Consider the following 71,436-nt stretch of genomic DNA (forward strand, 5'->3'; position numbering starts at 1 on the left):
TCTAAACCGTGCCAATTCTCCGGCAGAGACAGATGCGTGGCAGAAAGGTAAATGCTGAGATAGAGCAGCGGACCTGCGCTCCACTGGATGGCTTGAAGCGCGGGTGGGAGGGAGCTCGCCTGACACCTGTCCACGACCACCAGGCCAGAGCTCTTGACCCAGTTGACCCGGGCGGAGGAGGCTGCCGAGTAGATGGCCTGGCAAGCCTCCACCCGTGCCAAGTCACCCAGGTCCTGGACCACGAGGAGCATGTCGTCGGCGCATGCCAACAGGACCAGCCACAGCTCCGGCTCTCAAAGCACCAACCCCGTCAGCCTCTGACGGACGAGACAGAGGAAGGGCTCAGTCGCCAGAGCATACAGCTGGCCCAAGAAGGGGTACCCCTGCCGTACTCCCCACCCGAAGCTGACCGGCTTGGTCAGGGTCCAGTTGAGCCTGACCAGACACTCTGTGGAGGCGTACAGAACCTGGAGAAAGCCCACAAACTGGGGTCCGAAGCCCAGTGCTTGCAGAGTGCCTAGGAGATACCAGTGGTCCACCCTGATCCAGGGACAGGAGGGCGAACGACAGACCATCCCTACACCCGAGCTCCAGGAGATCCTGGACCAGATACAGGTTATCAAAGATGGTATGGCCCGTGACGGTGTAGGTCTGGTCTGGGTGGACAATGTCCACCAGCACAGACCCCAGCCACAGTGAGATGGTCTTCACTACAACTTTGTAGTCCATGCTGAGGAGCGAGACGGGATGCCAATTCCGTAAATTGCGGAGGTCTCCCTTCTTCAGCAATAAGGCGAGCCTGGCTCGCCTGCACGAGAGAGGGAGGACCCCGCTCATCAAGGACTCGGCCCAGATGGTGACTTGGTCCGGGCTGAGGACATCCCAGAACATGCGGTAGAACTCCACGATCAGCCCGTCCATGCCCAGAGATTTATTGGTGAGCATGCGTCGGAGGGTTCCGAGAACTTGGCCAGAGTGAGAGGCAGCTCTAGCCGGTCTCGGTCACCTGCGCTGACCGTCAGGAGTCCATCGCAGAGCACTCTGCAAGTGGCAGGATCGGTTGGATCTGGGGAGAAAAGACCTGCGTAGAAGGCCCCGACCTTCCCACACATCTCTGCCGGTTCTATGAGGGGTGTGCCGTCCTCTGCCAGGAGGCAGGTGACGTGCTTCTTGGCCCCCCTCCTTTTCTTGAGGGTGTAGAAGAAGTGGGAGCTGCGATCCATCTCCTGAAGGAGGCGGATGCGGGATTGAACAAAGGCACCCTGGGCCCGATAGTCCTCGAGGGCCCGGAGCTCCTTCCGCTTCTCCCGGCATGCTCCACAGAGGAATGGATCCTCGGGGCTGGCGGCCAGACACCTCTCCAGCTCTAAGACCTCCCGTTCCAACTGCTCTATCGCCACATCCCTCCATTGGCTGGCGCCCCGGGTGTAGTCACGGCAAAATAGCTGGGCGTGCACCTTCCCCATGTCCCACCACCGCCACTCTGAGGGAAAGGCGCACCTCTGCCCTCACTAGGCCAGCAGAACTCCCGGAAGGATGCCACGAAGCCCATATCCTCCAACAAGATGCTATTAAAGTGCCAATAAGCCAGCCCCGGCCTCTCCACGCAGAGAGAGGCCGTCATGGTCGCTAGATGGTGATGTGAAAATGGGGCTGGTCAGCTGCTGGAGGAATGGGCCTATGAAAGATGGAAGCATGATAGGTAGTGCGGTCCAACCAGGAGTGGCGTGACCGATGGGCCTCCACCCGGACAAAGGTGAACATCGAGACGTCGTCCGGGTGGTGGTTGCGCCAGACATCCCCCAGGAAGTGATGGTCGACAATGTCCCAAAGGACATCCGCGGCTGCTGGGCATTGCTTGGTCCCCAAGTGGTCCTGCTCCTCGAGGATGGTGTTAAAATCCCCACCCAAGACCAGGCATTTGCAAGAATCGAAGGAGCCGAGGAAGGCGGATGTCTGCTGATAGAAATTCAGCCACTCTGGGCCCGATGTCAGGGCATAAATGTTGACATGATTGACCACTAGCCCCTCCATACAGACCCAGAGGTTCAGCAGGCGGCCCGGCTCAGCCTCGGCAACCCCAAGCACCTCGGGCTGTAGGTCGGGGGAGAACAGGGTGGCCACTCCAGCCGAATTGGTGGTGAGGTGGCTAAAATAAACACTTTCCCCCCACTCCAGCCGCCAGCTATCTTCGGCGGCTAGATCCGTATGGGTCTCCTGCAGGAAAACCACAGAGTACCTCCCCTCCCGAAGGAAGGAGAGCACTTGGCACCTGCGAAGACCCATCCCTCCGCCACTCCCTACTGAGCCAGGGTATGAGGTGGGCTGCGCCCATTGGGCGCCACGTCGAGGGTCCGCACCCTGCAGCGGTTGAGGTATAGGCTATCTGGGGTGACGGGGGGGGGGGGGGGACAGGTGGAGGAAGGGCAGTGGGGTCTGCCTGAGGGGTCTCACCCACCTTGTCCCCCACCATAATAAGAGGAGTAGAACAGGAAGAAGGCAGAATTGAGACCTTTTAAATTTTTGGCCCAAGCGAGGGGGCTTTGGGGCGTCATTTGAGCTCCCTGCCTCAGGTGCCAAAATGTTATGGGCCAGCCCTGCTTACAGGGTATTGTGAGGATACATACATGAAAGAGTGTGAGGTGCTTGGATAATCTGGTGAGGGGGGCCATGAAGTACCTGAAATAGATTGCCGTTTATTATTGTTTGTATTACAGTAGCATGTGGAAGTCCCACCCACAACAGGGACTCTCTTGTGTGATACTGTACAAGCAAATCAAGCACATAGTAAGAAACAGTCGCTACCCCCAAGAGCTTATAATGTAAGTAGATGAGGAAATAGTATTATCCCACCATTTTACAGGTGGGGAACTAAGGCCCAGAGAGAGAAAGTGAACAGACATAGGACACACAGAGAATCTGTGGAAAAAGCAGCAACTGACCCCATTTTTTTTCCTTAGTCCCACTTCAGTGCCATAACTATAAGATCATCCTTCCTGCAGATAAAGCAATGATTCATTTGACCTCTGAATTGCAAACTAATCCAGTTTGGGTTTTGTCATTAGGGACACATTTTTTATTAAAATCTCTCATCCTGCCACTTCCTGTTTTCATTAAGGACAATGGAAATCAGTATGTTCTTTGTTAGTGGACAAGACAGACACTTTTTTCTAAATTGCTCTTGGACTCAGATTAGAGGTATATACATACAATAAAAGAGAGCTACTGCTATACTGTCAGCTTTCTTCTGGTTCCTGGATTTGATCTCTGTGAAATGATGATAGGAACTCTGGAGTAGGAACCAAAGTTAGGGCTTGTCTTCACTACCCACCCGGATCGGCGGGTAGAAATCGATCTCTCGGGGATCGATTTATCGCGTCTCGTCGGGACGTGATAATCAATCCCCGAATCGACACACGTACTCCATCAGCCCAGGTAGGAGTAAGCACCGTCAACGGGGGAGCCACGGCAGTCGATTTGCCGCCGTCCTCACAGCAGGGTAAGTCGGATCAGATACATCGAATTCAGCTACGCTATTCCCATACCTAAATTTGCGTATCTGAAATCGATCCCCCCCCTGTAGTGTAGACGTAGCCTTACTCTTAATGTTGTATGGGGGCAATTATTATATAGTGAGACCTATCAGCAGAAGTACATTGCTAAAGCACTTGGAGCCTGCCAGGCAAGCCAGCAATATGTATATGTACAGTTCTCAACAACATGTTAAGTAAAGTATTTACTGTTACTTAGAGTCTTCAGTACCTTTCCTTATGTTATAACAACAAGTTGGCAACAGCTATTACTTTTAGATTTGTTCTGATATGATGTAAGAAAAGGGTAGAACAGACCTGAAAAAATAAAGGACCAACTAAAACCTCCAGGAAAGTTAGTGTCTGAAGGAAATGCAGCAGAGAAACTGGAGAAAGTGGAAGCAAGGACTTGAGCTGTTCAGCGACCAATGGGAGCTGCGGGAGCAGTGCCTGTGGGCACAAGGGCAGTGCATGGAGCCTCCCTGGCCACCTGTGCGTCTAGGGGCTGCAGGGACCTGGCAGATGCTTCCCGGGAGCCATGGTAAGCGCCGCTGGAACCCCACACCCCAAACTCTCTTCTGCACCCCAACCCCATGTCCCAGCCCTGAGGCCCCTCCCACACTCAAACTCCCTCCTGGAGCCCCAACCCCCATGTCTCCTGCCCCAGCCACCTCCTGCACCCCAAACCCCTCATCCCTGGCCCATCCCAGAGTCCACCCCCTCAGCCGGAGCCCTCACCCCCCCTGCACCCCAACCCCTTGCCCCAGTCTGGAGTCCCCTCCTACACCCCAAACTCCTCATCCCTGGCCTCACCCCAGAGTCTGCACCCCAGCTGGAGTCCTCACCCTCCCTACCCTAACCCTCTGCTCTAGGCCTCCTCCAAACCCCTTATCCCCAGTCCCAACCCAGTGAATGTGAGTGAGGGTGGGGAATGACAGGGGGGGGGGGATGGAGTGTGCATGGGCGGGGCCTTGGGGAAGGGCGGGGCCTCAGGGAAGGGGTGGGGCAGGGATGTTTAGTTTTGTGCGATTAGAAAGTTAGTAACCCTAGTGAAGAAGCAAGAGAGGAATGAAACACTTTTCAATTTGATGTGGCAGGTAAAGGAAAAATACAGGTGTTAAAGAATAAGTGTGAGGCAGACTGTGCTCTGCAAAGGCATGTGTCATATGAGAGGCGCAAATGTTTCACTGCAAACCATATAGATGGAGACTAACGTGTGACTGTGCTGCCAGTTTTAAATCAATCTTGTGAATTTGGAGAACGGTGTGAATCATTCATTAAACACCTCATTGTGTATGGCATTGCATCAATATCAGTGCAAGCTCGGTTGTTGAGGGAGATTAATATAACCCTTGAACATATTGTGGACATGTCATGCAGATGAAATGACTGCAAAACAATTAAAAGGGCTGGATGAACTGGAAAAACATGCACACATACTGCAACGTAAGCATGTCATTAGTAAGCACCCAGGCATGCAGTCCTGCTGCTAATAAAAGCCTTGCAGTCAAGAGAAGTGAAAAGAAGAGCCGTCAGAGGCCACTGAGGGTTGTTATAAATGTGGTTGTAGCCATGCCATAAGGAACTGTCCTGCATATGGGCAAGAACGACAAATCATTTTTGCCAAAATGTGCAACTCTGGAAAGGAAAAATCCCAGGGCAAACACTTGCCCTCACAGAAGCAGATGAACACCGACAAAATCTGTTCCTCAGTATGCTGAGAGTGAGCTTGCCAAGGATGACTGGAATGTGGATTTTCTCAATGATCACAAAACTGTGAGTTTAAAAATCAATACTGGGGCACAGGCCAATGTGATGTCTGTAAAGTTATACAACACTTTAAGGGCTGAACCACTTTGCAGCTCAAGTATCTAGCTGATAATCTACTTGGGAGAATACTGTAAATATATTGTAAATGCAATTTGGAGTGTAAGTATCAGGATAAGAAAGCATTGCTGGAATTTTGGGTGGTGGTATTTGACTCACAAGCCATGCTGGGCTTACAGACTGGGGCAAGTTTAAATTTAGTGCAAAGAGTCAATATGGTAAAGGAAGAATCAGAAGGTGACTGGGATATATTCAAAGTATACAAAGATGTATTTGAAGGTTTAGGATGCATGGCATAAAGATGAACTCATAAGTAGAAAAAGAATTGCTCCATGTGGAATAGCTTCAAGTAATACCAGAAGTGGAAGAACCTACAAAATGGGTCAATTCTATAGTAATTGTAGACCGACCAGGTCAAGAGGAAATAAAGAATATGCTTGGATCCAAGAAATATAAATAAAGCCATAAGAAAGGGACGATTTCAATTACCTACAGTAGAAGAAATCACCCACAAGTTAGTTGAAGCTGTCTAAGCTGTTTTAGATACCAGTAGTGGATTTTGGCAAATACAGATGAATTTAAAGTTCTAGACTCTGTACATCAATACACCATTTGGCAATGGCAGGTATGGGTTCTCCAGAATTCCTTTTGGCATCTGTTCAGTTCCTGAAGTGTACCAATGAGTGATCCAACAGACATTTAAAGCTCTGGAGGGTGTTGAATGTTATATAGCTGATATACTGGTATGGGGAGATACCAGATGAAAACCCGGTGAAAAGCTGAAGAGTTCTACAGTGAAAGGAACCTAGAACTGTACAAGAGCAAATGCAAATAGGCTTTGACAGAAAAAACATTTGGGGCACCACTTGACTGAAGAAGTTCTAAAACTTGGCAAGTCAAACATTGCTGCAATGACTGAAATGTTCACACTGACCTTGTTCACACTGACTGAATTGTTGGAATTGTTACTTACCTTGGGAAGTAACCACACCTGTCAACAGTAACAACTCCTTTAAGCCAACTGTTGGGAAAAGATGTTAAGTTTGCTGTGATGACAAAGCATAGTGGCATCTGAACACTTGAAATAATTGCTTACAAGAGCACCTGTGCGGAAGTATTTTAAAGTCAAAGAACTAGTTACTGTGTCTGTGGATGCATGTGCTATGGCTTAGGGACTGTATTGCTGCAAATCAGGGCTCCTGATATTTATTCCTCTAAAGCTCTGACAGCTACACAACAGAGCTATGCCCAAGTAGAGAAAGAAATGTTTGCAATAGTATTTGGCTGTACTCAATTTTCATCAGTTTATCTACGGGGAAAAAATAATTGTGGAGACAGACTGCAAGCCTTTTGAGACTATTTTCAGAAAACCTTTGTCCAGTACTCCACTGGGAATTCAAAGGTGGTTGCTAATGCTCCAGAAATATCAACTGGAAGTTAGAGACAGACCAGGGAAAGAATTAGCCATAGCTGATGCTTTATCCAGAGCATACATGTTGCATGGTGAAGGATTAAATTCAGAGGAAGCTGAAGTAGCCATCATGAGATTTATTGCTTATTTGTCTATTTCAGAACAAACTGCATGAATTTCAAGCAGCTAATGCAAATGATGTTGGCCTGCAAACCTCAAGACAAACTATTTTGAAAAGATGGCCAAACGAGATCTTAAGTATCAATCAGAGGTATATAGAGAGGAACTAAGTGTACAAGATGGACTTGTCTGTAAAAGTGACATACTACTGGAAAGTCTCAGAAAAGAGATCTTGACTGTTATTCATGATGGTCTTCTGGAAGAAGAGCTATGTAAAATGAGATCTTGAGGTGCTGTGTATTGGCCAGGCATGTGTAGTCAAATTGAGGACATGGTATAGTGCTACTACATGAGGTCCCAAACAGACTTTGGCAGAAACTAGGCATGGGCCTGTGGTGCAGACTATCTTATACTGGTTGATTACTCCAAATACTTAGAAATCTCCTTTCTTCAGGACATCACAAGTATCTATCTTCAGACACTGCAAGTTTTATATTTTCAACATGTGGCATACTTGGCGAACTCATTTATTGACAATGGACCACAATGTTGCTCCAGAGGCTTTAAAATGTTTGCAAAGTAATAGGACTTTATTCACAAAATATCAAATCCACTGTTCTCACAATCAAATGGAATGGCTGAGAGAGCCATTCAAACTACAAAAGATTCTTCAAAAAATCTAGCTTGGAAAACACAGGTCCTTGTCTTAGCTTGTTGGACTATCATAATACACCTATGACAGATTTAGGGCTTCCTGCTCAGTACTTTGTGAGAAGACATCTAAGAACCAGACTGCCAACTTCACCACAGCTGTTGCAACCCAAGCTGATACAAGGAGACATACAAACTAATCTACGATTGAGAAAAGCAAAGCAGAAATTTCTTTCACAAAGGTGCAAAGCCTTTATTCCCTCTGGAAAATGGTGAGACTGTTTGTTTGTATTTTTCAAAAGCAGCCTGGAAAGCTGCAAAGATGATTGACCAGCACACTGCCCCAAAATGTTATCGTGTTGAGACAGAGCAAGGAGATGTTTACAGAAGAAACAGGATTTGATGAGCCCTAATCTCAAGTGGTCAGTTTGAATATAGGAAAAAACAAAACACTAATACTGTTACTACCTCTAAAGGCAGAGGGCTAAGAGAACCTGCTAGATACGGAGACTAACTGTTCAAGATCTTTAAGTATTCAGATTAGAGTTATGGATACTAAATTAAGTTGATACAGTTAAGTAAAAAAGTTGAAATGTTAGTTAAATGATATGTAGAATGTGTGTGCGCACATGTGTGTTTACATAAAAAGAATGTAATGATACTGGGAACTCTGGAGTAGGAACCAAAGTTGCCCCTAGCATTGAATGTAGTGAGCCTTATCAGCAGAAGCTTATTGCTAGGGCACTTGCAGGAGCGCCAGCAAAACCTAAGTGCATACTGTTGCTTAAAAGGTCTCCAGTATCTCCAGAAGAGCAAGTTTGCAATAGCTGTTATTCTGTCCTTCCAGGAAGTTTAGGGCCAGCAGTAAAATGAAAAACTGAGAAAGAGACAAACCAACCCTGAAGTCAATAGGCTTGCAGTGGGGTTTTAGGACACTCAGCACCTCACCGATTTTGGCCTTCAGTTAAGCAAACATCTGTAACTAATGCAAAAACGTTAACACACACACACAAAGAAAGATAATTCTTTTATTCCGAAGTCCTCGGGTCACTCAGCCACGCTATTCATATTAGTGCAGAATGCTAGTGACCAAAAAGTGTTTCCCTAAGGAGTATTACCACAGCTGTTAAACTAGCTATGGTCACTGATGCATTGTTTCAACAAATGCTTCACCTCATCAGCATTACTAGTACTCAGCTTGGAAAATCCCTTCTGAAACCAAAAGAACCATTCCTTTTTCTAATGCTGTTGCAAAAAGGGAACTTGCAAGAGGTGGGGCATGCTGTTGGGTTAGCAAGAGCTCAAGAATATTTTCTCTGTTGGGCAAGCAGCAGTGTGTTTAATTTGGCAAATGGTTCTATAAATAGCAGCTCCATCAGCCCCCATGGGAAATTTTCAAAGGTGAACAACAGTAAGAAGCCGTATGAGAAAAAGAAAGAAGTGGCACAAAAATAAGTAGGAATAAAATCACATTGACTCTGCACAGAATGCTGTCGAGTGCGTGAAGTAAATAAACGGAACAAATAGAAATACCTTTGACTTCTAGCCACTCCAGAGTCAGCCATCTTGGCTGATTCTGGTAACAATAATAGGTTAAAAAATTGCAGATAGGAATGTGACTTGAAGATGGTTTCCCTTCTATGCAACGGTTGTCAAGATCTATTGTGTAAACCACTTCTACAGATGGAGATCTTCTCTTTCCCTTATCTCATATCCCCTGCCTGCTTCCCAATGGCAAATGAAAATACTTGCTCATATGAAAATATTAGGGTAATGAGGAGACAAAATGGAAATAAGATCCCTTTAATCCAGTGGATGATGCTGTATGATAAGGTTCCCTCCCCCACTATGATTTTGTATCTGAGCTGACTATTTCCTCTCCAGTTTATCAATAAAAACATCTCTCACTTCCTGTGGCTCACACTGCTCTAATCTTCTGGATCAGTTTGCAGTTTGATTCCTCTCTCTTGTGTATTTGCTGTCCTTCCAATGTGGGCATCAGCTGTAAATTTGATCATGGTTGGGTTTATGTCTATAGGGCTTGTCTACACTTGAACACTGCTGTGGCACTTCAGTGTAGACCAGTGGTCCCCAACCTTTTTCATCTGGCGGGTGCCAGATGACGAGCCACAGAGGACCGTGATGGCAGACGAGCATCCGCCGAAATGCCGCTGACAAGTGGCAACGTCAATAGGCGTTGCCGCCGAAATGCCGCCAATGGGCAGCGTCATCCAGAGGCGTTGCTGCCGAAATGCCGCTGAAAATCAGCGGCATTTCGGCAGCAACACCTCTGGATGACGCTGCTTCTCGGCAGCATTTCAGGGGATGCTCGTCTGCCAGCCAGTACGCGGGTGCACTTAGACGCCATGGCGCCCGTGGGCACCATGTTGGGGACCCCTGGTGTAGACACTTCCTACACTGATAGAAGGGGTTCTCTCATTGTCCCAGGTAATCCACCTCTGCAAGAGGCAGTAGCTAGGTTACATCAACCTAGTGCTGTCTACATGGGGATTTAGGTTGGCTTAACTACACTGCTAAGGGGGTGAGGATTTCTCACACCGCCAAGTGACATAGTTAAGCCAATCTATTTTTCTAGTGTAGACCAGGCCTAAGGCTGACAGGAAGACTTGATGCAGTCATACTGGGTGCAGAGAAATGCTTGGGTATTTATCACTTCGGATGGTCAGAAAAACTTTGAGATTCTAGGACAGAGTCTTATCCAAGGCTTATTGAAGTCAATAGACTTTGGATCAGACCCAGAATCCAGAATTGGGCTATAACTAGAAGGAAGTATCATTGCTTGAAGGAAAGCTGACACTTCACTGTTATGACAGAATTAGCTCTGGGGGCCACCAATAGTCCATGGATCAAAGTATGGGAACCTCAGCTTTAAATATCAGTATTGTATCGGAGGGGGAAGGTCATAGTTTATGGCCTTGTATAAATTATAAATATCTCAAAAATGCGCTAACATATTTTCATTTAAAAATGAAACATTTTAACCCTTTCCTCATTTTTTCTGTCAAGTCCTGAGTAGTTGTTGATTCTTTGACCCTTCTGCAAATGTTGCTGATGCTGCAAGAATAAAAAAAAAAAGCACAGAAAAGACATGGTGCTTTGTATATATTGGGAATGCCATTAGCTCATTCAAGAGATATGGATAGTCCTGGATTCAGTTCCATCAGGTAAGTAAAAGACAAAACTACTTTCAGATGTTATAAAATTCAGCTGCAATATTTTATTAGTGATCTGAGCTGTTGTTCAAAAACAAACAAACCCAACTTTACAATGCACCTTTTGAGAAGTCAACTGAGATATAAAAATTTCAATCTATAACAAAAGGGGAAAGTGCCCAAACTCTGCTCCCAGTTACTCCATGCAGTTTGATTAACTCAATGACTAAAATTCAGTTCTTATTCCCATGTAACCCTACTGAAATCAATGGGACTTGCAAAGGTATGTGTGACAGGGGAGTCTGGTGTAAGTGTCTGATTCAATGCCCATTAAAGTCAGCAGTGGTGCTCCCATTGACTTCACTGGGCTTTACATCAGGCACTAAGGGTATGTCTGTACTGCAATTAAACACCCATGGCTGGGTCCTTATCAGCTGACTTGGGCTCACAAGGCTCGGTCTACAGGGCAGTTTAATTGTGATATAGGTATCTGCAAAGATGGAGGATTCCAGGCCTGAGGTTACTTAAAAAAATTTGGGATAATCTTGTATCCTATAGAAAAGGCCATAAAAATACACAACATTATTGAGACATTTGTCTTAAGAATCAAAGAATCTTACCCTACGAGGGTTAAACACTAAACAAATGTCTTTCTTTTTTTTTTTTTTTTTTGCCTGATTTTTAACCAATTCTTTTGTCTTCTGTTTTATCATGTCTTGTTGGCACCTCAAGTCATCAGTAATTGTCTCTCTGCCATGGACTGAATAACTTAATTATATCCCTTTCTCACTGGCATCTGAGGAACTTTATGACAAGAAGAAAAAAAAACCTGTAGTTTTGCTCCAGCATGATGGTTAGCTGTGTAAATCCACTAATTTATGCAGGTCATACAATATAGGCATTTTTTCACGTGTAAATTTAATTGATGCTCAGCTTAAACAACTTTGACCATATTTAAGAGATGTCTTTTTTGGAAAGTCATGAGAGAAATGTGGCAAATGATGTGCCTGCTGGAATCCTGCAGAGGAATGCTAGCTGACATTTTTAGGTCTCTAGCTGAATGCAGATTAATAGGCTTTCTGTGCTTACATATAATATAGTATTTAGTTACAGCTTCTGTTCATTCATTAGGCAAAACTTGGTCTTCAGTGCTCTCCCACAGCTTCAGTACTGAGTAGAGTAATCACAACATGACTATCTTAAAATGTATGTCTCTGCAAAAACAATGATTTCTGGATCACATTTGCTCAGTTCACAAGTATAGAGAGAACTTTTTCCAGTTGTAATTGCTGCAGACTTGAACCTTGGATCTGAAAGTCAACCTGCGGTCTTCTTGGCTTATGCACCATCATCATTTATCAATGATAAAGGGCCTGTGGTCCAAATCCTGCCCTCAATTACACTTCTGTGCAACCACAGCATCCAGCTTATGATCTTTCTGTACGCATACCTGCCTAAACAGTCATGTTATATTTCAATTCCTTGTCACAGAGTCTTTCAAGGAAGGAATCCTTCAGCATTCTCAGTGCTTCCATGGTCTTTTCTTCCCCCATTTCTGCCTTTCTAGAGGCTAGAAGATAGTTTTTTTTCCTCTCTCGATACCTATCTTAACACTTGTTGGAACTCACTCCCCCCCCCCATAAAAAAACCACAAAACCCCATGTATTAAGATGGGGCTACTGAGAGAGATACCCTAAGACTAAATATGTCAAATCTGTATGTCTGATAGGGTCAGATTATGGGTTCCTGCACAGAAATACAGAGTTCTTCTAACTCATCCTGACATGAGGTTCCTGGACCAGAGATGCAGAGATATTATGCTGACTCACTCTGGCACCAGACCAGGTGGTTCCAATTAGCTAAAACTTAGATTTGAGTTTCTCCCTGTGGCTGTGAAAATTAGGTGGAAGGAAAAAGTCTTTATTTTTTGTTTAAGTTAACAGTCAAAGAAAGGTCAGAAATGGGATAAATTTGGATCCTTTGCTAAGGGCATGTCTACACTTAGCATTTAAAGCGGAAAAAGTCCCTTTTTTGTGCAAAGACCATGGGAGCATCTACACTTGCCAATGACGAGAGGCATACAGCTCTTACTGGTGATGCTTTTGTGGTGATGTGCAAGTGAAGACACGTTCTTCCTGTTTACACAGCTTTTAGCCTCTTGAGGATATCCCACAGTGCCTAGGTGACCACACTAGACAGCAGCTCTGCTGCTCTGTTGCCTGGTAAACAGACATCCACCCCTCCCCCATGTGAAGCCCCAAGAACTTTGAAACTCCCCTTCCTGTTTTCTTGGCAAGTGCTCACTTATCTGGCCTGATGACAATGCCTGCTCCATGGAGCAAACAATCTCCTGCTTGGAGCAATGCTGAGCTACTGGAACTTATCCGTGTTTGGGGAGAGGAGGTTGTGCAGAGACCCAGGATGCCCTGTGATCACTCTTCCCCCCCCTTCCCACAGGACCCATCCTCAAACTGGAGAGAGCTGCATTGTGGGATAGCTGCCCTAGAGTGCTGCTCTCATCAAGGGATGGAAGTACTGCTAATGTAAACACTCTCTGACACCTGAGGAATTAAGTGAGTACACAAACCAGCACTTTACTTTTACTGGTTTCCTATCACCGGTGAAACTTACAGTGCAAAAACTCTGCAAGTGTAGACACACCCTAAGTGTGTACATTGTGGTAGAAGCAGGGTGGGAATGCTACCTATTTACAGGCACCTAGTTAGCTCTCTAATTTTCAAAAGGAACTGAGAACCTGCAGCTCCTATTGATTTCATTTTAATCAATGGGAGATGTGTGTGTTCAGTATTTGAAAATCAAGCCTTATAAGTACGTGCTTATATATACATATGTGTACTTAACTTTAGGCACCTACATTTTGTAAAACATTGGCTTAAGTGACTTGCTTAAGACCATACAGTGAATCAGTTGCAGAGCCAATTTACATGGATTCTCATCAGTGCCATTTGTGAGGGTGGTGATTCTTTGCAGTGGGGCTACCTCTTCATTTGGAATCGGGTCTCCATTTTAATAAAAGAGAAGACAAAATTACCTACAAGTGCTTTACGTTACACTATTAATTTTTTTTTAATCTGAGCCCCTTTATATTGGTCTCCATTGGGGCGTTTTCTCATTTTCAGCATATTTAACTCTTGTTTTTGTCTTCTAAACTTGAAGGCTACTTCATTGAATTGCAGATTGTAGACAGCTGGGGCACATGTCACTCAAAAGAAACTTGGGTGTTTTGAAGAAGGTAGGCTGGACTGCAGGTATCGATGCTGGGTTTACCAAGCCCAGTATAAAATGTTTCCTATATGCGGAATGAAAGGTGATAGGAGCGAATGACTCATGCAGACTCATTGTGTGAATATTGTTGACTCAAATTACAGCATTGAAAGATTTCTGGAAATTGGTGGACTTTGAATATTAATTTACTAATGTATGTTCTGGATATTGTTTCTGACTATGCCAAAAAGCCACCAGTCTCTAGCCTATCCTAACCTCTGTCTCGATGCCTGATTATCCTCACTTTGTTTTTATACCTCCATTGACATCAGTACAGCTACTTCTTATTTATTTTGGAGTGAGAGGAGAATCGGGCTTTGGGTAAGTCTACACTGAAGAAAATAAACCTGTGAGTCTCAGAGAGCAGGTCTACAGATGCGGGCTTGTGCTATGGTGCTAAAAAAAAAAATCACTCTAGATCTGGGGTAGGCAATCTATGGCACGTGTGCCAAAGGCTGATTTTCAGTGGCACTCGCACTGCCCGAGTCCTGGCCACCAGTCCGGGGGGCTCTGCATTTTAATTTAATTTTTAAATGAAGCTTCTTAAACATTTTAAAAACCTTATTTACTTTACATACAACAATAGTTTAGTTATTTTATAGACTTATAGAAAGAGACCTTCTAAAAACGTTAAAATGTATTACTGGCATGCAAAACCTTAAATTAGAGGGAATAAATGAAGACTTGGCACACCACTTCTGAAAGGTTGCCGACCCCTGCTCTAGATATTTCTACTTGAGCTCAGAGATCCACCCCTCAGTTTCAGAGCTGAAGACCCAGCCTGAGAGGAAACATCTACAGTGCTCTTTTTAGCACCATAGCAGAGCTGGGCTTTTAGACTCTCTGCTGCAGATTTGGGGCAGGGGGGGGGGGGGTTTGTGGTGCGTCCATAACCTTTAACTGTCTAGTTCCTTTAAATGAGATTTAAGCTCTTAAGGTTCAGATGAACAAAGCTATTTAGTCTCAATGGAAGTTAGAAGACTAAATACCTCTGTGGATCTGGGCATAAATACCTAAATCGCTTTTAAAAATAAGATTGAGGCTCGGGCACTTTTGCAAACATTACCATTAGCCTAATAAAGACATAGAAGCTTTTCATATCAAGCTGCAGCTAAACACCACCCTGATCTTTCACTGATACTCTTTTGCAGTGTAAACATCTCAAAGGTATCTTAAGCGGCTACAAAAATGCTTTCAGGGCAGGCTTTGCCACACATTTTCTGTTTGACATCCCACTGAACTCTTATCTCTAGCCTTCTGCCCTGCATAAACCTCATTCACAGGCAATGCCTGCACTAAGAGCTAGGGGATGTAATTCCCCCCACCCTGCTTCACATACACATATGCATGCTGGCTTTCCTCAAGCTAACATGAGTATAAATAGCAATGTAGCCACAGCAGCAACGGTAGCAGCAGCAGAGCCATGGCTCAACTATGCTGAGTACAGTATGTAAGCTGAGCTGTGTTTCCACTGCTGCTACCCATCCTATCCTGGCTACGTTGCAATTTATACTTGTGCTAGCTTGATGAGAACTAGCACAGGTATGGGTGCATGAGCAGAGAACAGTCACACCACTAGCTCATAGCCAGGGTAGGCTCCAGGCACCAGCCCAGCAAGCAGGTGCTTGGGGCAGCCAAGGGGAAGGGGCAGCACGTCGGGCTGTTTGGCGGCAATGCGGCAGCGAGTCCTGCCGTACTTGCAACAAAAAAACAGGAAGCCCCCACCTAAGAAAGCTAATAACAGTAACTCTACAGGTGTACATCCATGTGGTAGGTAGGTTCTGTGACATCAGCCTGAGAATCCTTAGAGAAACCTAATATTGCCGATACCTTTTTCAGTTGTCTATTGTCACTGGGGAATTTTGCATCCCAGCCACTTACTTTTGTAATTACTTATTTTATAAAAAGGGCACTTAGTGGCTGTGGGTACTGAGACCCTCTATTAGTTCACAGGATGAATGTAGTGCAGGAAGTGACAATGCAAAGTTTCCTCTTCCTCCTACTAATAATATGCCTGACCTTGCTTTGGAGGGAGCTCCTCTGATGAGAGCGTTGTTCAGTACATTGCCCATTCAAATCCTTGGTCTTTCTGGTGAGACTACCAGAGACTGTTTGTGTGGTGAACACAGGGAGTGGGATAGGAGTTGTTTCAGAAGCAGACAAAGGCTATCAGCTCACTTTACTCAGGGTACTGAGTAGCTTCCACATGGAGATAGTCACAGTTTCAGGATTAATTGCACCTTTGAACTCCCTTGTGATTTTCCTTGAGGGCACTCTCAAGGTTTCTGGCTCCCAGCCATTACCTCTCCCAGGCCGAGACCTCCACTTCTCTCCTTCCAGACTAGTGGTTTAAGCTTTACTCCTCACAGGCATTTCCCCAACACTCTGATGGTGATGTAACACCTATAGTTAACCTTTCTCCAGGGGTTCTAACAGTATACACCACTCACTAACCTTCCTTCACAAAGCATACTGGATTCATTCTTAAAATAAAAGCACCACACAGAAAACATCTAAAACCAAAAAAGTTCCTGTGCACATCCTAAAAACTTAACAGAGGTCACCCATCAGTCTTATGAGGCCCTAGTAGACCAAAGCCTTTCCAATCCTTCCATGAAGGTGTGGCCTTTAGACAGGAGGTCCTGGCCACTTGCTGGATCAAAAAGAAAGCCCGAGTCAGTGTTAACCCAGATTTTTATCCCACAGTCCTTTTTTTGTCTGGTCTCTGGATAAGCCAGTTTGAACTAGTATAGGTGAGCTTCTCCAGATGTTGGAGATGTTACAACCTGCATGACTTGCCGTAATCACCTCTCACTGTTTTTGGTTCTTGGGGAAGTTTGTGGTAACCCTCCCTGCTCGAGTTCCAATCCTTAGCTCAGAGTGAGACATAAACTGAATATAATATGGTCCTCACAGATATTACAGGGGATTGCAATAACTATCACGACTTTCTCTCTTTGTGAAGCTCAGCCACATTTGAAGTGGCCACCTACAGGTGAAAACATCTGATTAACAAATCCTCAGGTTAGCCAGTTTTCTCCCATGGTCATGCTGCTAAGCACAATGTAGTGTTGAGTCTTGGTGATAAGACTGTCTTTCAATTTTGTCCAAATACCATTGGTGAATTTAGCTTGATATGTTGTGAATGTAAAATGAAGTCAAGATAAGAACTCTCACTCTCCGAGCCCAGATGGTTTCAGGAAAAAAAAATCCTTCCCAGGGCTACAGATAATGGTAGGAGTCAGGCCATTAATCTCTAGACCTTCTAAGTCATGACCAGGGCCTCATGTACACTGCAATTTCTCAGCACCAGTATGATCAAGTCACTCCACTTATTTACAATTTCTCCTCTCTTTTTCCCCTTCTTGTGGGGTTGGAACATAATCTACTCTCAACCTTTTCGGGGTGAAACACCCTGTAATGGGGTGGTCACCCCGCTCCTGCCCAGAGGGGTTAAAAACAACCCTCAAGAGGGCTGTAGCTGGGGAAAGGCTGATTGGGGAAGCAGCCTCAGCTGGGGCCATGTCCCACTTAGAGCCCAGCTGGCCCTTATAAGAGGGCAGTGGGCCAGGAGCACAGAGTCTCTCTCTCTGTAGCTTGCTGAGAGGAGGGCCTGGCTGCTGGGAGCTGAGCAGGGTACCTGAGTAGAGCAGGACTGGGGAAAGGCTAGAGGAACTGGGGAGCTCCATCCTGGAAACTCCCCAGGCTGCAGGTCTTGATAAAGGCTGGAAAGGTACTGGGGTTGCAGAGGGGCAGCCCAGGGTAGGCAAGGGCAGCAGGTCCAACCCCCCCTTGCCTATGATGAGTGGCTTTTACACTGCAGTCTGCCCCAGTGAGTGGGGGCTAGATGGTGACTGGCAGTAGCCCAAGACTAGGCGAGATGGGGATAGGGGGTTGCCCTGGGAGGGGAGACCCTGAGAGCTGAAGGGGTACTGCCAGGGGGCAGCACCCAAGGGAAAGGGGCACTGGGGTCTGGGAGGGTCACGGGGCCAGGGACAGGCGAGACTCGGGGCTGCAGAGGGTGCTCTGGAGGCTGGAAGAGCTAATTCCCTGGATGACTAGCAGGAGGTGCCACAGGGTGAGTCATTGCCCCATTACACACCCCCACTCCATACATCTGACTAGTTCTGCTGGCTGGTGTGTAGATGTTGAGATGAATCCAAGTTTCCATTCACTCTGTGTCCCTCCTTGGTCACTGTTTTGCAGGGGTGGAGCAGGCCCTCATTCTCCTGTCATGCTTCGAGCTGCAGCGTGCTATGTGGTGCTGCAGGGAGAGGAGGCCATGTAGAATCAGGTAACAAACCTGTAATGAATAGTGTTCAGCGAGCTAGTCATCTAGTGAAGAGAATGTCATTGTATAAATTATCTGTCAACATTCCCCAAATATTATAATCAATGATAGTATTCATCATATTCTCCTACCATTACTCATGCTGAGAAGTACTTTACTCTGCAAGCAGTTGCCAGGGGTGAAAGTAACTTACAGGACTTACCGGTACTGCTGGAGTCCTGAGGGAGGCGTGGCCTCAACGGGAAGAGGCGGGGCCTCTTAAGATTTAAAGGCCCTGGGGCACCGGCTGTGATTTAAAGGGCTCTGGGCTCCCCGCAGCCGCGGGAGCTCAGGGCCTTTAGAATCCCCGCCTAAGCTCAGCTGCCGGGCTGGGGCTGGGATTTAAAGGGCCCAGAGCTCCCGTGGCTGCGGGGAGCCCTGAGCCTTGCCGGGCTGGGGCCGGGATTTAAAGGGCCCGGAGCTCCCACTGCTGCAGGGAGCCCTGAGCCCTTTAAATCCCGGCCCCAGCCCAGCCGCCAGATCTGCGGGCGGGATTCAAAGGGCTCTGGGCTCCCCGCTGTGGCAGGAGCTCCGGGCCCTTTAAATCCCAGCCCCAGCCCGGCCACCGGAGCTGCGGGCGGGATTCAAAGGGCTCTGTGGGGAGCCCAGAGCCCTTTAAATCCCAGCTGCAGAAGTCGGTGCGGTCCGGCACGGCGTACTGGCTCTTGCCGGTACGCCGTACTGGCTTACTTTCACCTCTGGCAGTTGCATCAGTTTCACCGGTACTATTCTATAGTAAGATGCTCTTGAAGAAAAGCACTACTCCCAGCGAGGAAGGGTGGGAGACTCTGGCCCTTTGTGAATATTTCCAAGGGCTTGACTTCTCTAAATTGACAATTGACTAGGGTCACGATGGATCTTTCTGAAGGGTATAAGAATTGGTTATGCTGCCTCTAAACTAACTCCTCTTTTGTTCAACACTCGCTCCCATGAGTATTCTTTGATGTCAGAGAGTAGTGGTACAGAACAAGTGGATTCACATTAGGCTAATGCCCTCTTCAAACTGCTGTTCCTTTAATGTCCAAATAACAAAAAGTGGGGCAGATTGAAAGACAAGTTTATTCTTGGGGCAAACACAACAGTCTAAGTGAATAGCAACAAGAGGAATATACACATGTTACAGAAGCAAGTACAATCCAGGAAAACTGCTTCAAAATACTTTTTAACAAAAACCAGTGGATTACTGGTCCTTATTTAGGCTTGCTCTATGAATTATTACCAGGAGACTCACAATCCCTCAGTTTCCCACGGGGTAGCCTCTACAAGATATTCACCTACATAGGCAAATCCCCCAATGACTGTCCATTTCTTCTCTGATAAAAGGATTCCAGTCTTTTCAAAGGGTGTTCATGGAGTCCAAGGCTCTTTTTCAGCCCCCTTCCATTACCCAATGAGTTAGGCCCAGATCTTGCCCTCGGTGAAGCCAATGGTAAAACTCTGAGGGGGCAGGTTGGGATTGTTAGAGCATGCTTTCTCCTAAACTCAGTTAACTTCTCTCTGATCATCTGAAGTGAGCCTGATGCATTTGGCATAAGAAAACAAGACACCTGCATCTTGTTTCCTTCAGAGATGGTGTCAGGTCATCTTTCCAGCTCATATGCACACATATAGAGCCCTATGTGCTGTATGATATATCATTATTTACATAATTTTTTGAATACTATGATTTGGTGCTTCTTGGTGGATACTATATGCCGATGGCATAAGCTCTCTATCCCACTATTATGGCCTGGTACTCACTGCTGTTTTACTGCTTGCAGTGATTCAGCCAGTTAAGCACAAGTCTATTTGCAGTTTATCATGTAAATAACAAACCACTCAGGTGAGCTCCGGCTTCCATACAAGAAAATCCAACTCTCATTTTCCACAGATGATGAAAGCAACAACCCACAATATGCTTCATAGCTAAAGATAGTCAAAGGTTGTGGAGAGCCATTTAATGGAGGGGGAAGGGGGTAAATCTGAATGGTTCTGGGACCCCATGAGCCATGTTTCAATGCAACTCACTCATATGTGGCCCAGGTGCATGGGCTGCATTTTCTGCCCACCAGAAATAGCAAGACTCAGGGGATGGCTGAGCCAAATCTGAGTGGCACTGTGACCCTGAGCTTAATAGTGGTCAGGCCAGGGCTTGCATGGCCACCACCTATATCTGTAGCATATGGCTTCAGGGATATCTCTTTCAACCTTAAGACACCTGTGTTCGGTACAAAAATGTGTGCAGTTGTGCAATTATTACACTTGTGAATGCAGATAAGTTAGACAAGCATTTAACTAGCTATTTTTGCATGTGAATTCCAGTTTGAATGTGCAGTAATTGTGTATCCTGGGCTTCTTAGAGTTTGAAAATCCAATCTTCAATATGCACCATCAAGAAACTCTCACCCATTCAGTCAAGATTAGTATGAGCAGATTTGATAGGGAGGACCAACTGTCCTGCTTTTTTATGTTCCCTCCCTGGGGAAAGGAAAGCAGTGAGCTAGGTCACATATATATTACCTAAATTTTATATTATCCAATGGCATATAGAGAGATGAGCCTTAGCTGTGATTAGACATCGACTTCACAGATTTTGTCTTTGGTAACATGGACGATGCCTGCTGAAATTCCTGGTTTACAAAGTAATAACAAATGGCGTCTATGCAGCAGTTAGTGTTTGCTATGATTGAGGCCATGTGCAAGAATACATTACCGTTGTATATTACTGAGCAGCTGGTGCTGGTGGAATCCACAATAAACCGAACAATGTGCCCAATATTAACAGGTAAAAAGCATATTATGAACACAGCCATGTTTGCAGAAACAATGTAGATTGCTTTCTGGATTAGTTTTTCCTCATGTGGATTTGTTTTCTTCTTTCTCACAAGCTTCTTAATTATTTGAATTGAACAAAAGCTCAAGATGATTAATGGTATAAAAAATCCCCCAATACTAAAGGCTAATGCCCCTTTGGATGGCTCCGTGGAAAACTTTTCAAAGCAAATCCCACGGTTTTCTTGCTCTTCCGATACTTCAGCTAAGCAAACAAAACTTATCACTAGTAGCCACAGAAATCCACTGGTGACAGCTGCCTTGAACGGGGACCTCAGAGTTATTGATTTTAGGGGGTACATTATTGCAATGTATCGATCAACAGCGGTGATGGTGATAATATAGATGCTTGCGTACCGGTTTATAAAATATGTAGCTTCTAAAGCCAAGCACTTGTTATCTCGGGGGAGCGCATGGTTGTGGGAAAATGCTTTGAAGGGCAAAGTGAAGAGCAAACAACAGTCGGCAATCATTAAGTTGATCATGTACACTCTGGTTTCTGTCCATTTAGACAGTTTATAGCAAAACACCCAGAAAGCCAGAGCATTAAATAGGATTCCAAAAAGGAAAACTGGGATGTACACTATCAGCTGAATGAGATGAAAAGTTTCGGGCACTTTGATGCTGCTGTTGCTGCAGTTCATTTCTGGGTTTGATCTGATGCACAGTTACTGGAAAAGAAGATTTTAAATTAGAGATGAAATACAGGAAAATCAGGATGGTTTATTCATTTATTTCTACAGCACGTTAATGGTGCTGGTGCTTCAGAGAGCTAAAACAAAGTTGAAGTTAGAGTTTACAATCTAAAAACTAGTCATTCTCCTAACGTATGAACTTAAATCTTAAATACTCGAGGAGGGATTGTGTGGAAGGTCTGTTTGCTGCTTCCCCTCAGGCTCTCTCTCATAGTCATCTTCTTAATTAGCAAGTTCCTTGCTTATTTGGTAGAGGCACCGAGAGGTCCCACTCAGGGTCCTTTGCTGCTAAGCTCTCTACCTACATGGAATGATAATATAGGCTTTTTTGCCTTCTCTTTCATGCAGTGGGACTTGCCAGGATAATCTAATTTAGTCTCTGCCTCAGAAACAGCACAGCAATCTGCCAAATAACAAGCACTTAGAAGATTCTGGTGGGTCTGTCAGTTGATGGTACATGGAGCTGGACTCCTCCGTGTCACTGGGCACCCACTCCTGAAGAAATACTGCTCTACGGAGCAAAAAGCTCTGAGAGACTCTCAAAGCAGAGGTTTCCTAGGGAATAGAGTTCCCCCTACTGAATGAGCAGTGGCTCTACCCACAACTTCTATGGCTCTCCAGGGGCCAGAACGCTCCTGGGGGAGGACTATTTTAAATCCTCCGTTCCAAATACAGCCCTTAGGCAGCCATTAGAGCCACAGGGCTAGGGAAGCCCAATCTGTCTTTGGTCCCAGAGAACCCCTTTCCAGGGGTGTTCCCAAAAAGGGGGGGCATGCAAAACTTATCTAGAGCTTCATTTCCCGTAAGATGGGGGTGGGCCCTGGGGAGAGGAGATGTGTGATTCCCTACCCCAGTTCCACTTACAGCCCAGAAAAAAATAAGCACAGATCAAAATGAAAGGCAGACTAAGGAAAAACTGAACTGACACCCAAACCAACCCACCAAATGAGTGAAAACCGAACAAGCACAGCAGCTAGTCTGAACGCTACCTAGTCATTGTACAGGATCCAGAAAAGTTTCAGAGTGAGCAGGCTCAAGTCTGCTTTCAATCGGTTTCCCTCTAGCTATTTCCTGATATCAGTGAGGACAGTGAAAGTCATTATAACACAGAGCTAGTGAAGATAACACCAAAACAATGATAAAGAATTAAAAGTTACCTGTTCGTTTGCCATCCACTAAATGATTAACAAATCGCAAGAGAGGCTTCAAGGCTTCGGGACTTACTTGAGTCAGATGTAAGGTCTAAAGTCTGTGCCACAGCACACAAATCACAGAAACAGTAATGTGGCAACTACTCTGTACAGTTGATGTGAACAAAAACAGCCCAACACTACTCCATTAGTAACACTTCCCTCTTCCTCTTTCATGAGTTCTCTGTGCATGTTGTACATTCACCGTCCTGCCCAGATATGGTGAGTCTGTTACTGCCCTCTATTGTGTACCCAGCATTACACTTTCCAGCTCTAATTATACTTGAACGCAGAGCTGAAATGTTCTGTTCAGTAATTAAACAAAAGCAGTTTTTATAGTTAAATTTGATGCCCTTAACTTATTTTGTAACTTTTTCCCTTAAAGAAAATATAAAAATTGTATAGTTCCAAGTTGTTGCTGCTAATGGCTCTTCTGCGATTAGGGTACGCAACTGTGCCTGGCCCATACACAGGCTATATAACTTGCAAGGGTACTTTTATGTCCATGCCATCTACAAACCCACGAAAGAGCAAGGCACAGTCTGGTGCCGTTTTACATCTGTACATAGCAGAGTTGGTTTAAAAAAAAAAAAAAAGCCAGTTATTTTTCCTGGGACTGTTTTATTGACTTTTGAAAAAAGTGATTTTTTTTCCTTCCAATTTTCAAATACTGCTTTTGGTTAAAAAAATGCAAGTTTTAGTAAAAAAAATTCACTTTTTGTAAGGAAAAAACAAAATGCTAACTTTTTTTTTTCTATGTTGAAAAGATTTTTGATTTTTCAGGTTCTGATTTTTCATTTAAAAAAACCCCAACATCCTGGAAAGTGTCAACTGTATTAAAAATTTCTTGTTTGGGTCAAACAATCCTTTTTCAGTTGGGAAAAAAAATGGATGAAAAAAAAAAGAGGCTGTCCAGTGCTAGTGTTTAACTGCATAATAATACTACAGTAGACCTTCAGAGTTATGAACACCAGAGTTACAGACTGACAGTCAGTCACCTCAATTGGAGAAGCAAGTACACAATCAGGCAGCAGCAGAGCCAAAAAAACACATCTCCAAACCAAATACCTTTTTATGAGCTATCTGCATCTGGGTTTCAGAGTAGCAGCCGTGTTAGTCTGTATCCGCAAAAAGAAGAACAGGAGGACTTGTGGCACCTTAGAGACTAACAAATTTATTAGAGCATAAGCTTTCGTGGACTACAGCCCACTTCTTCGGATGCATCCGAAGAAGTGGGCTGTAGTCCACGAAAGCTTATGCTCTAATAAATTTGTTAGTCTCTAAGGTGCCACAAGTCCTCCTGTTCTTCTTTTTGCATCTGGGTGTGCAGCCACAATTAGCACATGTTAATAGCCTGTCAGTCTATGCTAATTACCAGGTGCAAAAAGTAGTCACCAGTTTATTGAGTCCTTTGGTCGTCTTAAAACGTTGTTGCTGTTTGTGAAATTTTGTGGAGGGGGGTTTTCACATTGAAACATGAAGTTTTGTAATGTCCTGTGGTTTGATTCAAAAATTGCTCTTTACAGGACTAACATGAGAACTTTGAAGCTGAATGAAATACTCCTATTTCTGAATGAAAACCCATGAAATTTCAGGATTCTGACAGCCAATTTGTAGCAGTTGCACACTATGCAAAATTCGAATTTTTGAGCTGTTCTTTTCCCCAATTTTATTGTTTCCCAAAGCCCTAGTACTGCGAAATGAACTAAAGTATTTTTGAAGGTTGGTTGTTTCTGCTAAAAAGAGCAACAATGAAATATTTCACACTGTTGATATTTAAACTGTAATTGCTCATTATATTTCAAAGGTATCACAGCTGGACTATTTTCCCAGTCACTGTTTGCAGACACCCTGAGACTGTGTGGCAAAACTCTGACTTCAGAGCGAATTTTGCTATAGTAGGGACTTAATAAACACTACATAGTTATATAATATCCCTTGCAGTCTGTTTCTCAATGCATTAAAAGAGGATGTGACAGTTTTGCGGGCTCATAAAACCTAGAATTATTGCATCAACAGATGAGTTACAGAACTGTGTGACTCAGCATTGTTATGAAGTCTACTACTGATTATGTATGTGTGACCCACTTCTTAGCTCCTTCTCACTCCAGAGACAGTTGGCAGAGATCTGAGAGAGAGTCTTTAGCAGGGGAAAGTTGGTGTGGAGGGTGGATTTGTAGTGTGAAAATTGTGGAATTATGTAGCTATCTAGCCCTAAAGTAATCTGAAAAAACTTGCAACTAGATTCATGGGTGCAAATATTTTGTGCACTGGAAACACACGAGACATTGAAGGATTATTTCACCACCTAATGGCTGGGATTTTACAGAGGAGACTGTAACTAGATATATATGAAAATTTAGTACTGCAATGTATGTAGAGGGACCTAAACCAAAACCTCAGAGCTGAACAATCCTGAGTGTTTGATGGAGTATGTGCCTGTAAGCAAAACCCAGACACAGATCCAAATTTCACAACTGGACCCTATTAAAAAATACACTGCATATCTAGTGTGTTTAGACTCTGACTCCCACTTTTTCATTCTGAGCCTCTTTCTAGTGGCTTATAGTGTCACATTAGTACACCGGTACCTTTTGAGGAATTAATCAGCGAAGTGTTTTTATCACTAAGGTAAGAAAAAATACACACATCAGAGCTTAGGTCAGTACTGAATTATTGGATATACTGCTCTATGTTAAACATAACACCGGGGCACCGCTTCTACTCTAAGAAAGCCATGGGAGTTTCCATGACTGAAGTCAATAATGCTATTCTAACAGGGTTTGATCTAAAAGCACTTGATATCCATTGAAAAACTCCCATTGACTTAAATGGTTTTAAGACCATAATTTAGTGTTTGCAGGATTGGGTGCTTAGGGCTTCCTTGCAGTTTTTCCGGTTTCAGCTTCCCTGCTGCCCACGCCCCCAGCAATGGCATGTTTCTGCCATCAGATGGCTTCATTATAAATCCAAGCGCTGTTTATTTTTGCAAAGATGTTACAGCCAACTGTGGCACAGGTTTACTGGAGATTGGCTTCCCCTTGCTGTCCAGGTACTTGTGGCAAAGAGTTGCAGCAGATTTTTGCAGCATCCCTTGTACAAATTAGTGTGACTGCTTGCCAGACATTGAGATATTCTTAGCTTGAATGTCTCTGAAGGATCATGGAGAGGGCGTGTGGAGAGCTGTTATGATCATGAACACAAGCCACTGGACAGCTGTATAAAATGTAATTGCTGAAGATCTGACTTGATCTAACACACAGCCACCCTCAGCTTGGACAAGGGGCCTGTCTCTGAATGAGACTGTCATAACAGCTGAGAAGCAATAACACTGTCTGACTGCATTCCCAGCATGGGAATCATGGAAGCAACATTCCTTTTTGATAATCATGTGAAACAACTGTAAGAATCCTCTCCCATTTCTGCCTACTCTGTAAGGTGTGCAGGGGTTCGGAGAGATCTCCTGTGGCCTCATTCATTAACTCAGTCTCATCCAGGGGACTGGACTTGATGACCTCTCGAGGTCCCTTCCAGTCCTAGAATCTGTGAATCTATGAATCCTCTTCACAATTCAGACACTTGAGTATCCAGATGTATAGGGATGGAGCTTCACAGAAACTCATTCAGTGGCATGGTTTCTATGTCCTCCAATCCCGATACTATCTGCCTACCAACACTTAATTATGAGCTGGTTATTAACACCCTTACTCACCCTGAGTAGAGCCTTGTAGCTTAGTATTGCTGGGCATGAGTAAACTTGAGTACAGGGTCGGCTCCAAGCACCAGCCTAGCAAGCAGGGGCTTGGGGCAGCGAACGGAGCGGGGCAGCACGTCTGGCTCTTCAGCGGGAATTCGGCTGCGGATCCCACACTCTCTCTCGGAGCAAAGGACCAGCTGCTGAATTGCCGCCGAAGACTGAAGCGGTGGCGGTAGAGCTGCTGCCGAAGTGCCGCAGATCGTGATCGTGGCCCCCCTTTTTTTTTTTTTTTTTTTTGCTGCTTGCGGCGGCAAATACCCTGGTGCTGGCCCTGCTTGCGTACAGCTTGATTTGAGTGCAAGATTGAACTGTAAACAAGGATGTGGCAGTCTGTGTGCTGTTTTTGGGCTAGCTGAGCTAAATAGGAACTCCCTGAACTGATAAGCTTGAAATGTGGTTAAAGTGAGATGTAAGCAATTGAACCTTACATGATCTGCAAAGGGATTGGTCCTTACATGATCCATACGATGTCCAAACCAATTAATTCAAGAAGTATATATGTTAGTAGGTAGGAAAAAATGTATATACACTGTGTAGGGCATAACGTGATTTGGAATTGTGGTCTCACCCTCTACCTAAAGCCCTGTATCTGGCCAGGGCCAGTGTGGGCATAGAGCTGTTACATGCCTGATAAAGTAACCTGAGTGATGAGCTGCTGTCAAACTGAGGTTCTTGGAGCCCCAGGTAAGTGGATGAAGTATTCTCCCTGAACTGGCTGAGGTGCTCTGGATAAGCTAAGTGAAGAAGGTCTCAGAGGGAATCCCAACATATCTCACCTTACAAGTAGTTTCATTTCAATATGATCATCACTGAAGGGATCATTCAATGTGGCCAAAAGAAGGACAACAGACGCTGGTGCTATATTACAGTTTTTCATATAAAACAACATGTAATTCTCACAAATGCAGTCCATGTACCCTCATTAAGCTCTTAAATTCATGCTAGTTTCTTGCACAACTTTTAATTGCAATAAAGAAGCCGCACAAACATCATATCACAGTGTCTCAGATCAATTCTCATACTCCTAATATATGACTAGAGTTTAGCAACTGACTATATTGACTCTTGATTTGCAATCACACATGTGTTTAAAGGTATATTTTCAGGGCAGACCTAATTTCCTCTCGCCTTTTGTGCAAGCAAGAATATTACACCCCCCCCCCCCAATTTCTGTAGCATGCAGTACAAACTATGCAAAATATTTCTCACCAATGGCAGAAATTTTAAAAGATATCACTAATTTTCAGTTCACAAAACAGTAACATTTAAAAATTGTTTTCATTTCTAACTTGAATTGTGGAAAGATTGGTTTTTTGCATCTTAAACTGTTGTTTCTCATGTGACTACTCATGAAGCAACACTTGATAGTTTCACACAGCTCTATGCGTGGTAAGCTTGGCCCTCGCCGCTTTATGAGTTGTGCAGGCCTGCAATAGAGCATGAGCTGGCCTAGACTGTGCACCTTCAGGAAGCAGTTCAAATCTTTGAACCAAGAAGGCACAAAGCACCACTTTGATTATTCAACCAGATAAAAATACCAGTGTTTACTATGCAGACAAGAAAAGTTACATTTGCTGTTCAGGTGTCTGAAAGTTAAGTGTTACTTAAAAATTTTGAACAAGGCATTTTAAGTTGTTAGTTCTCCTTTATTGGGGTCGGTAGCAGAGCAGTACCATGAGAGGAGTAGAACAGGAAGAAAGCAGAATTGAGACCTTTCAAAGTTTTGGCCCAAGCGAGGGGACATGGGGGTGTCATTTGAGCTCCCCGCCTCAGGTGCCAAAATGTTGTGGGCCGGCCCTGCTAGCATTTAGTGCATGTATAATAGGATGTCTTGGCCTTGAGCTGTCCTTGCCTTCAAAAATGTGTAACATAAATTAAGTGTCCTGAAATCCTGTGGTTACGAAGTAATAACAAATGGCATCCAAGCAGCAGTTAATGTTTGCTCTGAATGAGGTCAGATGCATAAAAGTTGTAACATTTTCTATTACAGAGCAGCTGGCACTGATGGAGTCCATTACAACCCAAACAAAATGATCTTTATTAACAGGAAGTAAACATACTCTAAATTTGATCATGTTTGCCGAAAAAATGCAGGCAGCTTTCTGGATTAACTTTTTCTCACAAAGTGTCTTAATGATCTGTATAGAACAAAAGCTTTTTTTTTTTTTTTTTACCACATCTCTATGCAGGGTCAGCAACTTTTATAGCCTTCTTCCAAAAGGGCCACCCTATTAATATAACTCTTGGGGCTCCACTGGCTACTTCCATACCTGCATAACCTAGTCCCCCTTAACTTATATGCAACAAAACCTCAAGCTGATTAATGGTGTAAAAAATTCCCCAAACACTAAAGACCAAAGACTTTTTTTTTTAATGTTTTTGAAAGCAGAAGTCATCTTCAGCTGGCAGTCGCAATACTTACTTAAGTAGCATTTGTTCTTAATATCCAAAGAAGTTCTCAGACAAAAGCCGACATAAAGAGGGACCGCAAACATTTTGTTTTCAGGGGATATTTGATTGGAATGTATCTATCAACTGCTACAAGGTTGATAATGCAGATGTTCCTGGACCTATTTGTATAATAAATGGATTCTAAGATTGTATTGTGCTTTTCCTCTCTTTGAAAAAAGATTTCGAGGGGCAAGTGAAGAACAGAGAGCAGACTGCCATGACTAAGTTTCTCGTGTACACTTTGAATTCTGGCCATTTCTTCTGTTTACAGCATAATACCCATAAAGCCAGGGCACTAAATATGATGCCAAAAAGGAAAAGTGGGATGTAAACTATCAGTTGAATAAGCTGAACCATTTCATACATTTTCATGCTGTTGCCGCTGCAGTTGTGTGTGCCATCATTACACGCCATTATTGTAAAAGAAGGTTTTAAAGACATGAAATAGAACAAGACACTGTTACCCGGGGTGCCTGGGGCAGCCCTCACTGAAAATGCTGAGGTCAGGGCAGTCCAATGCAAAAAGGAGAGCAGATTCTCCCAAAATGTGGTCAACACTGAAGTTAGACTCCTCAACCAGTCATAAACTGCTCATGGTCCTCCACACTGGTTATCAAGAAGCTAAAAAGAAATCACACAGACCTCTTTATTGCATTCCAGTTCTCTGGCTCCCACTCAGCACATAGGTCCAGTATGATGAGAAGTTCTTTAAAAACTCTGCTCACTATACAAAATGATCTTCTGACCCCAAAGGTTCAGCCACGTTACCAGGTCAATATTAGTTTGGCTCTTACCCAGAATACCACACTGCCAGCCAATCCTTTAGTGCCTAAAACTAAAGGTTTTATTATAAAGAAAAAAGAACGAGAAGAGAGTTGTTAAATGATAAAGCAATGAAATACATACAGAGACTTCAAAGTCCATACATCAGGTTCTTAGCAGTATTGGTGAGTTTGCTGGCTTGAAAATCCCTCTGGAACACATCCAAAGCTTGGCTGGGTCAATCAGTCCTTTGTTTAGAGCTTCATTTTGTAGAAAAACCACTCCAGAGGTAAGAAGCAGGAATGAAGACAAAATGGAGATGATGCAGCTGCCTTTTATATTCCTTTTGCCATGTGGCTTGTATGTCCTGTGTCCCTGCTGCCTCAGCATATGGCATGGAAACGGCTTAGAGTTCTCTGTCCACAGGCATACCACATGCCTTGCTGACTCATAAGGTGTATCCCCTTGTTCCTTTCAATGAGTTCATCGTACAGTTGATAACCCTTGATGGGCCACTGAACAGGCTAGGCACTGCTGATACCAATCTGTCTGTACAAGCACAAGTTTTGAAATACAGATATACCATACATATCTATAATTCAGAATACAAAGGTGATACAAACATATAAACACCATACTTGGCAAATTATAACATTTTCGTAGCTGCCTTACATGGCATATCTGGTCGGATTCCTTGCAAATTTAGAATATTGGTATCAACAATACCATAAAGTCTCTCCAATATGCCATACTGCATCACAGACACTACTTTTTTTTTTTTGTGACCCGAAGAAGAGCGCTGTGTAAGCTTGAAAGCGTCTCTCTCTCTCATCAACAGATGTTGGCCCAACCTCACCCACCTTATCTGGAATCAACAACACTGCATGGAATATCTAAAAGTGGCAGTTTCTCTTCAGTGGGCTTCCTCTCTCTGTACATGTAATGTAAATCAGTGATTGGTTCAGCTTGTGTTTAATTTTGGCAAGACTCCATTCAGCATGTGTTGATTTTCCAGTGCTGACATTCAATCTACTTTATGTTTTAGATTTACTGTAGACAAAAGTATGGGATATTTTTACATTTTTATGTTTTCCATTGTCCCTTATATTTTAAATCTAAAATATTATCCTATTATTTATTAGAATTATAATAGTACCTAGAGGCTACAACTGAGAGCAGTGTGTCATTGTGTTTTAAGCAAGGTACAAACACAGTCCCTGCCCATAAGAGCTGAGAATTTACTTCTCTTCCATTTCACCTTTAAATCATTCCAGTCTTGCTTCTAGACACCAGATGCCAACTGTTAGCAGAAAACCACTTCTCTTCTCTCAGTGGTTACCTCTGTCATTCTCAAGGGTCTATTGCAGCACTCCTGGAATGGGGTAACCATGTCCCTGACACTTCTGCTGGCCTTAAAGGGCCAATATAGCCCCATTTGAGGGAACCTTAATACACTAAATGTGAAAATGAATAATGCAATACGTGCCGTGGCCTCTGCTTATGTGTCAATACATTCTATTATTTTAGACCATCCCCTCATTTTTGATATGCCTGATATTTTTTGCATTGACCACATGGACCTATGTTGTAGAAATTGTCAGAGGGGAAGAGGGAAGCTTGTTTAGCAGGCTAGTGCTTTTCTTTAAACTCAGGGGTGGACAATCATATAAGGGTCCAATGGTTCAAATGAACTAGAGTGCTATTGTAACAACTGGACCTACACATTTACCCTAATTGTAAGCTCACTGTAAGAGGTGAGTGAAAGTTCATCGAATGTCACAATAAATAACTTGTAACATATGTTGATGGCAAAAGGCGTGAAAGGGAGACAGATTAATTATTCCAAACAAAAAGACATACTGATCTAATTCAAGGACTGGGTTTAAAATCATGTCCTGGGCTCAGGGGGGTGGGGGGGAGCACAAAAATTAAAGAACCAAACTTGAGCAGTTGGAAACTAGGCCTAATTAGAGAAAAAATAACAAGGGGTGGGCTATTCCACTCATCATTCAATTCAACTTTATTAGATTCCACATATGGCTTGTATGAATACTAATCAGAACTTAGTAAAAACTTTCTTCTTCAGCAAGATTCTAAACAACCAAAAATTGTCACTGATTTAATTAATACTGGAGATTGAGAGACTATTAAAAACGTTCACTTTTGAAATGGTGATAAAGCTGCTTTTTTTTTTTTTAAACAACGCCAGGGTGCTCTCAGAAGCTGGAAAATTCTACAATCCAGAAGACAGTGAGGAAGATTCTCCAGTGCTTCAGATGTACATGGGCAAAAAGGAATATGTGAAGAGACTCTTCCACATCTGCCATTTGAGTACAGCAGTTTCCATAGTTTAGAATCTTAGCTGAGTAAATGAGGGTTTGCAAACTCAGGCAAGGAGGCCTGAGCTGTCTTCAAAGTAGAAAACCAGAAGGGAAACTTAGAATCATGACTCATAGCCAGCTCTTCTTCTTGGATAATGTCTGTCACTCTTTTTTGAGCAGTTGATTAAGACACTGACAATAGGTGAGTAATAGAAAAACCCAATGGGGGCTATAATAAATTGAAGGGTATTTTGCCATGGAAATAAGGAATACAGGTTGTTCCTCCACCTCCTGAACATCGGGCACCGCCCCCCCGCAGCTCCCATTAGCCACAGCTCCCTTTTCCCATGCACATCTTATCATTTCTGTTAGGCAACCTTAAATGAGAAGACTTTAGGGGGAAAACTTAGCAGGAGAAGAAGCTGACAGCCAACCAGCACTGGAGTGAGTTTCACCATTATAGCTGCCATCCTCACCATCTCCTTGGACCCCAGGAGCCAGCATGACACCATTGTGCTGCCTTCAACCTAACTCTGAGGACTGTTCTAACCAAACAGACCAGATGACACCCCATCCTCACCGGCTCTGGCTAAATCCCAAACAGCTGGAATGTGAGACTCTTGTCACCGCCCTGTCCCCCCATGCCCTTTTCCTTCCTTACCTCATTTCGCCTCTCTCTCTCCTGCTCTCCTTTTTCCATCTGTCTAACAAGAGTCTGGCTTAGGTGTCCAAAACTGTATGTCTTGCAACAGTGCTGTACACCTGTTCCCAGAGAGGCAGCTAGAAGCAATGCCCAGAACAGCCCCATGCTGGCACAAGTTTGCCAGGTCTCAGAGTGGCTGATCAGACCATGTGATGCCTGAATTTTTCCAGCAGTGAAGGTGCAAGTGTGAGTCAATGCCAGAGACTGGATTTTCTACCTTTTCGTTCGTGTGTGTGTGTGTGGTTTTGTCTTCTAGGAAACAGTTTTGGACTTTAACAACAGCAATAGCTCCAGCTCCAGGCATCTGCTTCTTGTTCGCCCAGAAGGGCAGTTAATGCTGTACCATCTTAAAGACTGTCAGACATTGCTCTCCAGATAACCGGGGTGGGGAAGTGCTAAAAATGAAACCCTTACTCCTGTACTTTACATTTCAAATGCTTTAACTGATTTCCCTTTTTCTGTATCTTCTAACAAAAGGTGAAAAAAATTAATGGTGTGTTTGCCCTAGTACTAAGCAGGCTGAGGTATACCAACCCTTGGCCTTTTTTACAACTGTACAATGCTGGACAATTACAGGTTCCTGTCTGGTAACAGCTTTGCCTCGCTGGGCCCACTGAAATTAATACAACAGGCCCAATGGTAGGGTCCCTTACAGTTTGTGGGGAGGAGCCAGAGCAGCTGCATGGAATGTGGGAGCTGGCTGGCTGAGGAGGACTGGCACCTAAGCTGACCAGCAAACCAGTCAGCGCAGGAGAGACAAAGCAGCCCCCTCAGCCTAGCTAGCAGGCTGAAGAACTCCCTCCTTGCCCACATGCAGTAAGGCACTGCCCAGGGTCTCTCCAGCCTTCCCCTCCTCCCTGCCCAAAACTAGGACTGGCTGACAGGACCAAACAGTCTGGGTGCAATCTGTGAGCAGGGCACTAAATGTGATCAGAATGCCCTTGAGCCTAGCAGATCGTACAGGTGTACTGATACATGGGTCAGGGCTTTGGTCAGTGTGTGTGTGTGTGTGTGTGTGTGTGGGTGCTCACACAGTACTCTTTACTTATGGAATCACCCATTCCTTATGTATGCATTCACCTATTGCAGTGGTCACCAACCAGTCGATCGCAATCGACTGTTCAATCCTAGAGGATCTCCCAGTCAATCACGACCTCTGACGGCACAATGGGGCTGTCCAAGCCCCATGCCGCTCCCGGAAGCAGCCAACGCGCCTTCAGCCCTGGGGACAGAGGGGCAGGGGTCTCCCTCTGTGCACTGCTCCTGCCTGCAAGCACTGCTCCCATAGCTCCCATTGGCTGGGAAAAGGGAGCTGTGGCTAATGGGAGCTGCGGGGGGGCGGTGCTTGCAGAGAGGGGCAGTACGTGGAGCCATGTGCTGCCCGCCCCCTCCTATTGGGCCACAGGGGCACGTTGGCCCCTTTCAGGAGCGGCGTGGGGCCGGGGTAAGCAGGGAGCCTGCCTTAGCCTTGCTGCGCCACCAACCGGGAGCCGCCAGAGGTAAGTGCTGCCCGGTGGGAGGCCGCACCCCAAACCCTAGCCCTGAGCCCCCCTCCTGCACCCCACCCCTCTGCCCCAGCCCTGATCCACCTCACAGAGCCAGCACCCAGCACCCCAACCCCCTACCCCAGCTCTGACCCCCCCTCCCAGAGCCAGCACCCTGTACCCCCTCCTGCACCCCAACACTCTGCTGCAGCCCGGTGCCCCCTCCTGCACCCAAAGTCCCTCCCAGAGCCCACACCTTGCACCCCCTCCTGCACCCCAACACCCCCTCCTGCACCCAAACTTCCTCCCAGAGCTTGCACCCCTCACCCTATCCTGCACCCCAGCCCCCGCCACAGGCTCAGCCCAGAGCCCCCTCCCACACTGTGAACCCCTCGGCCCAAGCCCAGAGCCCATACCCCCTTCCAAACCCCAACACCCTGCCCCAGCCTGGTGAAAGATGGTGGGGGAGAGAGAGTGACGGGGGGGGGGGGGAATGGAGTGAGTGGGGCGGGGCTTTGGGGCGGGAGCGGGGCCTCTGGGAAGGGGCAGGGTATATCCTGGGTTGCCCTTAAATTCAAAAAGTGATCTTGAGCATAAAAAGGTTGGAGACCACTGACCTATTATATCTTTTTGGCATTAAATTTTGATAATGAACGTATGAACTGACATTGTTTCCCTTGCTTTATTTCTTCCACCTTTTGCCATTTTGGGTTCCTTCTCTCCTGTCCTTTTCTTTCCAGAATGTGGCTGTATCTTTCTCCCACTTCTTTCAGTGTCAGTTTTCCATCTCATTTTTACCCATCTACCCTTTATTCCCCCCCCAAACCCCCGTTTCCTGCCCCTTCTTCTGTTCTCTCATCCTCACTGGCCTCTTCCCTAGCCTGAGCCTCAGGAAACTTCTGTGGAAAGGGAAAAGCAGATGCTGAAAAATGATTGATTGCAGAGGGGAAGCATAGGAAGTGGGAAAAAGAGCAGCTGAGGCGAGACAAACAGATGCAAAATTCCTCGCTTTCTATCCCTACTGCAGACCCAGGCCTCACTGGAGCCCTAGATTTGTAACCAGCTGCTATTGCTGGTTTTCCTTGGTATCGCACAAACTAGTTTTTAATTTTCAGTCATTTTTTGTTCTTTGCAGGTCACCTTTGAAAACCAGAATGTTTGATATTATGAACCAGGCTCTGTGAAAAATGAAAGGTTCCCATGGTAAGGAGTGGTCTGCTGTAAAGCATTGAGCGGAGAATACCATTTAGCCACACAAAGTGCTGAAAAGCAGAATGTCAGGGGCTTTTAGTGATGAAGGTATAAATGTACACAGAGACAGGCAACACAACTGGGAATCGTGGCCCTAAATCTTTGCTGGTAATATTGCAGTGCTAGAATTATTTTTCTGTCAGTGTGAAAGGGAAATGACCAGAAAACAGTGCAGGAAATAAGCATGTAAAAATAGCCTGATTTTCAAAGGTGCTGAGCACCTAGAACGCGCAGTGAAATTCAGCCCTAAAACTACACCAAAGAACTAGATTCACTCTCCTGTAAGGAGGTGCAAATTCTACCTGTTTATGTTACCATGGCCTGCTCCACAGAGGGATGAAGCACCCAAGGGACAGTGGAGGGCAAAGGTAACATTACACCAGGTGAGATCAGCTTTTGTCTGTGTCAAGGATCCTTAGTGAAACAGGCAATGACTCAGCAACCTCTTCCTCCCCTCCCCCCTTCCCCCTCCCCCCCACTGTAACTTTGCTTCCATCCTGGCCAGTGTGCTTGGTTTTTGGTGCAACACTGGCTGGGTGTGGGCCCTTAAACAAAATTGAAGTTACAGGTACCTTGGGCTATCATAACCCATCTCCTGGGGCCCTGTGGAAGGGTGTTCAGATCCAACCCATAGTCAGTGAAAACCAGTATATAAAAGGTGTATAAAAACATGCAACAAACCCAGAAGGTGCCTTCTATATATTGCATCAATCACACAAACTGCCTCAAATTAATTGTCCCATGCCCCCTTCATGCCCTCAAAAGAAAGGAAACAAACTGCACTGTAGCACTGTATTCAACAGGTGAAAATAAAACAAGACTCAAGATAAAAAATGAAAAAGTTACTTGCAGTGAACAAAACTACTGCAAGAAAAGCCTCCACACAACAATAAAGGGGCCTTCTTGTTCCAACAGAAATTGCCCAGTGTTCTGTGCACAGAATCAATTGCCAATTACTCTGATGTTAAAAAAGAAAAAGAAAAAACCCACACACTCACTAACCTTCCAACATTTTTGCTATGTGTTAAACTTACTTCCTGCCCAATGGCAGCGCTGTCTCTGAAGCTCTCACCTGACTCCATTGCACTAACTCCCATTATATTTTTGGCCCAAACTTTTCAATAGGATGGAGCGGATACTTGCTGTGAATCATCAAGCAAGAGAAAAGTTTACAAAGGCTGACCTGCATCACTCAACTGTTTTGTTGATTTTGCAAACATATATAAAGCTTAAATTTACAGTTTGCCTATGCATAGATGGCTAGTGTGTGCTTTTAGCCCTGATTAAGTGATAGCATATAAACAGCACCTCTGAAAGAGAGCCCCCCTAGAGACATTGTGACTCAGACACACCCTGCACAATGGGCAATAAGGATACTGTGTGGCTTAAGTGACAATGCCTCTCCTGTGTTTCCCTCTTCCTCCTAGAGCAGGGGGTGGGCAAACTTTTTGGCCTGAGGGCCACATCTGGGTATAGAAATTGTATGGAGGGCCATGAATGCTTACATAGGGTTACCATTCGTCCGGATTTACCCGGACATGTCCTCCTTTTGTGTGCTAAAAATAGCGTCCGGGGGGAATTTGTGAAGCACTCACAATGTCCGGGATTTCCCCCTCCCCCGGCTGGGAGGGCTGCAGGAAAGTCCCGGGCTGGACTCCAGAGCAGCTTCCTCCTCCCACCCCCCCCTCCCTGCATTCTGAGCCGGCCGGCAGCTCCTCCTCCTGCAGCCCGCTCCGGCAACCCTGTGCAGGGCCAGGGACCGGGTTTTGTGTTTTGCAGGGGAGCTCAGCCATGTGTCCGGCTGGCACAGAGCCCAACACCCTGTTCTGAGCAGCAGGGTAAGGGGGGGCAGGAGAAGGGACAGGGAGGTTCTGGGGGGGCTTTTGGAGGGGAGTGGAGAAAGTTTTGGGCAGTCAGGGTACAGGTAGGGGGTAGGGTCCTGGGGGGCAGTTGGGGGGGTGTCTTAGGAAGGGGCAGTTAGGGGACAAGGAACAGGGAGTCTTAGGTAGGGGGTGGGGTTCTGGAGGGCAGTTAGGAGCAGGGGTCCCAGGAGGGGGCAGTCAGGGGACAAGGAGCGGGGGGTAGGGGGCTGGGAGTTCTGGGGGGGAGCTGTCAGGGGGCAGGAGTGGGGAGAGGGATCGGAGCAGTCAGGGGACAGGGAGCAGAGGGGTTTAGATGGGTTGGGAGTTCTGGGGGGGCTGTCAGGGGGCAGGAGTGTGGAGAGGGATCGGAGCAGTCAGGGGACAGGGAGCAGAGGGGTTTAGATGGGTTGGGAGTTCTGGGGGGGCTGTCAGGGGGCAGGAGTGTGGAGAGGGATCGGAGCAGTCAGGGGACAGGGAGCAGAGGGGTTTAGATGTGTTGGGAGTTCTGGGGGGGCTGTCAGGGGGTGGGGAGTGGTTGGATGGGGCGTGGGAGTCCCAGGGGTCTGTCTGGGGGTGGGGGTGTGGATAAGGGTTGGGGCAGTCAGGGGACAAGAGGCAAGGAGGCTTAGATAGGGAGTGGAGTCCCGGGGGGCAGTTAGGGGCAGGAGTCCCAGGAGGGGGCAGTCAGGGGACAAGGAACGGGGGGAGGGTTGGGGGTTCTGGGGGGGCGGGAAGTGGGAGGGGCAGGGGCGGGGCTAGGGCGGGGCTCCTCCCGTCCTCTTTTTTGCTTGCTGAAATATGGTAACCCTAGCTTACAAAATTGGGGTAGGGGTGTAGGAGGGGGTGAGGGAGATGGCTGGAGGGTGCAGGCTCTGGGGCAGGGCCAAAAATGAGGAATTCAGAGTGCAGGAGGGGACTCCGGGCTGGGGCGGGCAGGGTGGAGTGCAGGGGGGTGGGAGGGGAGAGGGCTCTGGCTGGGGGTGCGGGTTCTGGGGTGGGGCTGGGGATGTGGAGTTCGGAGTGTAGGCGGGTGGTCCAGGCTGGGGCCGAGGGGTTCGGAGGGCAGGAGGGGGAATCAGGGCTGGGGCAGGGGGTTGGGGCACAAAGGGAGGCTCAGGGGTGCAGGCTCCGGATGGCGCTTACCTCAAGTAGCTCCCAGAAGCAGTGGCATGTCCCCCCTCCGGTTTTTATGCGGAGGCACGGCCAGGCAGCTCTGCTGCACACTGCCCCGTCCGCAGGCACTGCTCCTGCAGCTCCCATTGGCTGCGGTTCCCGGCCAATGGGAGCTGCGGGGGTGGTGCTTGGAGCAGGGGCAGCATGCAGAGTTGAGCTCCCTGGCTGCCCCTATGTGTAGGAGCCAGAGTGGGAGCCATGACGCTGCTTCTCAGAGCCGCGCAGAGCAGCCCCCTGACCTTGCTCCCAGCTGTAGCGCCGGAGTGGGGCAAGCCCCAGACCCCACTCCCCAGCAGGAGCTCGAGGGCTGGATTAAAATGGCTGGCAGGCTGGATCCAGCCCCGCGGGCCATAGTTTGCCCACCCCTGTCCTACATTGTTTCTTTCCAGTTTGAGGAATGCACTAACCATTGGCCACTAATCAATGAAAAGGCAGTGAGGCAGATAGTCTTTTGCACTGGGTTGAAAACGTGACCCTCACTGATAACTACCTGCTGCAAGTGACTAAATACCATCTGTTAGCTCTTGGGGGAGGTGGGAGGTGCAGGGAATAACTGATTTTTAAAAAAATTAAAATTGATGCAGTTGGGCTCATGTTAAATGTAAGTGAATACCTTGATCACATTCATCCTTTTAGAGACGTAGGTCAAGATACTTATAACTGCCTATTTTTATACAATATGTTTATGACCTCGTGTGGCAATAGCTGTCTATTAAATAATGGTCTGAAGGAAAGGCGCAGGCAGATTGGTGAAGAGAGCTTCCAAACAAAGACGGGCTTTATCTTAGCCTTTGGAAGCGTTTAGCTCTGTATCTGGACTTTGCCCATCTCTAATATAGGGTCAGATTATGTCTGGCTTTGCATGGATGCTATAGAGAGAGGAGACAGCGCATGGGACATAGGAAATAGCATACTGGTGAGGCTGGTAGATCATCTAGTACAGTATCCTATTTATGATAATGGCTCATACCAGATGTTGAAGTGCAAGGTCAAGAAACCCAGTAGTAGACAATGCTAGAATAATCTGCTCATAGGGGACTTTTCTCCCAAATTCTGATTGGTGAGTGTGATGTCTTATTTCCTTAAAGCATCAGAGTTTAGAGCCTTATTTTTTAATCCTATTGAATGGCCATGTGGATGCTGCAATGATATTATTATGGAAAAGGTGCTACTGTCTTTAACACAGGCTGACACTCCTCCTGAGAGGTCATTCAGGGTATTCTGAGAGGTTAAAGGTGAGGGTATTGTGCCGATGAAGATCTGTGTTCTTTTGTATGCCTCCCAAATGCATTTATTTTTCAAGCCTTCCCAGGCCCAATCCAGCAAAGCATTTAAGCACCAGTGCAGCCCCACTGAAGGCAATAGGACGTTTCACATGCTTAAGTACTTTGCCTCACTCATCGTTATATGGGTGAGCTTGGGTATGCACAGGGTTATATCAGCATCTCCCCCTGTTAATTCTTATGGCCGGTGAGCCACAATGCACCCTGATCACCTACGGAGGCTGCACCGTAGACAAAGTAGCTTGCTGGCTCCAGCATTACAGTTTGGAAATAGACTTGGGAGTGTTTCACTGCAACGGGCTTGCTGTACTCATTTCAAGCAAATGAGCCTGACTTTCACCCTCACTGACTGAGCCCATTCATCATATCGTTTTCCACTCAAATGCCATGTAACATGCACAATGCAATCAATTCTAGGCTCCCACACAGCAAGAGGAGTCAAGTTTTCCTTCACCAGATGATGGAAGCAAAGAAACCCAAATAATAATTCACAAGGCCCCATCTACACATGCTCACACCCACTGCTCCATTAATTCTCAAATAGAAATTAGACATGGGTCTGAACCAAAACTTCATACGGGCCCACACTTGACATTTGGTGAAGTCGGAAGCAGCTCCTAACTTTGCAGCTGGGGTAAAATGCACCTTCATTGCACACCATGCTCATTCAGCCAATTGCTAATTCATCATCGCTTTTTTCCTCCGTCAGTCTCTTAGGGCTGAATTCTGTCACCCTCACGTTGACTTAGTGCCTCACTCCAGAGGTAGTGCTAGCATGATTAATGGAACTACTCATGCAGCAAAGTACTATTACTCAACATAAGGGTGGCAGAATATGACCCTCCTCCAGGGGTGGCTAGAATTTGCATAGATTATAAAGCCAGAGGGACCATTGTGATCATCTAGGCTAACCTCCTGAATAACACTGGCAATAGGACTTCCCTAAATAAATTCCTTCTACAAGTGACCTTTCTATGAGGTGCTAACAGCAGCAATAGTAGCTCAGTTTAAATATCATGGGGCTCCTCTTAAAACTAACACGCACCATTGGCTTCAGCATCCAACCAGAAACCTGGGAAAACTAAATATCTTACCTTGGAAACCCTGAACATCATTGCCACTGCTATAATCACATCCACATCATCTTTCACAATGCTATCATCATTTACTGTGGAGGAAGGGCAAATGGCATTTAGAACCCTTGAGCTGAGTCCACACCACCAAGGATTCCTTCCTTCCTATGAAGTAGAACCCCTTTCCACTTCTTCTCTCCAGCTCATGGCCACATGCTGCTTAGGGTGACCAGATGTCCCGATTTTATAGGGACAGTCCTGATTTTTGGGTCTTTTTCTTATATAGGCTCCTATCACCCCCCACCCCCTGTCCCGATTTTTCACATTTACTGTCTGGTCACCCTAATGCCGCTTCACAGGGGTACATAATTGAGGTTGTGGTTTTGGTGAGCCCCTCACTCAGGGTGTATTAAGTACAGTTTAGCTACCTTTTAATCACACAATAAGAGGAACATTTCATTACCCCAACATCCAAAACTGAAATGAATAACCAAAAATTGTTCAAAGGAACACACTGGCATAGTGAATGCCACTGAAGTACGCTCATACTAACTCTGCTCCCGGGTCATGAGATGATGGCAGCAGAGAGCACCTTCCTCTCCCACTGTAAGACTACCCTTGTAAGGTTGTTACTGAACTCTGTAGAAATTCATTCCGTGAGATCATAGTCTCATTTCTTCACATTTTATGCATATTGTTGCTATTTCACTTCATATAATTTTCCATGTCACACTACGCACAATACTTTGCACATCTCCCTCATTTCATAGAATATTAGACCCTTTAATTATTATTATTACAAACAGGGGAGAAAACCCTCCATAATTGTACAAGGCACCAGATTAACACAAAACTTCTTCCACAGAAATTGAGCCTTATTCTCATATCACCAGTGTAGGCTCCCTTTACTAGATGGACCTCTGAACTTTGTTGGCAGTGTTCCAGTTGGGAAGATCCTGTGTGCTGCAATTTAGCCTTAGAGACCACAACTCCCATGATGCCTTGGGGAAAGAGTGAGACACTTCCTCTTCCAGGGAGTGGAGGGAGAGAGGTGGTGGACGCCATTTTGGGGAAAGGAGCAAGATTGCTGGTGTGGGGTTCTGTCCATACCAGGAGCTGCTGCTAGGAAGCCAGGAGGTGCTGCTGAGAGCCTGCAGGGGCTTTGACTTAGACACATGCCACTGATTATTATTATTATTAGAATAGGTTTATTCCTGGAGGTTCCCAAGGCATGCCATTGAGTGTGTACAGGGGCCAGTAGGTGGAGGCACTGCCAAATTTAAATTCCTTTAGGAGTAAAGGGACTGCAGCAAAGGGGTAGATAGAGGATTCCCACCTATCCAACATCACCACTGGGATACTCAGGATGTCCTTTAATGTCAACAACATCAGGCACATAGGTGAGTGTTGCCTGCTCCCGAGTCACCCAGGGAGGAAGGGGGGGGGGTTACATCAGTATTTGACTAGTGTTGGTGATAATTCTGCTAATTGAGATTGATGGCAGCTTCATTCTTCAAATGTATACTGTTTGCCTGAGAGCAGCAGGAAGGAAAATAGCATATTGTAAATTATGCAAACCCAATATACACATCTCAGTATTTGCATTCTGATACTGCATCGGTTTTATTACAAACAGCAGTACAAGAAACTAACTGACCCTTGTACTGATGCGAGAAAGCTTCCTGTAGTTAGCTAGTTAATGCTGTATATGCAAAGGAAAGCATGTCAATAATAAAATATGCATATGCATAGCTTCAAAGAGAGACTTTGATCCTGACTGGAATCTCAGTTACATTGGTATAAATCAGGAGTAATTTTGTTGAAATCACTCGAGTCAGAATGCTGTAAGATGAGTATAAGTGAGATCAGAATCAGGTACACTTTGAGGAAGTTTTTGTGACTATTACCCACGATAATAACAGACTTTATGGCAAGTCAGTGGAGCTATGACAATTTATACCAGCTGTGGATCCGCCCCTCTATCATGCATTTTTTTGTGATCACTTAGTGCATTTGTGGTTGTGATTTGGCTTTGATTTGATCTAGACTTCAGAGATTTAAAAGGGTGTAACAGAGAAGAAGCTTCCTGAAATTCCTTGGCTACAAAGTAATAACAAAGCGTATCCAAACAGCAGTTAGAATTTGCTACCCATGCAGCCACACGAATAAAAAGGCTTACATTGTTGCGTAAAGAGCAGGCAGCTTCAGCTGCGTCCATTGCATACCTAACAAGTAGCCCGACGTTAAAAGGTAAAAAACATATGATAAATACACTCAGGTTCATAGAAACAATCCAGAGAGCCTTGTGGATTGATGTTTCTTCCGGTGGACTCATGTTCTTCTTCATCTTCAGACACCGGATGACTTGAATAGAACAAAAACTCAGTATTACTAGTGGTATAAAAAAACCCAAAATACTTGACAACAGTGTAGTTTCTGCAGGGTCAGCAGAAGTTTTCCGAAAGCACATTTCTTCACTTTTCTTAGTAAATCGTGGGTTGAAGTATGCATAAATGATTATTATTATCCAAAGAAATCCGCAGCTAACAGCTGCCTTCAGTGGGGACCTGAAATTCTTTGCTTTCAGGGGGTACTTTATTGCAATGAATCGGTCGACGGCTATAAGGGTGATGATATAAATGCTTACGGGCATGTTTGTAAAATATATAGTCTGTATGACATTGCACAGTTTATCTATGGGATGTCTAGTCCTGTGAAAATGCACAATGAAAGGCAAGGTGAAGAGGAGAAAACAGTCTGCAACGACCAAGTTGATCATGTAAACTCTGGTTTCTGTCCATTTTTTCAGCTTGCAGCAGAATACCCAGAAGGCAATGATATTAAATATAACTCCAAAAAAGGTAATTGGGATGTAAATAATCAGTTGTAAAAGGTTAAGTTTTTCTTGCGCTGCTGTTGTGTCACTGAGATTGCTGCAGTTCATCCTAAGTAGTTACTGCAATGGAAGAATTAAGAGCTATGAAATACAACAGAACACACTGGTGATTAATTTACAACTTATTTATTCTTCTAATATTCATATTTACTGGTCCAGAGGTTTACTCTGGTGTTCCCAGCCCCCTGGCACTACAGTGCAGTGATTCCACCTTCTACTGTTTCATACAAAATCATATTGCAATGTTTTTTTTCATTTCCCAAGGACCAAAAATGCAAGAAGCTTATCTAAACAGTATCTGAACTTCCAAAGGTATTCAACTCCAAGTGGCATAAATATACAACCCTCTCACCTACTCTCTTTGAGAATTTCATAGAACCCTTTCTTCTGAACTCCTGAAAGTCTCAATAAACCCACACAGCCCCTCTTTTTTCCTGTCTTCAACAATATGCCTCTTCACACCCAATCTCTTGGTGACATCCAGTCAGCCCATATTCTATCCCTAAGCGGCAGTTTGTGAATGACCAACCCACTTCTTCCCTTCCCCACTGCAGGATATCTATATACTCTTAGGCCCAACATATCTATACTCTTAGGCCCAGATCCTCACTGGTATTTAGTTTCCTAAGCCCACCATTTAGGTGCCACTGACATTTTCAAAACCACTGTTCAATTACCATCTAACCTTGTAGGGGCCTAAATCCCGTAGACATCTAAGTTTCTGCCACAAAGCTGCCTCAGCCCTGACACCAATGAACAGCTAACATGCTGCTTGGAGGCCTTGAAGCAGGATGTTCAAACTAGGCAGGGGAACATGCTGTCTTGTCAGCAGGGCCCAATCCTGTAGATGTGCTCTGAGCGCGCTTGAGCCTGGATACCTGGCAGACCCTTCAGGAGGGGGGCCAGTGATTCAGACTACCAATAGGTGTGTGGGCAGGCGGGGGTGGAGGGCAACACAGCAATCACACAAAACAACAGCTGGGGGCACAGGGAAATGCAGGTTGAGTGTGAGAGAGGTAATGAGCATTACCAGGAGGCAGAGACTGAGAGAGACAATTTCAGCTGCTAGGGCATGGGTTACTGAAGAGGCTGACCTGGCGTAGGTGCCTAACTCCAGATGAGCATCTGTGGCTGAGGATCCTGAGTGGCAAGAGATGCGTATCCCTGGCTTGTCAGGCAGGTGCACCATGTCAGCCGCTTAGCCCCTCTTCCTGTCCCTTTCCTCAGCATTTCACTCCTGGCTGGCTTTTAGGCAGCTCCATGCTCAGCTTGCTTGCTTCTAAGGATCCCTTTCTTAGGTGCCTAGCTCTGCTGCCCAGACATTGTCTGGACAGCCTGAACACCTAGCTTGGGGCTGAGGATTGCACTAGGCAGTAGGCCACCTAGGGGTTATGTGTTGCAATGCTGAGAGGAGCAATGCCTTAATTCCTTTGAGGATCTGGCCCTTAATACTTCCTGCATCATACAGCTGTGACTGGAGAACCCCAGCCTGCACAAAAATGGAATGGAGAAGTTCGTTGTGGTGGCCCTAGCACAGAGAAGCGATGTCCTCTGGCCCTTCCCGGGGATTACACAATCTGTGTGGGTGTTTCAGACCAACAGTGGGATAGTGCAGAGGGCAGGTCATAGAGAAGAAGAGTGATGGAGTGATCCAGAGAGAATTAGTCATTTAGATTGCAGTCAAGCCAACTGTATTGCTACAGTATTTATGTGATACCAGCACTCCAAAGCCAGTGCTTTCTATCATGGCCTATACAAATTAAGGACCAAATCTCCTTACAGTTTTCATTCATTTCCCGGGTAAAACTCCTAGCTACAATCAATGGGTTTGATTCTCAGTTACGCGGAGGCTCCGTTACAGTATTCCGGCAGTGTAAAGGGCCTTAATACTAATGCAAATGTAATTTGGGGCCCACTTGGAGCCCCTTTACACTGCCAGAGTGGTACAAAGGGGCCTTAGTGTAAATGAGACTCAGGCTCAAGTATTTTTCTACTTAGGTGTCTGGGGAAAGCGGAGACGAGCAGGTAATTATCTGTACCCCAATAAATCATTAAAAAAACCCCCAGAAAAAATGCAACAATCTGCACTGTGTTAGCCAGATCCTTGGTATGATCCAATAAATCTCTCTGCCTTTCATATACACACTGCTCATAGTGGTGGTGGTGTGAAATTTGGAATAGCCCCCTCTTCAGAAAAATAGACTGAGAGCAGACAACAAACAATTGCCTTGAGGAAACAGGAGAGAAACTATGTAGTGCAGTTCCCACCCCGGCGAGGGGGTAGGGTCTCAGAGCCTGAACTCTAGCCTGAGTGGGAATATCTACACTCCTATTTTTAGCCCTGCAGCCCAAGCCCTGCAAGCCCAAGGTAATTGACCTGGGTTCTGAGACTTGGCGTGGTGGGTCTTCTATTGCACTTAAGACATAACCTAAGATCACTACAATTATCCATTGGAAGTCAGTAAGAACTTAATTTTGCCTGGGCAGATGTTGAGTAAAGACATTGGGATGTGGGCCTAAGTGTTCAAGGACCAGCTTCTGCCACCCGTACTCACATCAAGGGGTACCTGACTCGGGGAATACTTCTCTTCAGTGGGAATATGCGTGGAGTAAAGGACTACTCAGTGTGAGGGGGGCACAATCTCGCCCTATCTGCGTACACTTGCTAAGGGGTGGATTGTACAACCTTCGCACACTGTGCTGAGCATTTTCATTAAGTGGCATTCCTCAGCTAAGTGCTCACTGATGAATAATAGTGATGCTTACTCAACCTAGCCCCTACGTGACTTGGTAAAGAAAAGCAAACTTCAGTAAACATTACTATAAATGGTGGATGAAACTGAATTTAAAAAAAGAGAAAAAATTACAGAAAAAGAACTTGAATGCTAACAGAAAATAATCTCTCTTGTGATTTGAACCTTCCATAACAAGGAACATGACATAGGAGAAATTCCAGTCTGAGAATTAGAATAGTTTATCGTTGTCTTTAAAATTATTATCTTAATTGCTCTGCCAGCTAGCTATGCTAGCTCATATCGGACTCAATTTGTGGTCCATTAGAGAGTATTTACAGTAATTTAGGGAAAGAAAGATATCTGCCTTCCGTGTATTAGTCTCTACACATTACTTTAAAGTTAACAGCTGTTAAGCATTAATAATTAAGCCACCTGACCACATCAGTTAGAGCAAAGCAATTTTTAGTGGCCAAGATTTAGGGCTGGACCCAACATGCACCGAAGTCAGTCCAGAGATTCCCCTTGGCTTCAGAACCATTGTTGGACCAGGCATTGCATAAGACTAATACATCAGTTTGTCGTCAACATTTACAATCCCAAATCTCAACTGTTAATGCGATTCCTAAAATTAGCATTTTTAGTATTTTAGGATGGGATTTTCAAAAGAGCCAAAGGAATTCAGGTGTCTTACTTCCACTGGAAGACAATCAGTTTTGTGTGCCTAACTCCCTTTGGCTCTTTTGAAAATCCCAGACTGCATTATTATTGTTCATTATTTTCACTAGAGTAGCACTGAGAAATCACAACCCCATAATGTTATGCACTGACTAGCCCCTCAATGAAAAGAGGACCCCTGTCCCCAGTGAACTAACAATCTCCGCCTCCATTTCTCCATCTATAAAATAGGGGTAGTCACCCTTAATCATCTCATTGGGTGTTGCAAGTTTAAACTAATTTATGGTTTTAAAATGCTTTAAAATCCCAATTCAGAAGATGCTATAGAGGTGCAAAGTATCACATACTTATGATCAATAATGAGAATGATGTGTTTTGTCTCTCAGTACAAAACAGCAAATATAACCTAAAACAGAGTGATTCAGTGCATGGGAGAACAAGTGCACAGAAGGTAACAAAAGTTAGAGTAAAAGTAGGTTGAGACAAGACCCTCAGAAAGACAGCGCATTTGAAAAAGTGCCATCAACGATACATTCACTAGTGAAAATTGCATAAGAATGATGACGAAAGAATTAAAAGTTACCTGCTTCTTTGTAGCTCACTGTACAATTAATTAACTCCACAAGAAAAGCTTTGGTTCAGCACAGATTAGCTTATCTGAATGCTATGGAGTACATTTAATAGACTCAGATTCTGTTCCACTTGATGCTGCTTATTGTTCAGGGCACAAGCCCAATGATTCTTTCATCACCAGTTCCGAAGTAAAAAGGCACAATGCCCAAATCTCCTCTTGTTCCTCCAGACCAACTGGTATGTTTCATCATGAAGCTTCCTTTTTAGTGACAGATGTTTCTCTGGTGCCTCCTACTGATTCCATTATATCAGTTCAACCCTCTACAGTATGGTTTTCCCCCAGCAAGGAACTGATACTGAATATTCACAATCATCAACTCAAAGGGAAGTTTACTAATTTGTGGAAGGAAAACTATAATGTTTTGCTGCAGCAGCAGCAAGTCCTACACTGACAGCAGTGGAAAACAAAACCTTTTATTTAGCCACAGAACAAGCAGGAAGTCAGCAAGCAGTTCAATGCCTACTAACATTCCTGAGCTGGATTATTATTGGCTGGGTACTTCAGAAACCCAGAAGCAAGGGCAGCAGAACGAGGTTGCACACGGGGGAAGCAATGTCCTGTTTATCCCTGGTCCGGCTGTTGTCAGTAAGGGTGTCTGTGATGGGGCGCACAACTCACCACTATTCTGGTGCCTCCTCCTGGCTGCTCTGGGGATTAGCTCATCAGATCGACGCTCATTCCCACTGTTGCATGCTGCCACTCCGTCTCTCTCTGGTCTGCAGCCCCTCTTTCATTCCAGGAACCGCTACGCCTTCTTCAGGACCTTCCAGCCAGGTCACTCAGTGTTCCCCCCCTTCCAGGGTATATCAAAGTCTTTCCTTCAGCAGTCCTAGGCAGGCTTCCCATTCACTGGCTCAGGTGCCACTCCTCCAGTGGCTGGTAGGGGAACCCAGGCCCACCCTTTACTCCGGGGTCCAGTTCAAGGATTCTCAACCCAGCAGTTCTGGGCTTCTGCCCTCACTGCTCCTTCCCTGGACTGCTTTTTACAGCTTCTGGCTTCCCTCCTCCCTCTTCCCAGGGAGTGACTTCAGCATATACGTCTCTGCAGCCTCCAAAGACGCCTCCCTCTTCCCAGGGAGTGTCTGCCCTTTCCAAGCAGCAGCACCGGTCTGTTGCCAGCTTCCTGGTTTTATTCTGTCTATTCCTGCACTGCTGAAACTGAAATCAATTCCCTGGCTCTTCCTCCAGGTGCAGCCTATGGAATTAATAGGCCTACCTGGCCACTTTAACCCCTTCCAGTCCTATGTGGGGTGGACACTCCTTCACAGTGTCAATTATGATAGTGCTACTTTTCCTCTGATAAATGGACTGAAACTACCAACTCTTTCCATATAAGACAATGAAAAGCCAACAGATGGTATGTTATGGTCACTACCCACTTGAGGTGGTGTTGAGCCAATGACACGAAGGTGAAGGCTATGTCTCAATTACATCTGAGCTATCCAGTTCCCCATACAGCTTTTTAAAATGTTCCCAAGTATTTGTTTATATTTTTGGGGTGCTCATCTGAAGGGGGAGGGATAGCTCAGTGGTTTGAGCATTAGCCTGCTAAACCCAGCATTAGAAGCTCAATCCTTGAGGGGGCCATTTGGGGGGGAGGGAACTGTCAGGGATAGTACTTGGTCCTGCTAGTGAAGGGGGTGGACTTGATGACCTTTCAAGGTCCCTTCCAGTTCTATGAGCTAGGTATATCTCCATATATTAATATTAGGATTTTATTTTAGGTTCTCTGTCTCGGCAAGTTGGGCAGATCCAACCAAGGAATCATAATTACTCACAAGTTTTGTAATTGCATTCACAAATCAGTGACACATGCCCACATTTGCACACCTACAGCTTTAACAGTCAGATCCTTAGCTGGCGTAAACGAGTATCACACCAGTAAAGTTAAGAGAACTTTGCTGAAGACTTGGCCTTAAAAGTGTAAGGTTCTGATCAATTCCTGGAAGGACTCTCATTGACTTCAATGGGCATTGGCTTGGGCCCAAATATTTTAGGAGTGTAAATGAACTGAAAGATTTTTAGCCCCTGTATCAATTGCTCTTTACACTTTCAAAATGTGAGTCATCACGTTGTTGGCATTTATTTATTTATGTGGATTTATACCTCCAGTCTATGTAACTGACACCTTATTACTGCCACCTTTCTCTTGCTTGTTGTATCTTGGCTTAAATTCAATTGTCAGAGTTTTGGGTCAGGACTGTGACTTCCTCTGCAGTTGTTCAGCACCCAGTGCAATTGGGGACTGTGTGCACTTCTGTAATTAATAAATAATAATTGTCAACAGTAATAATTATAGTTATTAATTGTTATTATTAAGTTCCAACAGGTATTGACCATTATTCATGGCTTGGATCCATACAATCACTTCATCACCAGTAAATCTGGTATGTCTGAATTGCACAATTTGATATAACATAAAACGAACTCCTCAGATTTATCTGGTATGTTTCAGTTTAAAACTTCCTCTTTGGTGTCATGTTTCTCTGGTGCCCTCTACTGAGTCTATTACATCAGTGCAATCTTTTGCATTATGTTTTGGTTCCACTCTGCATTTCACCAAGGAAGGAAGCTATGAACTTTGGTTACGGCCAAAGTGCACAGAACACAAGTCAGGAAGATTGCTGTAAAGATGGCTTGTAACTCACCCTTGCAGTCCCCAGGGTGGGATTAATGCAGGGGATTTAGGGGCTGCAGCCCAGGGCCTCGGACTAAGGGGACCCTGCAGGCCCATAGCGGCCCGCTGCTTCTTTTCATCCGGCCCGCGTCAAGTCTCTGCGCCGCTGGCCGGACATTGGTCCCCAAGCCTCCGCATGCCTCCCCACCTCTGCAGGGCTGGAGGCGTGAGTGCCGGGTCGCCAGCATGCCCCTGTGGCCCCTAGGCGAGGGGTGTTCAGGGAATCTCTGCGTGCTACCCCCACCCTCAGCTCTGGCTCCACAGCTCCCATTGGCCAGGAACCGCGGCCAATGGGAGCTGTGGGGGTGGGCATGGGCAGCGGGCACTGCACAGAGCGGCCTGGCCCCTCCGTCTAGGGGCTGGACATGCTGGCCACCTCAGGGAGAAAAGCAGCGCAGAGCCAGGGCAGGCAGGGATCCAACCTTAGCCCCGCTGCACCGCCAACCAGGAGCTGCCTGAGGTACGCGCCTCCCAGCTATAGTTGCACCCTGCGCCCCAGGACCCTTCCCCAGCCCAGAGCCCCCTCCTGAATCTCCCCCCCAGATCCTGCACCCTGAACCTCCTGCCGCACCCCGACCCCCTGTCCCATCCCTGGCCCCACCCCTCCAGCTGGAGCTGCAGCCCCTCCCACACACCAATCACCTGGCCCAGTCCTGAGCCCACTCCCGCACTCCAAATCCCCAGGGGCCCCACAAAAATCTAATAGCCCTGGGCCCACGGGAGAGTTAATCTGGCCCTGGCAGTCCTGTGATCTTAGTGCTTCTCTGTGCAGTGCTGGACCCTCTGTGACATATTAGAGCAGCCTTGCTGGTCGCTCTAATGTACTCTGGGCTGCTGCAACCACAGAGTACCAAAAAACAGCCAAAGGCCAGGGTGGCATTAAGTTGGCCACATCCCTTTTCTCTGTCCTCTCTTCCTTTTCTCTTCTGTGCTAGGGATGGGAAATGACACAAGTCCTATGCTGACTATGTCATTGGCAGATCAATCTGACAATTAATTAGCCAGTTAAACCATCATTTTGGCCAGATTATGCCAGTGGTGTGGTGCAAATAAACTGCACCAGGCTGAAAATTCTGGCCCTAGATGTAGCATATTCAGAGTTCAAAGGTAGAGGAAAAGTTTTGTAATTAGTACAAATACATTTTAAACTGAGGCAACAGGAGGTTAAGTGATTTGTCTAATGTTACATAGGAAGCTTGTACCAGGACTGAGAACATAACTCTGATCTTATGCCCAGGCCCAGTGTCATGCAGGTACTTGGTAGCAGAGAGGAGAACAGAATTCTGATCTCTCAATCCTTGAGCCCAGAAAGTTTGTATTAGGGCTGGGAAGAGAACCTTGCTCTGCCACGGGGTGCACCACTCACTGCTTGTGTGGCACCTCCTCTTGATCATTCTGGGGATTGTATGCCATCACACCGTCTCTGCAGCTCCTCTCTCATCCCAGGAATTGTAACATCCTCCTCGTGGCTCAGCCCTCTGGCTAGGTCACTCAGCATTTCTCCCCTTTCGGGGTACAGTCCTTCAAATCCTCTCTCACTCCCATAGTGACTCAGGCAGTCTCCCCGTTCATTGCTCTGCAAGTGCCACTTCCCCAGTGGCAGGTAGGGGAACCTGGGCCCATCTACTATCCTGGGATTCCTGTCCAGGGACCTTCAACCCAGCAGTTCAGGGCTTTCCTCTCCCAGCCCTCACTGCTCCTTCCCTGGACTGCTTCCTAGAACTCCTGATTCCCCTGGGTATACCAGGTCCACACCCTCTTCCCAGGGAGTGACTGCCCTTTCCCAACAGCAACCCTTGTCTGTTTCCAACTTCCTGGCTTTATAGGCCCCGTCTATTCCTGCACAGCTGAACCTACCCTGCTCCCTGGCTCCCCTCCAGGTGCAGCCTGTGGAGTTAATAGGACTACCTGGCCACCTTAGCCCCTTCCAGTTCTGTGTGGGGTGGACACCACATCACATCACATGCTCTTGTTCCTATGTTACCACTGATATAGGGTCAGAGAGAAAACATTTTGCAGAACCGTAGCTATTAATGTTTAAATATTCAAATATTTGTGTTTTTCCTCCAAGCATAACCTGAAATGAAAAATTTCTGATATTCAAATTTTTAAAACTACAATAATCTAATAATCTGATAAATATGTTAATAAATGTTTATAACCTTAGCTCTTAAGTCCATTTTTTTTTTGTCCCTCAGACTATCTCATGACAAAGCTGACTGAGGCCAGAGTAGATGTGAAATTTAAATTCTTCTCTGTAGAGGTTCTTGAACAGCAGATGATTTTGCCTTACTTGGTGAGACTACTGACCAACAGCAGCAAATGCTGGAAGAGCATTGAAAAATGGTAGAATATATAGGACTTCAGATCAATGCTGATGAAGTCAAAGCGACGCATGTGTCCTACAAAAGGGAACGAATGACCTGATGCTGCTGCATGTAGATGACAATGACACTGAATGGGTGAGTAGTTCTATCTATCTGGGTGGTTGATTGACAGTAGGATGTTCTATAGCTGAAGAAGTTGCACGTCAGATGAGTCTTGCAAAAATGGCATTTCAGCTTCTTCAATAGCCCCTGTTTGGGTGGCATGATGTCCGTGTGATAACTATGATAACTATGATGAGAGTGTTAAACAGAGCAGAAATATGGCTGTTAAAAACAGCTGAGGAAGGGAAACTAAACAGTTTTCAGTGTCAAAAGTTATGGCTTATTCTTAACACCTGTTAGAAATGAGGAGATATTTAGATCTCAAATTTCATTGCACCGCGATCCCCTTCTGACCACAAAAATTACCATACGACCCCAGGACGGGGGAACAAAGCCTGAGCCCGCCCAGGCGGAGGAGCCAAATCCAAAGCCCAAGGTTTTCAGCTCCAGGTGGGGCGGTAGGGATCGGGGGGGGGGAGGCTTCGGCCCCGGTCAGTGGGGCTCAGGCTTTGGCCCCGGGCAGTGGAGTTCAGGCTTCAGCCCCAGGCCCCAGAAAGTCTAACACCAGCCCTGGTGACCCACAGTTTGAGAACCACTGACAGGTGATCTCGGCAAGTTGCAGTTGTACACCAGTTGAGACCAGGATGACTGCAATGGTGGTGTCATGTCCAACATACACAAGAAGGGTATTGCTTTACAGAAGGTTTATAGAGCTGAGTTAGAAGGAAGAAGAGCATGAGTCTGACCATGAGGTTGGAAGATGAAATTTTCTGTGATTTAAGAAGCCTAAATCCTCCCATACTGACTCTTGTGAGAGAAAGAAGACTTGCAAGGGACTGCTCAAGATGGAAGTCCATTCGATACACCACTATGGTTACATCATAGCCATGTGAATCTGTTCCTGATGCTGCTTGTTTAAGCTCAGTGTCAACGCGGTTTTCCTACAGGCACAAGAGCTCAGATCAGAGGTGGATAAACTTTTTGGCTTGAGGGCCACATCGGGGAATAGAAATTGTATGGCAGGCCATGAATGCTCACCACAAATTTGGGGTTGGGGTGCGGGAGGGGGTGTGGGCTTTGGGATGGGGCTGGGGATGAGGAGTTTTGGGTGTAGGAAGGTGCTCTGGGCTGGGACTGAGGGGTTCGGAGTGGGATCAGGGCTGGGGCAGGGGTGCAGGTTCCGGCTGGAGGTGCGGGTACATAATGCTTGCTAGTACTCCTTTCTCCCATATCTATAGCATTAATGATCTCCGAATTTCTCTCAAAACTTCAACAAAAGAAAATGTATCTGTATTCTTCTCTCAACTTAATACAATCCCATTAAATGAAACTGACAGAAGGAAGCTGAATTCTTTTTATTTATATTCATGACAGAAAGATAGCAAATAGAAGATGTCAACCTGGAAAAGTTCATGCATCAATGTTTGCACTACAGTATAGTCAGAGCAGTTTGTTTAATGCTGTGTATATACAGGAAGCCATGTTAAAATTAACAACAGCGTAGTATATGGTGATTTTATCTTCAGAGATGAAACATAGCTGTGAATATACCACGTGTGATAAGCCTATTGCTTCTCTTGTTACTTCTGGCTTTGGTGTTGCAACATTTTTATACCAGCATTTAGAATATCCTCAACTGAGAGGTGTGGGTTTCATTTGTCTTAGAGAGATGAGATTTGGGCTTACAAAAGGAAGAAGCTTCTTGAAATTCCTTGGCCACAAAATAGTAGCAAATGGCATCCATGCAGCAGTTAGAATTTGCTATACATGCAGCCACATTAATAAAGATTCTAATTTTCTGGATTGCAAGGCAGTTAACTCCATTTTTTTCCATCACAAACCTAGCAAGCATCCCAATTTGGACAGGTGAAAAGCATAGTATAAATACAATCATATTTGCAGAAACAATATAGATAGCTTTCTCTATTAGCTTATTTTCGTGTGGATTTGTGATCATCCTTTTTTTAAGACTCCTGATGATGTGCATGGAACAAAAGCTCAGTATTATTAGTGGAATTAAAAAAAAGAAGATCAAGAAAAATAGAACACTGGTTGATGGTTTTGTGGAAACCTTTTGCAAACACAAAGTTTCCTCTCTCCTTTGTTTTATGTTCAGACCAATTATCGTTGATACCCAAAGAAGCCCACAGATAAGAGCTGCCTTCCATGGTGACCTTAAACTCTTTGCCTTCAGAGGATACTTTATGGCAATGTATCGATCGACTGAGATGACAGTGATAATGTAGATGCTCATGGACATATTTATTAAATATATAGACTGTACAGTTAAGCACAGCGTGTCACGATGCCAGTCGTTCCAGAAGAAATACATTTGGAAAGGCAAGCTGCAGACTACAGAACAGTCTGTAATGACCAAGTTGATCATGTACACTCTGGTTTCTGTCCATTTTTTCAGTTTGCAGCAGAACACCCACAAGGCAAGGACATTAAATGTGGCTCCAAAAGGGAAAATTGTGGCATAAATAATGACTTGAATGAGTCGAACATTGTAACTCAGACTGTTGTTGCAGTTTGTTGAGTTTGTCATTACGATGCACCGCTGCTACAGAACGAGGTTTCGGAGACCTGAAATATAACAACACATGATTCTGTTCATTAAAAACAAAAGCTCATCTCCTATTTGACCCACTGCACCCCCTCTGCCAACTAGCCTGATAAACATTCCCTACAAGTTTTCCCCTCCCAATAAGACAGCAATGGCATCCCTCCATTTCCCTGGTCTCTCAACAGCCCCATGACTCTGAATCAGAGTGCATAAAAATCAATGATTAAAAAAGTTGGATTATTTTTAAAAATATTTTTAAGTTTAAATTGTATGTTTTCTTTTTTAAAATAAACCTATTTAAAATTAAATGTAAAATTATGGGAATTTATGCTAAGGCCTACATTTAGTATAATTTTATACTATACTATAGTAAATTTAAATTAAATTAAAAAATGATTCAAGTAGCACACGTTTGCTGCTGAAGTTTTAAAGAAAATGAAAGCATGAATTGGTGGATTAAGCCCCTGGACCAGGGTATGCTGAAATGCTAAATCAGCTTTTGACAGTAATAGCCTCTTCTGCAGGTGCCGAGAGAATAATTTTCTTCATTTTAGTTTATTCAACTAGTTCAGTTCATTGCCTAGTTCATTCAAAGTTGAGAAAGTGATTGGGAGTTGAAAAAAGCAGGAAAGCTTGTTTTCCTCCTCTAATCTATGAATAAAAATGAGGCATGAGAGGATGAGATCTACTAATTTTGAAACCTTGAAGGATGTGGTGACCAGAAACAATCCATTCAAAATTCACTGACTGCAGATAATTCTTCCTATGTTTAATAAATCAGTGAGTTTTAAATGCAAAACATGTTTGGGCAAACAATTTTTTTCTTATATCTCCAGCACACTTAACGTAGTTTTATGTAACTAGTAAAAATAAATTTTAAATGCTGTTTTTGTTCAATTTTAATTGATTTCCAATTTGCTCCCAAATGTAGCTTGACACAAATCACAAATAAAAAGTTGATCATCTAGTCAATAAGAAATGAATCATTCACCATTTTAAAACATAAAAAATGTAATAATAAAACTCAGAATTATGCTAAACTATATCATTGCTTAAATAAATGTGTATAAATATAGTGTTTTCGCCTGTTTAGCAAAACAAAGTACCAAATTATATTAACAATGAGAATCAAGCTTTCTTTAGGAGAGTAATGAAGTACAAATGCAAAACAAGATTAAAAATTTATTATTTAAATCAATGTTTTCTGTTTGCTGACTTAAATCATGTTTAAAATCAGTGAGCTAAATCATTGATTTTAATCAAGCCATCCTGCTCCTAATACCTTGGATACTGGCAGAACTCTATTCTGAATTTTGCATATGGTCCCTCTCTTTCATTGAAATTTTGCTTTTGTGCTTTTCTGGAGGAGGTCCCCTAATGCTTACCTTATCATGCAAAGCAAGTGTTTTTAGAGCTATTTGTCTGATAACATCATGATGTTTACTGTAGATCTGCAGTCACATAATGCTGTAGAACCTCACTGATTTGCATTAAATAATACTAGACCCATTGCAAATTAACAAGTAATGAATGTTGAGGGGAGGAAGTCAGTACATGTGATATGGTTCCCCCTAATTCCCGAAATGGTGACTTTACTCTTAAAGCAGAGCATCTGAGGTGTGTGGTGTCTCTCCCCCCCCGCTGGAGTCATTGCAGAGAAGAGGAAGGCATCCGAAGAAGTGGGCAATAGCCCATGAAAGCTTATGCTCTAATAAATTTGTTAGTCTCTAAGGTGCCACAAGTACTCCTGTTCTTTTTGCGGATACAGACTAACACTGCTGCTACTCTGAAAGCAATGAGAGTTGTTTACACTGCAAAGAAAAACACACTGTGCAAAGTTCTAGCACCTGGGCTCCAGCCTGGGCCTGGAAGTCTACATAGCACTGAAACAGTCCAAGCCCTGTGAGCCCGAGTTGGCTGGCATGGGCAGCTGCAGATTTTTCTTTGCTGTGTAGACATACTCGGAGTGGCTTCAGAATACACCATTTAGTGCAAACATGACAGGCCTTAACCCTGCTAATTTCCTCTTTAACAAGTGGTTATTAGTGAAGCCAACACTTTCTGTGGGTCTCTGGGGCTGGGCTAAATGCTGATGGTCTGGAGGGGTCTAATAGGCATAACTGCTATGCTGATATTGGAGAGTAAGATGACCAAGAGAAGGCAGATTTATCTGTACTAGATGCTACCACCACCACCCTCCTGGGTGGTAGCTTGCCCCAGAGACTGGCTAGGGCAACGGGCAATGCCGAGTAGCCCAGACATGAACAGTTGGAAGTGGGACAGCAGCTGTCAGATATTTTTGAGTAGGACCAGGCCATGTCCTAGGGGACAGCAGTTTCCCATTGCTCTGGGGTTACTCCCATTCAGTATACTGGGCACTGGAAACCTGCAAGTGGGCCTGGTGTGACTGGGAGCTCTGGCTGCTTAGAGAGGGACACAGCTCCATCCCTCCACCATTGCCCCAGAGGCCAATGTCCTGCAGCTGGTGAGGCAGATGGTCAGGGTGGAACACCTATTGTCCTCCTACAACCCCTAGGGATGCAGCAGGCTCCAAAGAAAGGAGCCTGTCAAAGAGGCACAATAGGGCCCTTGCCCATAACTAGGGCTTCTAGGTGCTTTGATAAATAGACTGTGACTTTAAGTGGAATTTGGACCAGCTGGAGAAAGGGAAGTGTGTTTGAGGCAGAAGGGATAATAGTTATTACCACACAGAAGACAGCCTGTTTCTCATCAGAGTATTTAGGATTTTACTGATTCTCATGACACCATGATGACAAGGGGACTAAAATAAACATGCCACCGCAGGGTTAACATAGCCAAATTGCACATAAAACCAGCCTCACTACATGTAGATACTACGCTAGCTGAAAGTTTCTCTGCTGTGGGGCAGCACAAGAGGGCTGGAATGTGGGTCAGGGATTTGGCTGTGAAGGTGGATGTGACAGAGGGAAAGAGCAAACCTGCCACATAGAGTGAGTGTGAGGGGATCTATGAGGAGAAGAGCCAGGGAGGGGAAAGGGAGCAGACAGTGGCAAGTGGGAGGGGAGAGAAGAAAGAAAAAGAGAAGACAAAAGCATAGAAAATATGATTGAGAAATGGGCACCAATTTTTCACCTTCTGGTGGCCCCCTCCTCTTCCATGCAGCCCAATACCTTCTGTTCATACCTCCCTGACCTCCACTAATAGAGCCCTGACCCACGAGACAAACATTCTGTTTTTCACACCTGGTCACCCTGTAAATAAACACATTTCATTTGTAAATAGAAAGACCGTCTCAAATGACCATCACCATTTCAAGAGCTGCTTGAGTTTGAGTTGCTGCAAAAGTCTGATCATTTGAGATGATCTTTATATTTCACCCAGGGTTTGGAGTATGATTTGTCAAAAGAGAAATCCTGGTCAAAGCAGGAGACAATCTTATACCTGACTAAAGCTCAGGGAGGTTAGACACTATATACCAGGTTCAGCTGGGAGCAGTTTATGGAGCATTTACAGACTGACCATGAGTGCATAAATGTAAAAGGCACAGGGATTTGACAATCTAAGTGACAGCACAGCAGGTTTGAGTGATGTTCAAAGAGCTATGCTGCACATTTTTGACAAAATTATTATTCATAGCCCCAAATCCTCTCTCTTCCAGATGAAGTTCTTTTCAGAATAAAATAGCAATTTGACCTGAAACAAGCTGGTTTAACACTGGCAGAATTATAGTTGAGTGAATCATTCTTAATGAATAATTTCATCAACAAATGTCACTTCCTAATTTTGTTCATAAAATGTCCACCAGCAGCCTGACGTGTTCTCCAGCTGTATTCATTATTCAATATTATCTGACACATGATTCATTAATTCTTTTTACTCTCTTGGTTGCTATTACAAAAAATGAAATTCCAAATTTGAAGTATGTTGCAGTGTTGTGATTGGTCACATACTATTGCTTTGCATAAGTGTAAATCTTGCAGTCGGGTTATGGTCTGCATGCTCAGAAAGTGAATGTAAAATTTATACTTCATGAATATCTCCGTGTTTTACTTTCTACTAGTAAAACTGGATTGCTGGAATAGTCCAGGTAAGCAAACATAAAAGGAGAGCAAACATGGCTGAAGCCTATTCAACTAAAAATGCTATTGAGAGAAACCTGGTGGAAAATGGTTTTCCTTTGAGATTTTGAATTTTTTTTACCATTTTGTTTCAATTTTGACCTTTTAAAAATTGTTTAACCTTTTTTCTTATGTATAAATTAACTAAAATTTTGAAATGTAAAGTAATGTGAAATAAACAAAATGAAATTTTCCATTTCAAAACACATTTTGTCAGAAAATCCCCAACCAGCTGTACTATTGAATACTGACAGTAAATTGTGTGTGATATTCTCCCAGTCATCACATCTGGAAGACACTTGAGACTAAAAGCACATAGAATAGAATTACAGGAAGAAACAAAGTACATTAAGTCAAAACTCCCAAGATGTCTGACCAGTGTAATATAATTCAAAGAGTTAGTTGATTGCTGCCTATTAATTACACTGATTACACAAACCTCTCAAAAACAAATTGTACCTACTGTCCTTTATATCTCATTCCTGACATTAATGAGAAGCAAGGAAATAAACTGCAGTGCAAAAATGCAATCGCTGGTGAAAACGAAATAAAAATAATCATGAAAGAATGAAAGTTACCTGTTGGCTTAACTTCCACAAAACAATTATCAATTCACTCCACAATAAAAGCTTCAACCCAACAATTAATAGACTCAGACTTTGTTCCAGCTGACATCACCTGGTATTCAGAGCACCGAAAAAGATCTCTTAGTTGCTCAAGGGCTCTGTCCTCTCTGGAGTAAGAGAGACCCACTGCTTGCTCAGTATTTCTAAGAGCTTTACCTCTTCCTCAAGAATACCACCTCTGTATTTGAATTTGAATCTTCCTGTTCATCTTTGTAGAGGGGCCCCTGCTGATGGCATAGCAGTAATTCCTCTTATGATTCAACTTGACTTATTGGACAAAGAAGCAGTGGGTGGATGGAGTTTTCAAAAGCACCTCAGTGACTTAGAAAAGCTTTTTAGAAAAAACCATATGGTTTAAAACAATATGGGAAGTTTTGGATAGAGAAGAATTAACGTATTTACACATTTTGGAACGTATGAGAAATAATAGACAGAAAAATAGACAGACAGATACTTAGATATTTGGTTACGTTTTATTCAATACTCAAAGTACATTAAAAACATTTTTATCCGGCAAGTTGAGGGAATGGGGGGTGCCAGTAAGTGAAAAATTCCGGTTAACTAAGAGGGAGGGAGTTTGGGTGTGGGAGGGGGTGCAGGGCTGGGCGTTGGGGCGCAGGAAGGGGCGTGAGGCACAGGCTCTGGGAGGGAGTTTGGGTGCAGGATGGTGGGGTAGGGGCACAGGAGCGGTTTTGGGGTTCCGGATCTAGGGGGCTCTCACCTCGGGTGGCTCCCTGCAAGTGGCGACCTTGCTGTGTCCCTGCTGCTCCCAGTCCGAGGTGCTGCAGGTGGCTCTGCACGCTGCACCCGCCTCTCCCCGAGTGCTGGCTCCGCAGCTTCCATTGCCCAGGAACTGCGGCCAATGGGAACTGCTGGGGTGGGGGGGCACCTGCGGGTGTAACCAGCGTGCAGAGCCACCTACTACACCTCTGCTGCCTAGAAGCAGCAGGGACAGGTCGCCACTTGCAGGGAGCCACCTGAGGTGAGCGGCCCCTGGACCCAGCACCCCGAAACCTGTCCCGCACTCCAACCCCCTGCCCCGAGCCCTCTCCTGCACCCAAACTCCCTCCCAGAGTCCATGCCCCACCCTCCCTCCCACGTCCCAACCCCCAGCACTGCACCCCTTCCCACACTCCGAACCTGTCGTGGCCATTCCTCCACCTAGGAACAGCAGGGACATGTCGCCACTTCTGGGGTGCCACACGGAGCCAGGTAGGGAGCCTGCCTGCCCTGCACCAATCAGCCTATAAACCAGACTTTCTATGAAGATTAGAAATGCTGGTTTATAGAGCTTTCCTGTCGGTACAAGGCTCGATGATACAGCTTTTACTGTACATTCACCTGCAAAACAAACAAATACAGCACATCTGTTCATTTTTATTATTATTAACATTTGATAGACATACCTGGTCTGTTAAATATGTGCATACAAAGATTGACTCAATTTAATAAAATCACTAGAAACAACATGGGTGTTACCACATTACAGAGTGAGCATCATTACAGCTTTGTTAAATAGGAAGATCTGCAGACCATATTGCTGTAAAATCTCTCTTTAAACAAAAACTAACTGTTGTAATGCTTGCTTTGTTTCTGATATTTACGTGGCAAGGATTTGTAAACTTGTTAAAACTTCCTCAAGAAAGAAAGAAAGAAAAATGCTTTTCAATGGGATTTATGCTCCTGATTCACTTATGGGCGTTTGAAAATCCTACCCTGTATCTAGCATCAATTAAACAAAGTCTTGAAATGCATTGATTTTTTTTTTTAAAAGCAGACTCAGTGCTGGATCCATAAAGGGCTGTCGGCATCTTAATTGCCGCCTTAGGTGCTACTGAGATCCTCAAACTCCTGCTCAGCTGAGACCTAACCCTGGAAGCCTAAATTCCTTTGGCACCTGAGTTGCTATTAGTAAACTCTCCTAGGCACCGAGATTTCCAATGGTGGGCTTGCACCAAACTGCCTAAACCTTGATAACACCGAGCTACTTGGTGCCATAGCTCATGCCTAAGCCTCAGTGGGATTCTTCAACTAGTCGTTTCCCCACCTATCTCACCTGCAGGATCTGAACACGTCTAACCTGCACAAACAACAGCCAGGGAAGACCAGAGCAGGAATTTTTGGAGTGGGTCAGCATATGTGTTCCTCAGAAAACACAATATCCAGGGGTTAGGGCACCTAACTTCAGATGTGGGAGGTTCAAATCACCACTCTGCCTACCTTACACCAGGGATTTGAATGCAGGTCTCTCATGTGCAAGCCCTCACCACTGGGCTGTAGGATAGTCTGGGGTTGGTCTCTCAGTCTGTCCTTTGGAAGCTGTTCCACTTTGTAGGAATGATGAAATATTCGTTGAGGCAAAGAGATTGACCCTACAGCCTGCTGGTATAGTACTCACTTGGGATACAGGAGACCCAAGTTTAAGCCCCTTCTCCAAGTCAGGCTGAACAAAGATTTCAAAAATAGGTCTCCCACATCCCAGGTCCTACCAGTTAACTTGGCTCTGTGAATTCCACCTATAAATTAAGAATTGCAACATCTCAGTCTCCTGGTGGAATGTACAATAGCATAAAAGGCCTCATAACATGGCCCCTCTAAGGAACTGCCACCCTTCCCCCAGTTGAGGCACAATGAACATTTAAAATTTTTAAACACATTACTACATTTTTCTTACCATTAGTAGCCTCTGCCCCTTCCTCATGTTATCTGAGAACAAGGATAGTCGAACAGTTACATTCCTGCAATGCTGAAAAGTACCAATATCGTGGCCATCAACAGCAAAGTTAGGTTATCTGGGGAGATTTCTTGGGTTCTTCCAAAGGCAAAAAAATAGTTACCCTTCTCTTAGAGTTGGCAGGACCTTTGGCATCTGAGAGGGGAACCATGCCACCAGGACAGGAGCAGCAACCCAGAGATGGTAGAGGCAGATGGAGAAGGACCTGAGAGCTGCTCATATGGATGGACTGGAGAAATGAGGAGCAGTTTGAATTTCTCAGGGTACTGGAAGATTGGGCTCTTCAGCTGGAAGATGCATTGATAAACCGTTTCCAGGAGCAGGAGGAAAGCCACAGGGAACAGGAGCATTCTGTAATGGAGAGGCTCATTGAACTGGTGGCCAAATGAGTTCAGGGTCTACCTGCTGCTGAGGCCACTGAACCTGCCCATGAAATGCCACCTCCCACCTCTAGCTGCTGCCCAGAGTGCTACTGAGCTAAAAGAGCCTCTTTCAAAGACTCCCCCACACACACTGCCAGAGTGACTGGGAGGAGAACAGGGATCTCGGGACCTTACCCTTCACCGGCATCCAAAATCCCTTGCAGGAGGACTCCCCTGAGCATCCAAGGAGGGGACCGATGAGTCTGAGAGTCCTGGAGCCCCCCAAGTTCCCACCCTCCCAAACCCCTTGCAGAAGACATACCCAGCTTTCCCCAAGAGTGATTTCCCCCCATCACATGCCCTGTCAGGAGGAGGGCAAGGAGACAGGTGCAGAGACAGCAATATTTGGCCTGTGTTCCCAGTTGCATTCCCTTCAGTTTTTAAAGGTTTTTGGTTGACTTTTCTTAAAAAAGATATTTAAATTTCATGCTTCATCTAGTACTTTTAATAAAAGTTACACTTTCCTTGACGTGTGTGTGGTTCTCCTTCCTAAATATGATGAACTAAAGATGTTTTCATGTTTGGGATTGGGCCCCACCATTCTCAGCCAATGAAATTGAATGGTGTGTAACTGTCTGGGAGGGATGGAGAAAGTGCAGCAAACATTACATGCTTACAGAAGGCACTACTAGTTTTCAATGCAGCCGAAGTCTGCAATGCAGTGCAGAAAAGGGGCAGATGAAAATCTTTATGGCTTAGTTAACATGCAGAAAATCAAACCCCAATTACAATAATAATTCAGGAAGTGACAACATCTGTCACCATGCTGTGTATAAATGGCTTCTCCTTCTCCCCCTAAATCTTAACCAGTTTCAACTATTGTAGGGTTTAGTGCTGTATAACAGCTGCTAAATGCAGTTAGCACCATTGACAATGAACAAGTAAAAAAAGAATGGCTACATACCCTTCTCTCGCTGCCCACCCCCCAGCAAATTTGAGTCACCGAGAGAAACTGAATGCTCCCAGTAACAGGTTTGTAAGCAGGTGTAAATAGTGAAGACAAAAATATTGAACAATGGCCACATTACAGCTCAGCTGCCACCACACAAACCCAGTGGAAGTTGTCCTGAGCCCACCTGAGATGGATGCACTTTTCTGTACCCTCACAAACGTAAAGGAACATGTAGCAGGCGATGATTATATGAAAGGTGTTTGCCACATTGTGCAGGCAGCACCAGTGAGGTTTTGGTCTAACAAATGTACACTTCATGCCCATTCTATAGCTACAGAGCTTGAAACTGAATTACTTTCCCCCAGAGTCACTGATGTCAGTGTCAGGTTGCATACGCGAAGTTAGGAGCAGGTATGCGGGTCCCCCAAAATTACACTTAGGACAGACAAACCATATGGAGCAATATTATTTCTGGGGTCAGTCCTAGGACCAATCCTATTCAACTTATTCATAAATGATCTGGAGAAAGAGGTAAACAGTGAGGTGGAAAAGTTTGCAGATGATACTAAACTGCTCAAGATAGTTAAGACCAGAGCAGATTGTGAAGAACTTCAAAAAGATCTCACAAAACTAAGTGATTGAGCAACAAATGGCAAATGAAATTTAATGTGGATAAATGTAAAGTAATGATCATTGGAAAAAATAACCCCAACTATACATACAATATGATGGGGGCTAATTTAGCTACAACTAATCAGGAAAAAGATCTTGGAGTCATTGTGGATAGTTCTCTGAAGACATCCATGCAGTATGCAGCGGCAGTCAAAAAAGCAAACGGGATGTTAGGAATCATTAAAAAAGGGATAGAGAATAAGACAGAGAATATCTTATTGCTCTTATTTAAATCCATGGTACGCCCACATCTTGAATACTGTGTACAGATGTGGTCTCCTCATCTCAAAAAAGATATTCTGGCATTAGAAAAGGTTCAGAGAAGGGCAACTAAAATGATTAGGGGTTTGGAACTGGTCCCATATGAGGAGAGTTTAAAGAGGCTAGGACTTTTCAGCTTGGAAAAGAGGAGACTAAGGGGGGATATGATAGAGGTATATAAAATCATGAGTGGTGTGGAGAAAGTGAATAAGGAAAAGTTATTTACTTGTTCCTATAATATAAGAACTAGGGGCCACCAAATGAAATGAATGGGCAGCAGGTTTAAAACAAATAAAAGGAAGTTCTTCTTCACACAGTACACAGTCAACCTGTGGAACTCCTTGCCTGAGGAGGTTGTGAAGGCTAGGACTATAACAGGGTTTAAAAGAGAACTAGATAAATTCATGGAGGTTAAGTCCATTAAGGGCTATTAGCCAGGATGGGTAAGGAATGGTGTCCCTAGCCTCTGTTTGTCAGAGGGTGGAGATGGATGGCAGGAGAGAGATCACTTGATCATTACTTGTTAGGTTCACTCCCTCTGGGACACCTGGTTTTGGTCACTGTCGGTAGACAGGATAATGGGCTGGATGGACCTTTGGTCTGACCCAGTATGGCCATTCTTATGTTATGTTCTTATGTTCTGGGGAATAAAGTCCCTTCTTTCTCCTTCAAGTATAACCCTGATCTCTTAAGCATCCTGACATCATGAACTTTTCCAGTGTTTCCCAGGTTTGTAATCATGAATCTGCCTTGAAGGTCCACTAAGCCTTGCAGAACGAGTGAAAAGTAACCTTTTTTGGTTCACATACTCACTTGTCTCTTGTGGTGGGCAAAGTATTAGGATACGGGTGCCATGCATGACCCCTTCAGAGCGTGGAAACCCCATCCGCCGAAATCTAGCTATTATTTTTGGAACTTTTTTTTATGGCAGCCCCCCTGGATAAATGACAGTGTCAACTGCCTCGCCAACATGCACAATCATGCCCCTGATAGTGGACTTTATAACCTTAAAGTGATTTGCAGCAGGCCTATAGTGGTCTGGTGTAGTCAGCTTCCACAAGGCAATAGCAACTCACTTCTGAACCAGTACGGCTTCCCTGAATCAAGTGTTCTGGTGCTGGAGGTTTGCTGCAGGCTCCTCACATAGCTCCATGAAGGCCTGTTTTCTCACTTCTGAAGCCACAGCTGGTCAGCCTAGGCTTCCAAACCAATGTGTTCCCATCCCACCATGCTGGTGCTCCTGCAATAGAAACGACAGTCCACCCAAGGGCAGATCTTAATCCCATTGTTCCATGTCTTCCACCCACTTTGGAAGGGAATAATAGCGAGGGGACGACATGATCAGGAACTGCCATTGGCAAATGTGTGATGTGGGAGAGGGGAGATGATACCAACACCACACAGCAAAGCAGTCCCTGGAGCATCTCCTTGTTTGCACAGAACTCTGGGATACCGCCCCTGCTGTAGTGCTAACCTCATGTAACAACAGCGACGGTGTGGACATGGGTGTAGGCATGTACACAGCATTATACTAGTCTTCAGCACAGCATAATGTGGACACTTGGAGTGGGTGTCGGGAGCATGCACGAGCCTGTGCAGAGTCCAGCACTTGAGTCCGTGCACCAGTGTAGACCTGGCGGCTTAGGGGCTGGAGTCCTGTAGAATGGTTCCCATTCATGGATCTATAGCTGAGATAAGTGCCTCCCTACTGTCAGGACTTAGGCACCTATAGCTGGGAGAGGGGTGGGGTTTAGCACAGGGCGTCTCTATTGGCTCTGTTAGCATCCCCCATTGGCTAGCTTAGGTAGCTCCCTGCTACTGTGCTGGCATCTGTGAATCTCAATCTAAGGCGCCTATCTCTCCCCTCAGGCATGCAGGGGTGTAATCAGGAAGGCCAAATCACAATTGGAGTTGCAGCTAGCAAGGGATGTTAAGAGTAACAAGAAGGATTTCTTGTTAGTAACAAGAAGGTGGTCAGGGAAAGTGTGGCCTCTTACTGAATGGAGGAGGCAACCTAGTGACAGAGGATGTGGAAAAAGCTAATGTACTCAATGTTTTTTTTGCCCTTGTCTTCACGAACAAGGTCAGCTCCCAGACTGCTGCACTGGGCAGCACAGTATGGGGAGGTGGTGACTAGCCCTCTGTGGAGAAAGAAGTGATTCGGGACTATTTAGAAAAGCTGGAGAAGCACAAGTCCATGGGGCCGGATGCACTGCATCCAAGGGTGCTAAAGGAGTTGGCTGATGTGACTGCAGAGCCATTGGCCATTATCTTTGAAAACTCATGGCGATCAGGGGAGGTCCCGGATGACTGGAAATAGGCTAATGTAGTGCCCATCTTTAAAAAAGGGAAGAAGGAGGATCTGGGGAACTACAGGCCAGTCGGCCTCACCTCAGTCCCTGGAAAAATCATGGAGCAGGTCCTCAAGGAATCAATTTGGAAGCACTTCAAGGAGAGGAAAGTGATTAGGAACAGTCAGCATGGATTCACCAAGGGCAAGTCATGCCTGACTAACCTAACTGCCTTCTATGATGAGATAACTGGCTTTGTGGATGAGGGGAAAGCAGTGGACGTGTTATTCCTTGACTTTAGCAAAGCTTTTGATACGGTCTCCCACAGTATTCTTGCCAGCAAGTTAAAGAAGCATGGGCTTGATGAATGAACTATAAGGTGGATAGAAAGCTGGCTAGATCATTAGGCTCAACGGGTAGTGATCAATGGCTCCATGTCTTGTTGGCAGCTGGTATCAAGCGGAGTGCCCCAAGGGTCGGTCCTGGGGCCGGTTTTGTTCAATATATTAATTAATGATCTGGAGGATGGTGTGGATTGCACCCTCAGCAAGTTTGCAGATGACACTAAACTGGGAGGAGTGGTAGATACGCTGGAGGGTAGGGATAGGATACAGAGGGACCTGGACAAATTAGAGGATTGGGCTAAAAGAAATCTGATGAGGTTCAACGAGGACAAGTGCAGAGTCCTGCACTTAGGACAGAAGAATCCCATGCACTGCTACAGATCAGGGACTGAGTGGTTAGGCAGCAGTTCTGCAGAAAAGAACCTAGGGGTTACAGTGGATGAGAAGCTGGATATGAGTCAATGGTGTGCCCTTGTTGCCAAGAAGGCTAATGGCATTTTGGGCTGTATAAATAGGAGCATTGCCAGCAGATCAAGGGACGTGATCATTCCTCTCTATTCGGCATTGGTGAGGCCTCATCTGGAGAACTATGTCCAATTTTGGGCCCCACACTACAAGAAGGATGTGGAAAAATTGGAAAGAGTCCAGCGGAGGGCTGGAGCACATGACTTATGAGGAGAGGCTGATGGAACTGGGATTATTTAGTCTGCAGAAGAGAAGAATGAGGGGGGATTTGATAGCTGCTTTCAACTACCTGAAGAGGGGTTCCAAAGAGGATGGATCTAGACTGTTCTCAGTGGTGGCAGATGACAGAACAAGGAGCAATGGTCTCAAGTTGCAGTGGGGGAGGTTTAGGTTGGATATTAGGAAAAAACTTTTTCAGTAGGAGGGTGGTGAAGCACTGGAATGGGTTACCTAGGGAGGTGGTAGAATCTCCTTCCTTAGAGGTTTTTAAGATCAGTCTTGACAAAGCCCTGGCTGGGATGATTTAGTTGGGGATTGGTCCTGCTTTGAGCAGGGGGTGGGACTAGATGACCTCCTGAGGTCCCTTCCAACCCTGATATTCTATGATTCTATAATTCAGTCATTATATATGGAAGCTAGGCACCTATTTCAGGCTTTGAGAGTCGCAGTGTGTTCCTGTGATTTTCTAGGCACCTACAAGTAAGATGTTGCAATGCTCAGGGTCCCTGCCAAAAGTTCTAGCGCTTCAGATCTAGCATCCCTTGAAATCAATGAAAAGAATGGCACTGACTTCAATGGGAGTTGGACAAGAGCAGCTGGATACTGTTTGTCAGTCATGTAGTTGATTAATAATGTATTATTTATTAAATAAATTTTACAATTCACTTGCTTTGCATTTTCACCTAACTCTATAGCCAGTCAGATAACACTCATCAGTTCACATTCCTTGACTAATGTGCTATTTGGCGAATAATAATATCTTGTATTCTATCAGCTCATGTAAAGAACGTGAGCAAATTAGGCAGTGATATATATTTGAAGTACAAATATCAGACTTCATGAAGAACTGATTAAGTTTAAAATTAGATCTTCAGAACTGATCTTATGCCTATGCACGTGGCAACAGAAAGGAAACGAGTGCTAAAATCTCTCCAGCTGATAACGTGCTCTCAGGGAACTGAAAATTTGAGATTAAAACAAGATAATATTTCTCACGATAGATGTCTGAGGGCACATTCTCTGCTATGCCAATTTCTGCTGGGTGTGGGCGTGGAGCAAGGGAGCTGATTGTGGGTCCTTGATCCAGGGCCAGTTCTACACCAGTCTTGCTGCCCATATAGATTAGAGCAGCCTAGGGCACCACTTTTGATAATAGAGATGCCCCCAGCCTGCTCTGATCTATTCCCACCTGCTACAACCCTTTGTCAGGTGGAGACTGCCAGACACGGTGTGCTCCAGTTCCGCCCCCTCCATTTTGTTCTGCACCCCCAACACATCCTAAAAGAGGAGAGCTGCAGGTGGGTAGTATCAGAACCGTAAGATGGCTGTACACATGTTGGGTAGTCACCCATGCTGGGGAAATCACAAGTCCTTGCCAATTTCTGGCATCTTTGGGGTGCTGTAACAGAGCAAAGGGCACAGGGTAAGCCAGAGAATCATTGATTTTGATCCAATACATTTCTCACATTAAATTCTCTCCACCAAAGAATTAAATGAAAATGACAGAAAGAGCAGTTGGGCCATATAAATACAGCAAAGACAGCTGTGGAAAGAGATGTGTTAGGGAAGGGTTAAGTCACTGCTTCAGGGTCACTGAAATATGCCAAGGAGTCCTATTTTCAAAGCTGGCCAGCTAAATTCTACACGTAGTTCCCCCAGCTTCACACCCAAATCCATGCTCAATGGTGCAGTTATCTGTTTTGAGTCCCCCAACAATGCATGCAAATGCTCAGAGTGGCTTGCAGCCTGGTCAGCTGAAAGGCCACATCCTTCCTTGTGTCCTGCCATAATTGTAGTCAGCAGAGGTCTGGAACTGGATCCTCACGGGTTCTAATGGGAAGAAGCTGCTGCAAGGCATCTGGCAACACCTGAACCCACTTCAAATGGTTGAAAAATACAGGAGCAGGACTGTGCAAAATAAATCAACAAAAATGGGGAGGAAATGTCTTCCAAATTTTCTGTGGAAAATTTCAACTTTTTATCAAAAAAACAAAAACAAAAAATGTGATGTTTGGCAGAAACATTTTTCATTTTGGGTTTTTTTTTTTTTTTGACAAAAAGTCAAAAGTTTCCACAAAAAGCAGACAGCTTGCACAAAACAATGTTTGATTGAAAACTCAATTTTCTGGCTAAAAGTGGTTTTGCCAGAACATTTGCAGCCAGCCTGACTCACTTCCCTCATAGGTCCACCAGAGCTGCAAAGGGAATGGCTTCAGAAGGTAATGGTTCTGATACCTCTCCTGTTTGCCCTGAACTGGTGCAGTGTGCATGGGCCAGTACCCAACAGGCAAGATTGTGCTTGTGCAAAGCCTAAAATGCAATAAAAATAAAGTTTAAAAACCCCAGAGAAATATTGTAAAAATAACAATGTAAGTGGAGAAAGGGATTAAAAATGCATTTACAAAGTTGGAACTTTTTGGGTAGTTTCTGTATTGCCTTTAAATTATTTCATGTAAATTTAAGAAAGCACATTAGCTCAGGTAAACGGTATATTAAAGCGCTTGAGCCTACATGACTTACTATGCATTGAAAAACTGGTGGAAATGACCTTTGAAAGAATTTGTTTACAGTTTGTGGGCAGAAAGAAGTACGTATCAAGTACGTACTAAGATCATTATCAAGCACCAGTTCTCTTTCTTTCCCGTCAGCAACCAC

The 71,436-nt window shown here is 45.0% G+C and overlaps 3 protein-coding genes, 2 long non-coding RNA genes and 1 pseudogene across 5 annotated transcripts; 2 read left to right on the top strand and 4 right to left on the bottom strand.

Moving 5' to 3' along the window:
- The first annotated feature begins 4,967 nt into the window (after positions 1-4,967).
- On the top strand, positions 4,968-9,449 carry LOC135973495 (uncharacterized). Its single transcript, XR_010590375.1, has 2 exons — positions 4,968-5,306; positions 6,930-9,449. It is a non-coding gene; the product is annotated as an uncharacterized LOC135973495 (long non-coding RNA).
- An 8,142-nt stretch (positions 9,450-17,591) lies between these two features.
- On the top strand, positions 17,592-25,218 carry LOC112059216 (uncharacterized). Its single transcript, XR_010590372.1, has 3 exons — positions 17,592-17,730; positions 18,204-18,291; positions 24,550-25,218. It is a non-coding gene; the product is annotated as an uncharacterized LOC112059216 (long non-coding RNA).
- LOC101936946 (G-protein coupled receptor 35-like) lies at positions 19,369-23,298 on the bottom strand. The gene is made up of 2 exons (XM_005282493.4): positions 22,991-23,298; positions 19,369-21,809 (listed from the first exon to the last, which is right to left on the bottom strand). The coding sequence occupies exon 2, from the start codon at positions 21,780-21,782 to the stop codon at positions 20,868-20,870; it is 915 nt and encodes a 304-aa protein (XP_005282550.2). The 5' UTR covers positions 21,783-21,809; positions 22,991-23,298; the 3' UTR covers positions 19,369-20,867.
- A 2,990-nt stretch (positions 25,219-28,208) lies between the features above and the next one.
- LOC135973608 (G-protein coupled receptor 35-like) lies at positions 28,209-29,645 on the bottom strand (annotated as a pseudogene).
- A 12,260-nt stretch (positions 29,646-41,905) lies between these two features.
- On the bottom strand, positions 41,906-44,087 carry LOC101936672 (G-protein coupled receptor 35-like). The gene has a single exon (XM_005282492.5). It carries the CDS (start codon positions 44,085-44,087, stop codon positions 43,098-43,100), a length of 990 nt encoding a protein of 329 aa, XP_005282549.2. The 3' UTR covers positions 41,906-43,097.
- A 10,443-nt stretch (positions 44,088-54,530) lies between these two features.
- On the bottom strand, positions 54,531-55,737 carry LOC101943877 (G-protein coupled receptor 35-like). The gene has a single exon (XM_008165929.4). It carries the CDS (start codon positions 55,735-55,737, stop codon positions 54,811-54,813), a length of 927 nt encoding a protein of 308 aa, XP_008164151.2. The 3' UTR covers positions 54,531-54,810.
- Positions 55,738-71,436: the final 15,699 nt, after the last annotated feature.

The sequence above is a fragment of the Chrysemys picta genome, chromosome 9, assembly GCF_011386835.1.
Source record: "Chrysemys picta bellii isolate R12L10 chromosome 9, ASM1138683v2, whole genome shotgun sequence".
Classification (NCBI taxonomy): Eukaryota; Metazoa; Chordata; order Testudines; family Emydidae; genus Chrysemys; species Chrysemys picta.

What these genes read in the sequence shown, in the direction of transcription:
- LOC101936946 (XM_005282493.4), bottom strand. Translation starts at nt 21,782, where the DNA reads ATGAACTGCAGCAACAGCAGCATCAAAGTGCCCGAAACTTTTCATCTC.
- LOC101943877 (XM_008165929.4), bottom strand. Translation starts at nt 55,737, where the DNA reads ATGACAAACTCAACAAACTGCAACAACAGTCTGAGTTACAATGTTCGA.
- LOC101936672 (XM_005282492.5), bottom strand. Translation starts at nt 44,087, where the DNA reads ATGAACTGCAGCAATCTCAGTGACACAACAGCAGCGCAAGAAAAACTT.